Source organism: Centroberyx affinis, unplaced genomic scaffold (genome assembly GCF_046629955.1).
Source record: "Centroberyx affinis isolate AG114_WGS23_722 - 3 ecotype Tasmania unplaced genomic scaffold, CSIRO-AGI_Caff_v1 ptg003918l_1, whole genome shotgun sequence".
NCBI classification, from domain to species: Eukaryota; Metazoa; Chordata; class Actinopteri; order Beryciformes; family Berycidae; genus Centroberyx; species Centroberyx affinis.
Window position 1 is genome coordinate 179,336 of NW_027281752.1, and position 71,703 is coordinate 251,038.

General features: G+C 39.5%; 5 protein-coding genes across 13 annotated transcripts in view; 2 read left to right on the top strand and 3 right to left on the bottom strand.

Annotated features, from left to right (window-relative positions):
* The first annotated feature begins 4,665 nt into the window (after nucleotides 1-4,665).
* On the top strand, nucleotides 4,666-8,571 carry LOC139663110 (beta-1,3-galactosyltransferase 1-like). 2 transcript variants are annotated; one of them, XM_071541649.1, is made up of 2 exons: nucleotides 4,666-5,171; nucleotides 5,769-8,571. In XM_071541649.1, exons 1-2 carry the CDS (start codon nucleotides 5,089-5,091, stop codon nucleotides 7,000-7,002), a joined length of 1,317 nt encoding a protein of 438 aa, XP_071397750.1. In that variant the 5' UTR covers nucleotides 4,666-5,088; the 3' UTR covers nucleotides 7,003-8,571. The 2 variants fall into 2 exon arrangements, with proteins under 2 accessions (XP_071397750.1, XP_071397751.1); XM_071541650.1 differs by having other exon boundaries at nucleotides 5,773-8,571.
* A 2,172-nt stretch (nucleotides 8,572-10,743) lies between these two features.
* LOC139663115 (interleukin-17C-like) lies at nucleotides 10,744-16,067 on the bottom strand. Of its 4 annotated transcripts, XM_071541663.1 has the most exons (4): nucleotides 15,904-16,067; nucleotides 15,513-15,784; nucleotides 12,706-12,857; nucleotides 10,811-10,838 (listed from the first exon to the last, which is right to left on the bottom strand). In XM_071541663.1, the coding sequence occupies exons 1-4, from the start codon at nucleotides 15,925-15,927 to the stop codon at nucleotides 10,831-10,833; spliced, it is 456 nt and encodes a 151-aa protein (XP_071397764.1). In that variant the 5' UTR covers nucleotides 15,928-16,067; the 3' UTR covers nucleotides 10,811-10,830. The 4 variants fall into 4 exon arrangements, with proteins under 4 accessions (XP_071397763.1, XP_071397762.1, XP_071397761.1 ...); XM_071541662.1 differs by having other exon boundaries at nucleotides 10,744-12,857; nucleotides 15,919-16,067; XM_071541661.1 differs by having other exon boundaries at nucleotides 10,744-12,857; nucleotides 15,519-15,784.
* A 21,826-nt stretch (nucleotides 16,068-37,893) lies between these two features.
* Nucleotides 37,894-50,471, bottom strand: LOC139663113 (beta-1,3-galactosyltransferase 2-like). Of its 4 annotated transcripts, XM_071541656.1 has the most exons (4): nucleotides 50,198-50,471; nucleotides 42,877-43,082; nucleotides 39,927-40,044; nucleotides 37,894-39,641 (listed from the first exon to the last, which is right to left on the bottom strand). In XM_071541656.1, exon 4 carries the CDS (start codon nucleotides 39,620-39,622, stop codon nucleotides 38,582-38,584), a length of 1,041 nt encoding a protein of 346 aa, XP_071397757.1. In that variant the 5' UTR covers nucleotides 39,623-39,641; nucleotides 39,927-40,044; nucleotides 42,877-43,082; nucleotides 50,198-50,471; the 3' UTR covers nucleotides 37,894-38,581. The 4 variants fall into 4 exon arrangements, with proteins under 4 accessions (XP_071397757.1, XP_071397756.1, XP_071397759.1 ...); XM_071541655.1 differs by lacking the exon at nucleotides 39,927-40,044; XM_071541658.1 differs by lacking the exons at nucleotides 39,927-40,044; nucleotides 42,877-43,082; nucleotides 50,198-50,471 and adding an exon at nucleotides 42,764-42,869.
* Nucleotides 50,472-58,208: 7,737 nt separating this feature from the next.
* On the bottom strand, nucleotides 58,209-59,409 carry LOC139663117 (beta-1,3-galactosyltransferase 1-like). The gene has a single exon (XM_071541664.1). The coding sequence runs from the start codon at nucleotides 59,405-59,407 to the stop codon at nucleotides 58,211-58,213; it is 1,197 nt and encodes a 398-aa protein (XP_071397765.1). The 5' UTR covers nucleotides 59,408-59,409; the 3' UTR covers nucleotides 58,209-58,210.
* Nucleotides 59,410-61,885: 2,476 nt separating this feature from the next.
* nqo1 (NAD(P)H dehydrogenase, quinone 1) overlaps nucleotides 61,886-71,703 on the top strand; it is a 13,827-nt gene continuing 4,009 nt past the window's right edge. The window contains exon 1 of one of the 2 annotated variants that reach the window (XM_071541654.1): nucleotides 61,886-61,907. In XM_071541654.1, coding sequence (XP_071397755.1) covers nucleotides 61,886-61,907 — 22 coding nt within the window. Of the gene's footprint in view, nucleotides 61,908-69,279; nucleotides 69,496-71,703 lie in introns of those variants that run through there. The other variant, XM_071541653.1, reaches the window with a different exon arrangement.

A 71,703-nucleotide genomic window follows, 5' to 3' on the forward strand; every position in this document is an offset into this window, starting at 1 on the left:
CCAACCGTATATGGAGCAGTTAGACCTATATTAAAATACTTATACTTAAAATACACTTTGAAAGGGAGCGTTCTTCAAAAAAGAGTACTTTCACTTTTATTACTTAGGTACCAGGGTCAGCGCCAGGGTTTGCTGTCCCTAAACAAGAAATTTGTGGCCCCATAACACAAAAAAATGTGCATGTATAGAGCTCAAACCTGGGTAATAAGTCTAATTCAGTTTCTTCAGTGTCATTCAGCAACAGTATTATACTTTCTATGCCTGTTCATCATTGCGCTCCATATTGAATTCATTGATAACCTCTGGAGGCCTTGCTTTCCTGTATGATTTCACTGGAACAGCAGATCTATATACTCAGTAGTCATATCAATGCTGTGTAGCAAAATCACAGTATACACTGTCAATAAAATGAGATGAACAAACATAACTTAGCCAACTAAATATAGAGAGAATAGAAAATCACTAAAAGTAATCAGGTAAGTAAAAGGGTAATCAAGTATGCGATTCTTCTCAAGGTGATCTTATTGAGCTGTGAGTGTCTTTTACACAGCTCTGCCTCTCTCAGAGGATGAGAGAAATGTAGAGTAATGTAGCAGCTCCACTTCCATGTTTAAGTTTGACAACAGCATTTAAATTGCAGAACCAGACAAACAATTCATACGTCAAAAACATTAGAACAACTATAGATCCAATACAGCTAGCCTATATTTTCTCTACAACACTGTCTCTGTCCAGCTGTCTTAAATCCTCTGCATACAACGTTGACTGCAGTGCCGCTTTCACTTCTCTACAGGAATAAAACAATACAGGAAGAGCATTATTTTAATTGATGTTTTATTTTATTTTATTGTTTTATGTATGTGTGGGGAGGGTGGCTTTAAAATGGGTATTAGGGTGTGTGGGGGGATGGTGGGTTGTAAATGGGGGTTGGTGTGTGTGTGTGTGTGTGTGTCTGAGAGAGCACAGGTGTTAATGTGCTCAATTTCTTGAGGTAATTCAAGAAAAGTCAAATGTTGGAGTCGTGGGGGACTCCATTTTCTCCTGTTTCTTCTTCCTCCCTTTTGGGGTCAGAAGCATTATGAATCTCTTCATTTTGGAAGGCTTCCTGGACGGTTTTCCTCCAGGCTCTTTCTCATCTTTCTCCATGCACACCTTGAGCTTCATGGCCTGCTCCTCCATTTGTTTGATGAGAACCTCCATCTCCTTCTCTGTCTTGAGCCTGATTGAAACCTCCTGGATCCTCAACTCCTCTTTTTGAATTATCCTCAGTTTCTCCATTTCTTGGAGGAGGCCCACCTTCTCTTCCTTCTCTGCCTTGAGCATGATGGTAAGCTCTGTGCTCAATGCATTCTCTGCACGGAGCCTTTTCAGCTCCTCAGATTTTTGATCCAGTGTCTTAAGCAGCTCTGAGCCACTGAGCATTATGGTCTCCAGGTTGCTCAAGGCCTCCTATTTCTGGACCGTTTTCAGCTCCTCCATTTCTCTCTGGTGTGCCTTCTTCATCTCACAGGCCTGCTTGTTGTTGGTGTGGAGCTGTTCTTTAAGCCTGTCCATTTCTTGGAGGAGGACCTCCTTCTCCTTCTGCTTAGCCTTAAGCTCAGTGGCCTGCTGGCAGGTGGAGAGGCCCATCTGTTTGAGGCGATGTCTGAGTTCCTCCATTTTTTGGAGGAGGAACACCTTCTCCTTCTGCTCTGCCTTAAGCTTAGCAGCCAGGTCGTTTGTGGAAGAGGCCGTCTTACTCTGGATCAGCTCCATTTCTTGGCGAAGCTCCTCCACTTTTTTGCAGAGAGTTTCATTCTCAGCCTCGCAGGCTGCAAACTTGATGGCCTGCTCCTCCAGTTCTTGATGGAGGTCTCTATTCTTGGCCTCACAGGACTTAAACTGATGGCCTGCCCCTCCATGTCTTGTCGGAGGGCTTCATTTTCAGCCCTGCAGGCCTTGACGTGGCTAACTTATAGGGGCTGTTGAGCTCCTCCACTTTTTTGTGGAAGGCTTCATTCTCAGCCTCGCGGGCCGCAAACTTGATGGCCTGCTCCTCCATGTCTTGGCGGAGGGCTTTCTTTTCAGCCTCACAGGCCTTGAGCTTCCTGGCTAGCTCGTAGAGGCTCCAGCCCTGGCTGTGACCTTCTGGTTCTTCCATGTGGCTCCAGCCCTGGCTGTAGTCTTCTCGTTCCTCTATGTGGCTCCAGCCATGGCTGTAGTCTTCTGGTTCCTCCATGTGGCTCCAGCCCTGGCTGTAGTCTTCTGGTTCCTCCATGTGGCTCCAGCCATGGCTGTGGTCTTCTAGACCCTCCAGTTTTATGAATGGAAGTGTGAATGGAGGAGATGCCTTCCCCTGCAAAACTTATTTTATTGCAGTTATACTCTACCCAGTATTTGCAAAACAAAATCACTGAGGTGAAAGTTCTGTCACAAAACTATATTGTTACGTATCCTTGCACATCTTTAAGTGGGTATATGGAAATCCATGGAGCTTTCTTAGTGCGTATACGGCGCATACCTGCGTATCACGTAGACTACACCACTGTATTGGTGTGCTGTTTTTTTTCAACTTGAACTCTGATCATTGAAGTCCAGCACCCAGCTACAAAGTAGCCTTTTGGAAGAAACGCACCTGTTTCTATTTTGTAATGAAAAAATAATGTTAGCAAATGAGAGAATCTGAGCTACTGGGCTAAGAAAGTTAGCAGCAGCATCAAGCTAGCTAGCAATAGTCAATTCGGTCCAAATTTCAATTCATTGACAGCCTACATGCTAAGAAATAATAGCAGGATATGTGACATATAGGCAAGTTTAAGTAATGGCTGCAGGGGCAATGCACTGTGCAGACGATCTAATTTGTATTTTGCATTTGCTCAAATAGTTTTACTTGCTGCTACACTTTATTAACTATTCGGAAAATGCCTAAAATAAAATAATAAAATTATACTGGTAGGGGCATTTTGTTCAGTTAAGGGAAAAGGGGCAGGTGCCCAAGCACCCAGAGCCCCCCTCCATCTGCACGTGCCTGACGTTTGCGATCTCAGGAAAGTAGTTCCGTTGCACCGAAAATAGTCCCCGGCGTAATGAAGAATTTGTTCCCATTTGAATTTGATTTGGTAATAACTACAACAGCCTGACTTTTCGTGGTAACAGTTAGCGATTTTTAAAATTGAAACTATGTCTTTGTGAGCTGTATTTCAAGGTTTTTAGCTTACAATTGGAGTCAATGACTTCCGGGTTGACGGCTAAAATCGGTACGTGGGAAGTCAGAAAGTAACGGGAGTAGAGCAAACGCACTGTTGATTTTGTTATTTTCATAGGATTTGTTGACGGTAAGAAATGCATTAAAAAACACCAGCCTTATCCTTTAAATGCTTGAAATTTGCATCTATAAATCTACAAATTTAATCATCTACAAATAATGAAGTTGATCCTATGTATGAATTTCTTTCCAAAGCCTTTGCCTTTCCATCAAAGCAAAGGGCGGCTACTTTAAATAATCTAAAATATAAGATAGTTTTGATTTGTTCAACACTTTGAACAAAAGTCACTACATAATTCCATTTGTGTTACTTCATAGTTTCAAACAATCAGAACATACATACCAGTCAAAAGTTTGGACACACCACATTTTTCTTTATTTTTACTATTTTTCACATTGTAGAATAATAGTAAAGACATCAAAACTATGAAATAGCACAAATGGAATTATGCAGTGACCAAAAAAGTGTTAAACAAATCAAAACTATCTTACATTTTAGATTCTTTAAAGTAGCCGCCCTTTGCCTTGATGGAAAGGCAAAGGCTTTGGAAAGAAATTCATGAACTTCACTATTTATATTTGTCTAAAAAACATATTTCAAGCATTTAGATCAAAATGGCTTTAAGAGAATGAAAAACATAGTGCATTCAATCAGGTGGGTCCAAACTTTTGACTGGTAGTATGGATCACAACTGACATCAGTAGCCCTCAAGGCTGAAACTCAACTTTCTAGTAGCCTTTAGTTTCGTAAGGGAGCTCTATTGTCGCCCCCCACCCTGCTCCTTCTCATTATCTGATTATATTACACCCTGAAACGAGGCTTATGTAAGGATGAGATACATTTCCATAGCCTATAGGTAGCCTATAGGTATCTGTCCTCCCATTCTCATCTACTGTGTGAATGCACTTCAAGGTGCAAGCCCAACACAACAGCAAAATATTAGCTTAAGGCGATAAATATATGGCATCAGTCCTAAAACAGAAGTCAGCTACAGTTTGTTATTCCTGTGAATTCAGGCAAAAGAAGTCAATATTTGTGAAAATATGATCCTGATCCTGAAACCTATGGGATGTAGTTTCCAGCTTTCTACTGGCTCTCCTCTCTCAGCTGCTCTCGCCATCATTGTTTCAACACACACACACACACACACACACACACACACAAGCAAACACACACATTTTTAGTATTCCACTGCCACAGGTACAAGTGTCATTCATGCAAACAAGGACGATAGCTCGGTTGAGGTGAGCTGCTCCCAAAGCCTCTGGGTGTTTCCACCAAGTTTTTCCTGAAAGCACATTGACAATTCAGGGGCTCCAGCAAAAACAAAGGTGTGGCTCCAGTGCAGGTAGAAAAGATCAGAGCACCATGGTTACATGTCATGATCTGCATATCCTGGTGGCAATACCCAGGAACTCTAGAGACGGTTATGGAAACACAGCAGCATGAGTGACTATATGGGACTGCTTGAGCTGGATTAAGATAAGAAAATGCGCAGAGACACTAAAAACATTTTTTTTTATCTTCCTGTATGCTCTATGGTGGTTGTACTGAACATGTGAACATATGAAGACTCAGCTGAAGAAGGGACATCCTGTTTGTAACTTCTTGTTTTATATTTTTGTGCTTGTAAGGCATATCAATTATTGTAACAAACAGGCAAAAGTCACGCTTAACTCCCACTGTATGCCTTATCAAGTGGTATCATTTTGCAATCTTGGTCCAGGTGTTTTGTGCCTCAAGAACAGTTCATGTGTCAACATTCTCCTGGTAAAACGGAGGTGGTGAAAACACGACAGAAAACTGGAAACACCAGTAGAGCAACATACATTCTCTGCTGCACATGGCAAAGGACTACTACTCACTAACAGTTAGGCAGTGGAGTCTCAACATGCCAGAGAATGGCTTTGCTAACGGAGGACGAAGGTATGTGGGATTTTTTTTTTTACTGTTTTCTGTATTTGTGAAACATTTCTTTCAAAGAAGCCAGTGGAGGCAGGAAGCAAGGGTATAGCTTGGGAAGCACCAGTTTATGAAAAAGTATAAAAAAAAAAAAAAAGAACAAAAAAAAAGAGTGAAATATGCTATGCTAGCACATACTGCTGTTATAGCATTCAGTGTGTCATCTCATAGTAGGAGCCTTCATTTATAGTCATGGTAATTGATATATATGAATTCATTACTTAGGCCTGCCTGTGTTGAGCTGTATTGAACAACACTGATGAATGACATTTTTATGACTTTAACATAAAGAATTGAAGCAAGAGAGTAATGTATCAGCATTATAAAAAAGGGAACATTAATCCTACTTTCAGTCAAAAGTTTCAAATCAACACTTTGAAGTTTTAGTACCTATTCTTCCACTTCTGCCTTTGTTTACTCTTTATCTAGGTGTGAGTTTCACTGTTATTCCACCAAGCAATAAGTAACCACACAAAGCCTTCCTGGTAAAACAAAGATACTGCATTAAAGGAGTGCTTGAGTATACACAGGTCTATTTCATCATCTTTTATTTTCTCTCAGCCAGGAAATCATGGATAGTGGGAAGTCGGCAGAAAGTGGGAGATGCTTTAGTTGGCCACGGCGTCGCTGCTTCCTCTTTGTTCTGCTTGTGGCAGCAATTTGGGTTTTTTACAACACAAACATAATGGAAATGACAGCTGACTGGAAGCCAAAATGGTGGATGCAAAATAATACAGCAAAATGGTGGATGCAATTTAAAAGTGCGACGTACATGGAAATTCCTCCCAACACCACTGATGTCCATACAAATACCTCTGACTCCTCTCCAGCTGTCCCACAGACTGAGGCGGTCCGCCTCACGGAGAATCCACCGGTTCCCACTGCAGAGGCTCCACTGGTCACTCAACTGACAACACAAAACGAAGCTGTGCTGCCAACACCAATTCCTTATGTATCTCCGGGACCGTACTCAGTGGAATACCCCTATGAGTACCACTTCATTATAAACGAGCCAAACAAATGCGAGCAACAGAAGCCTTTCGTGGTTCTGATGGTTCCAGTGGCGCCCCACAACCGGGCGCATCGCGACATCATCCGCAGCACCTGGGGCAGTGAAAGCACGGTACTGGGCAAAGTGGTGAAGCTGTTCTTCCTGTTGGCGCTGCACCCTGGAGAAGGAGCTGAGCAAATCCAACAGCAGGTGCTGCAGGAGAGCCGAGAGCACCGGGACCTGATCCAGAGTGACTTCCTGGACTGCTACAAGAACCTGACCATCAAGACCATGGTGATGTTGGAGTGGCTGGACTCTCACTGCTCCAGTGCCTCCTATGCCATGAAGATTGATTCAGACACGTTCCTGAATTTGCACAACCTGGTCAACATGCTGCTAAAGGCTCCAAAGGACAACTACATGACTGGGCTTGTGGCAATGGGAGCTCAAGTTCTGAGGGACCCAAGATCTAAGTGGTACCTACCTGTATCGGTTTTCCCTGAGTCACATTACCCCCGTTATGCGTTGGGACTGGGCTACGTTTTGTCTTTAGACCTCCCTAAAAAGCTTGTAGAAGCGTCCAGACACATTAAATCGGTCTACATTGAGGATGTATATTTGGGGTTGTGTATGAGACACCTGGGCATCTCACCCACCGACCCCCCAAACTGGAATCTGTTTCATGTCAGCCCTCTGCTTTACAATCGCTGTGCTTACTCCAATATAATAGTTACCACTGCTAATGAAAACACTGATCGGGTGTGGGTTTGGAAAGACTTTAATAGACCGGAGCCTTTCTGTTGATAGAGGACAATCTTCAAATGGAGTCAAAAAACAGAATGACAGCCAGAGAAAGGCTCAAGAAACTGGTTTCTCTCAGGACATAATTCTCTCTCTGTCTCTCTGTCTTGGCGCTGTTCCCAAATTCAGGTTTTTTTTAGGGGGGGGGGGTTTTGGGCCTTGGTCTGTACTGATGTTCGGCACGGAATATTTGTGAGCTGATAAAATCTTAACCCTCCCAAACTGTTTGCATGTGCATCGACGCCGCCCCGATAGTTTATATCCTGTTCGATATTTGCAAGTTAAAATCTGGACGGTGACATCACTCATACACAGCTGACAGTGTGACAGCTGATGGTATCACCTACAGCAACAGCAGACCTTTAGCCCTTGAGACTATCGTGTACCAAATTCTCGCCTCCAGTTCTCTCTGAAGAACAGACGATCTGTGTTTCCCACGTCTCTCCAACCATTTCCTCATCCACTATTGGGAGGCTGTTGTTTGGTACAGCAAACTACAGCACACACCAAAGCCAGTTGTTCAGCCTCCATGTCTGTAACCATCTTCCTCGTGCCCCCCCATGATCACGTGACGTGTTGTGTAAAGTAGCTCCCTCACGCAAGATAATTGTAATATCTTGTGGTGTGTATATTATTTTTTAAACTTGTAGTGTGAGCTTGTTTGCGATTAGAGAGGAGAAAATTTGTTACATTTCTCCATATGTGTGTGATGCAAGCCGATTTCATTTTAAAACTTCTGTAATCTGAGCCCAGCATTACTGTGCAACACTGACAGGTTTTCCTTCCTCGTATGACATCATAGCGAAGCCTGACCATGCTCCTAATGCAAACCTGATCAAATAATATTTAATTTCTAGGGTTTATTGAGGCGTGTATTTATTTGTGCTGGCAACAGGCAAGGTAACCTGCAGTCCTAATTGTTGAGGTGAAAAAAGAAGAGAAGAGCTGTAACAGTTTGGTGTTTAAAATGCGGGATGGTCTGAGTACACTGTTAATGCAACAAAGGGAAGCTGTTAACCAAAATGTAACAGGTTTAACCAGGTTTCTGTTAAAACACGATCAAGGAAGTCTAAAGTCTGAAGTCTGTCGAAATTTTAGTGCCACACCCAAATGGGATAGAATAGGTTGTTTTTTTTATATTGCCTCTGTGGTATATGGTATGGTTATCTGTGTTGTGTATAAACATTATGACTTGGTCTTATCTCTAACTGCAGGAGCAAACAAAAACAAAATGCAGTAATTGCCACTGCAGTACTTTCTCATATAAACTGCATTCTACCTCAATTTTCTGCACTATTTGACTGTCATAGATCACAAGATAAGGTGTAAATATTAATATTAGGGAAAAATGATTGCGTTTTTTTAAGTTGATTAGGCTGCATTCAAATTCGAAAGTGACTGAGGAACATTTTAGCCAAATACTGCCTGCTAAGATGAGGAATAATCACAATTCTCTCACTTTTAAATGAGCAAACAGACTGCATTTATGGATGTATTAGCATTAACTATTCTTAACAATCAGTCATACACACACACACACACACACACACACACACACATACACATACACACCTTCCACCACTCCACACAATGTTTTGATATCATATCTGTCAACTCTGTTAATTAGCCTGACGTGTTCATATTTACAGTGCATTGTAAGATGTGAATAATTTATATTCTAAAGCTTTGTACAATAAATAATATTATTTATGATAATATTACTGACGGATTTAAATGCTTCCTGAAATGTCTAATATGAGTGTCTATACAATGTTGCAGAGTGACAATCATATTCAGTGGTATTCATAGCAAATATTGATGAAAAAAATATCAGTTATCAATTTGTTATGTGTGCCAAATGAATGACCATGCTTTACAGAAACCATTTTTGTGGTGTCTTGGTGTTTTGATTTGAATGGGCTATACCTTTCAATCATGTCATTACACTGCAAAAAATCTCCATCTTACCAAGTCATTTAGTCCATTATTAAGTCCTAAAATCGTAATTTTCTTAAAATAGGTGACAAAATGCCAATGGCGTTAGATAATTTCACTTGTTTCCAAAGCAAATCAACTTGTTGCAACAATTTTGTAGAATCAAGTGTCATTTTCTTGATAGCAGTGCAGTGATCTGCCTTATTCTGACTTGTTTCAACATATCGACACTCCTTTCTAGAAAATTCCTGAAACAATTGAAACTGTATCGGAAACAAGCGAGCAAGAGTTATCTCACCTCACTGGCAGAATTTTAAGATTTGAAGCCTCTATATGAGACTAGTGACTTGTTAAGATGGATGTTTTTTGCAGTGTACTAACACACTGCTGCTAGGTTCAACAAAGGTAATTCCATGGCAGGTTTATTCCACTCACATTACAGATGAAATGTCTGATATGAGAGTAAAAACTCGTTGTGCAGTGAGGCGAACATGCCGCGACCTGCTGTGTGTCTGCTGAAGAGCCAGCGGGGGATTTTTCAGCCTCAAGCCAGAATGTTTCCTCCTGCTGCTGTGCAGAGACACCAAGTGGACGTTTTTTAACAAGCACTTGAATAAGGTGACAAACCATCCTGAAGAAAAACCTCACAACTTGTTTTTTATTGTGTATTTGTGTGACTGGCAATCAAATCAGAAACATGTCTGACAAAATTACCTATATATTTTATTACCATGCTACAATATGCAAGAAAATTATACTTATTTTGCATCCTAGGCAAAACATTATATTAGATGTACAAAAAATGACAAGCTGTCCAGTGATTTTAACGTGTTTCCAGATCTATCAAGCCTATTAAATAATATTTTTAGCCAAATTATCTCTCTGCACTGGCAGATACTCTTGCTGGTTTCACTAAATTTCACTTGATACATGCCAATATGACTTCTTTCAAGAAATCATCATAAAACAATGAAGAAAATCGTAAAACAAGAAACTTTCTCCACTTTTTTTTTTTTACTTTTACCAAGTGAATGTCCTGAAACAAGTAAACTTTTCCTGAAAAAAAAGTCAAATTTGTTGAAACCAGTAAAATGATCTGCCAATGCAGTAAAAAAAGATTTCCAGATTTCACAAAATAAATCCTAAAATAAGCCTGATAAGTCTGGATACAAGATAAAATAACTTCAGTTTGTCAGTTTTTGCAGTGCAGTAGGTGAACTTCATTAGAGCAGTCCATTAAGTTCAATCAGGCTATTGTGGCCTTTCAAGAACATCAACAAATGATTAACTAAATACAGGATGTTCAATATTGTACCAGGATATGATGCAATTTTTTTTTTTTTTAAACTTTGTGTCCGACCTGTGTCTGATATAATGCAATTCTAAAAATAAATATATGGTAACACTTTACTAAAAGATTCAATCCATAATTGCATCTGTTAAAACACTGTTGTCCCATTGCTGGCTGTGTTATCGATTTGTTGGATTTGAGACGTTTTTTCCACTCTGAAACTCACTGTGCTTTCCATACAAGGACTGACAGAGTGAGACAGCTAGGCGATAGAAAGTTTAGTTTTGTTCACAATTTTAGCGTATCTAAACACTGGAGTTAAACGGTGTTTTCAGCTATGATGGTTTAGGAAAATTCCCCAAATTTAGATGTCACACAAATTCCAGATTGTATTTTAAAATGAAAGAAATGCTGTTGCACTCACATTGCTAGAATTTAGACGCAGGAGAGTAAAGTAAAAATTCATTGGAAAAAGTGATATGGTGCAAAAGATGCAACAGGACTGATGTCTTGCCAAAACGACTCAATTTATTGATTTTAAATAAGAGTTCCACAGTGCATCGATGCAAATGAAAAAAGACAAATGTTTCAGCCACATGCTTCACTCAGCACTCTGTGGAGAAAGACACACAGACATGAAGCATATAGATAAGACGACTGTATGTTCACAGTACAGAGTAGATACACATCAAGACAAAACAGCCTAACAAGACTAAATTCCAATTCCAAGGGAATTTTTAGCTAGAGACACGTTATTACAAAATCTGACACACGTGACTTTTTACTGGCTCATTTGATGGCATCATTACCCCTGAATTTACTCCTTTACTTTACTTACTAAAACATGAAAGATCAAAATGATACCATAAAACAGTATAAGAAAATCTAATGAGGGTTAAAACACCTCTTTACAATTTTAACATCCATAGGTGTCTTACATCAGTGCTGGGCCTATTTCACCCAGTAGAGGCTTACATTTCCAGTTTGCCAAATGAGTTTTAAAACAAACACAACTTTATGTGAGGAAACTCACTACACTGCTGTGCACAGAGTACTCCCAACAAGTTTTACCTGTCTAGGCTTGGTTTAAAGATTAGTGCGTCTCGTCCGTTATAAATAGCCAACTGTGTTCCCTGTTTTAACTGCTGGAGCGTTTCCTGCTCAGTTTGTGGCGTCAGCACCATCTGAACATCTGCAACGTTCTGTTCATTTATCAATGCTGGCTTTTGTCATATTTCGCATTCATCAGTGAATGTAAATGAAGGCACTAATGTAGAGAATGCAGAGTAGTGAAGAGCATGTCGTCACTGTGGGGTGAAAACCTTGTATCAAAATACCATTGCTAAAAAATACAGCCTTGGTTTCAGCTTGACAAGAGTGTATTTCTGACTATCATCCAATGGGTTTTGAGAGGGTTTCATATAGAAGCTGAAGGGTCACAGAATTTTGGAAGATATAATCCTTCAATTTAAGACATAATTTAAAACATAAAAAGCACCAAAATTGGAGTTAGGAGGATTTTACATGACAAAAGCGATAGGCAAGTATGTGTAAGAAGGTGTGCACAAGTAAGAGTAAGTGTGCTCCCTTCTTGCAGTGGACATAATAGAGAACACCCACCTATCAGTCTAGTAACAACTGACTTATACTGAGTGGGGGAGTAACAATATAACAATATAGCTCCTCAACTACCTGAGATATTTTCTCTTCCATCAGAGGTCACTTAATATTCTGTTAAATAAATAAAACAAGCCTTTAACATAATCCCTAGGAGATCACATGGAAATAGTTTGTTTAAACCTGCAATAAGCGATATCAGACCTTATAACCGATCCTGAAACTAATGTGTGCTATGTGGAGATTTCACTGAGACATAATGATATGAAACCAATGAAACCAATATCCAGCTGTGTTGCTGTTTTCTAAAGCTTGTTGTCAAAACCCGGACCGACTCGAAGCTTCTCCCGCTCCATTCAGTAGCTTTTTCATTTTTTTTTTTTTTTTTTTTAAAAGCGACTCTCTCCCCCTCCCATTCCTGAACATTTTCTCGTAATGGCGGAATGGATGAAGCGAGCGAGTAAACTTGTTAAACTAGTAAACTTGCTACCTGCCTCTTCACTTGTCACTGTGGGACATGCAATCTTCAGCGGGAGAAAGATCTGTCAGAGTGAGACTGGTAACCGGTGACACTTCTCTTTAGCAAGTGGCTTTGCTGTGAGTTTGTTTACAAATGTGTTGTGGTTTCTGTCGCCCTCTAGCGGTCAGAAAATGTTGCTTATTGCAGCTTTAAACCCCAGCCCTCAAAAAGGATTATCCTGATATGATCAATTTGGTTAAAAAAAAGAAAACCAAAGCCCGTCCGAGACTATGACTTGATTTTTTTGGTGGTCATTTTCTTTTAGCAGTTTTAGGCACAACACACGTGCAGGCCACAGGGATTTCAACCACCTGCGCTGTGATCAGGAACCTCTGTGCGTCACCTGGGCAGGTGGTCTTCCTCAGGACCGTCAGCTGCGCCCGCACAGGCACAGAGTTGTAGCCCAGGTCTTCGCGCTGGTTGACGATGCAGCCCTCGCAGAGACACTCGGCCATGGCGATGTGGCGCGGGATCCGGCCGTCCTCGTCGTCTATCCTGAAGGAGACGAGCAGACGAATCACACACACTGGGAAAACACGGGCCGGTCAGCAAAGCAACTCTGAGCGGGCAACTAGACAAAATGTAACGAACGACTGAGGAAACGCATTTGTCGTTTTCATTTGTTGTTTCATTATGGGGGCGTTGTGAAGCTCTGTGAGACTGTAACTGTGATTAAGGGCTATAAGGCAAGATAAGATAAGATAAGATAAGGTAAGGTAAGGTTTTACACCAGTAGCTTCCATAATGTATTCAAGTTACACATTTGATTTTATCATATAGGATCACACAGACCTAATAACATCATTCAACACCAGGAAATCATGTATTTTACAAATATTGGTGATTGATGATAATCCTGTTGAGGAAATACAAAAATAGAAAAAAAAAAAAAAAATAGTACCTAAAGTACCTACACTAAGCAACATTCCCACATGCTCGTTAATATGTAACCTTTGACCCATATTTACACCTTCAGTGAGCATATAGGGATGTTGCTTAGTTTAGGGACTTTTTACCGTTTCTTCCTCAACAGCCCCATCCTAATGTGTTTTAATGGGCTTTGATATTGAGTTCACATATCACTCTTCCTAATAATAATAAAGCTATGGAACTGCCTAAGTGATGACTAATTTGTTAAACATTATCGTGGCAGTGGGTAGGAAAGCAAAACAGGAAGAGTGCTAGTGAAAGTGAATGAAACCAAACTTCATTCTTGTGCGTTACTCATTGTTTCTGAATGATAGATAAGAATCTAAGAGAAATAGTCTGAAGTTGAGAGCTAAAAAGTTTTTACAGTGTTACAGTGCAGAGTAAACCTCAGCTCAGATCACACACCTTCATTTGTGAAATAGAGTTAGATAGAATAGAGTTAAAGTTTAGAGAGAGTTTACCTGCCTTTTGAGGCTGACATTAATCTTTATAATCGAACCACAACATGACAAAGAATGCATTGAGCTTCCTGATTGCCCTGGAAGGCACTGTGGGTGAATGAATGAATGAATGAATGAATGAAATTTCTATCATTGTGTTGTGCATACAATTGTATGCCCAGCCCGTATGGGCTTACAAAACACCATAAATTCAAACAAGACAGGACCAGAGTACAGCGTATAGATTGTCAAACAACAGAGAAAGAAAATAAAGGAACTAAAGCATCTTTCACCTGCAGATCTTCAGACCATCACTGAGTAGGGCAGAACTCCTAAATCACTGACAGAAGCTTACTATGTGTTACTGAAAAATCAAAATAAATATTAATTAAACAATCTATCTTGCCTTCTTTTCCAGGCTTTTGAAATAAAGTTAGCAAACTTAAACACATCAAAATTAAACAGCCATTCCAATTTATGCTCATCTGAACACCAGAATATTTCAGGGTTTTGTCGAACGATTTCATGGAACAGTAACTATTAAGTCATCATAATTTGTACAGTACAAAAGAAAATGGGACTCACTTTCCACTTCACTAAATCACACTGCTCACTCACACAGTCTGTTTTCCTCTGGAATATTTTTGAATCGACCAACCTCAATGGCCAGAGGAAGAATACAAGCTCTCAACTGTGCAACCAAAGATCTTTGGCTTCTAGATAAACGAGATTTAACATATAATTCAGGGCCCAAATTCTGTTTGATATGCACATTTGTCCTTAATTTTGGCTTGGACAGAACGTTTTCAAACCATTTTTCTTCACAGATTATTCCTGCACAGATTATTCCTGTAGATATACAACATATCCACCTCCTCAAAAATTGAGTAAAGCTCTTTTACCCATGGAGAACTGTGTGATTTGCTCCACATAAATACTTTCTTATTTATTCTGTCCTCTGTCCTTTTGATTAGACGGTTCCACAAGTTCGAATGGCTGTATTTTCTTCAAATCTCAGCATATCAACATTATGATATTTCTGACCAACCTGCAGAATTTTGAACGGATCGATTAGCAAATTAGAAAAAGTTACCAATGTATGCCTGAGTTACTGGACTGAACACATACTACTATTACTGCTACTACTACTACTACTACAAATAATAATAATAATAATAATAATAATAATAATAATAATACCAATAACAATAATAATAATAAAATCCCTAGGTACATAAGAGGTTACACTGCCTCAGCATCAAGATCAGTGTTATCAAACTGATGGAAGTTATATGGAGAGGGTCTTTGACAGTCAGTAATTTTACTTAGGCTACGTTTTTACTGCAGTATTGTAGCTACTTGACTACATTTAAATCCCATCCATTACAGAGGACAGATGTCTGGCTCTCCATAAGCATCAGAAACTGGACAGTAGTAAATTGACAAGAGAAATCTGGCTTTACTTTTTTTTTGTGCACCATATTTTATAATTTCCGAATTTTTCAATTAAAAGAATCTAGTTTGAACTCTGTCCTCTCATTATGTTGGAATGGGGGGAAAAAATCACGTCTAACCAAGTTCTCTAAAAAGTAACTCAGTAACGTTTACTCTGAGGACATTTTAAATTCTAGATGTTTTTTTTGCTTTAGTCGATTTATACAGCAGTACTTTTACTTCTACTCAAGTCAAATATCAGTAAAGTAACAGTAGGCTACTTTTCGAGCAGGACTCTCTCCAGTGTTGGTTTGTGTTCATGCTGCTGCTCCACACTCCGCCTCACCTGTACCTCCAGGGGGAGAGGGAGCGGCTGCCCAGCTGCTGTGAGGCCGTCTGCAGGGTGAAGCTGGAGCAGCTCTGCCTGTCCCAGTGCGGCTCCAGCTCCCTCAGCTCCCCCAGCCTCGGGATACCGAACTTCTCCCGGTGGTACTTCTTCTCAAACTTCGCAGTGAAATGCTCCAGCTCAGTCTGACTGCAGCATCTTTTCCTCGAACAGTTCCGCGCAGCCGCAGCAGCAGTCCGGTCGCTCAGGATTAACAGCCAGCCGGTGCAAATCTTAACAATATGTAAAATATGAAGAATCTGGTTTGTTAATTGACACACATGCTCAAAAAGCCGATTTCACTCTGTAAGCGCAACAGGCCTCTGATTAACACTTAAATGAATTAGCCTACCATTTGCAGACTGACCCAAGTCATCTTCAGCCCGCAGTCCTGATGTTGAACCAGATTTGCCGGTGTCCAAACGCTCCATTGGTCTTTTTATAGCCTTGTGCTACTACTCTATTTTGGGGGAAATCCTGACGCAGCGGGGTCAATAAATTGTAGCCGTGTAGTTCCTTTTCCTAAATCACCGTGACGCAATATCAGCAACATCTAGCCGCGCCCACTTGGCTCAGGGTGTATTCCTCTCTGCACTGTTGACAACTGTAACTACCCGATCTGAGTCGCGCATGCGCCGGTTGGCAAGCAGCCCGTATGGTTGAGGTTAGGGTAAGATGATGGCCAAGGCAAGTGGCATGAGAAAAAGTGGCATGAGGAAAAAGTGCCATGGGTAGTGACTCAGATCGGGTCTGACGACGATTAGACTCTGTGGGCGGCCAATATTTCCGGGCCAAGTGCGCCGGTCATTACTGGTCACACTGATGATAAAGTTAATTGTTTTTGTTTTTCTCCTCTCCGTCGATTTATTCAATTAAATTCCACACTGGACAATAAACAATCAGAGAATGTCAGGAAGGGGATTTCCAAGCGGAATGAGAAAGGTAGAGGTGGAGTTCAACATTGTGACTGCAGCAGGGACAAAAGACACTTTAAATATCTTTGTTTTAACTCCTGGAACCTTGAAACGGCATCCTGACAGCAAAAGTTCAAATTCCTTCCACAGAGGAGGGTGATCCCGGGTGGGCTTGGCTTTCCTTAAAGTCCCACTGAAACGGAAGTTAGAGCGTCTTTAGCTTCTGTACTGTGACGTATTTCCCAGTGAAATGGAATATTAGAGCGGTGTACAGTTACGTTAGTAACACGTCTATGGTCAGTGAGCTGGGCCTGATCCCTCCCACTCATCTTACACTCTTAGAAATAGAAGGGCTAACTAGAACCATATAGGGTTCGTTGACTTGTCCTCATAGGAGAACCCTTTTTGACTCTAGGTGGAACCCTTTTTGAAGGTTAGACTTAGAACCCTCTCAGAGGGATTCATCTAGAACCCTTACTAAATGGTTCTACCTAGAACTCACAGTAGGTAGTTACATCTGGAACCCTCTGAGAAGGGTTCAGTAAAGAACCCGGAGGTTTTAACAGGAACCATCCCTCAGGGTTCATTGCAGAACCCTGGGTTTACACCTAGAATCTATCCAGGTGGTTCTGCACAGGACCCCTGTTCATTCTACTAGGGTTCCACAAAGTTCCTCTTTGAACCTTTATATGGGGTTCTATCAAGATTCCTTTTTAAAAGATAGTTTTTAAATAATGTATGCAGCAATCATACAGTCAAGCACACTTTTATTGAGACATCTGTTCATTAAGAACTCTGAGCAATGACAAAGAAGGTGGAGACATTCTCTGAAGAGGAGCCAACTGGATCAGAGTGGCTCTGGAGATCTTTTGGAAACTTCTGTCACTCCTCAGTATATCATGAATAAGCTCAGGAGCAGCTAAAGCAGCAAGATAACTGTCCACACAAACTCTCCACAACACCAGTTGAAGTTGTCAGCAACAACAGAAAAACAAGAAGCAAACAGTTAAATAAATAAATAGTTTTCTTTCAACACACAACACTTTTGCTAGATTCAAGCTTGAATTGGGATGTTAGATGGAGCTCACCTTTGACTTCCTCCTTTTGAAGATAGTTTCTGGCCACATGGCGCACAAAGACAGATGATCAAAATTTGCCTGATTGGTTAGATGTCACATCTCCTCGGTGGAAGAGGAAATGTGTTGACCAAAATATTGCTCTTACATGCTTGAAAACATCACAGGTAGTGTAGTGGTTAAAACACATGTCTTCCAAACCATCGTAAGCTGTGTGTTGCGAGATGCAGGTTCAGATCCCACATGAGCTACAGTCTTCCTGATCCCTCTGGCATGATGAATCCTATCAGGGGTTCCCTTATAGCTGTGTTGAATCCTGGGTGAAATTTAAATAAATATATCATTGCTACTTTAAAAGGAAACATGTAACGCTGCTAATTGTGTCTAAGACAAATAAAGTGAGTGATTTTCAATTTAGGGAACCTTTGGTTGGTTTATGTGCTGAAGTTAAAATGTCCAAAACACTGCACACACTGTGTTGTTGGTCAGTGTGGCAAGAGCACAACATTCCCATCATTAAGGGTCAGAGTTCAAAACCCACTAATGGTCAATATCTTAATAATAATAGGCTATAACATACTTAACAATAATTCATAATATTTGGTTAATCAAGTTAACTTACGGTATATGGGGCATTTAAAATACTGACACCAGGCAATTTCACTGATTAGCACAACTTCAATTTGGGAGGAAAAACTAGTCAGTGAAATCAGCTGGTGTAGTCTTTGGTTGGAGTGAAAACCTGCAGACTCTGTGCAGAGTGCCGAGTGCTATGAGAGATCCCAGAGGAACTATTTCTTCCCAAAAGGGTTCTTAAAATGAAAATGGTTCTTGATATAACTATTTGTCTAAAAGAACGCTTCAGGATTCTTTTAAACAAAAAAGTGTTCTTTAGAGGCAAATGGTTCTAGGTAGATCCTTACCCCTCCCTAAAGAACTCTTTTAGATCCCTGATTTCTGCTCGCCACTCTGACACAGTTGTTGAGTCTATTCTTGTTTTGAACATTTAGGTTGTCATACCAGGAAGCAAAACAGAAGGTTAAAAAGATTTAAGAAAACTTCAATAAAAAATAGCCATCATGGATGAGCAAACATTCACAGAATTTTTCTAAGAAAGAAAAGATGCTGTTGTGCTTTTTTAAAAACAGCCTCAGCATTGGCTTCAAAAGATAGTTTATCGGCCCTCTCCCTTCAAAAGACTCGCTATCACAGGATCATCTGCAAATTTTAGGATGAATCTATTGTCATAAGAACTGCTACAGTCATTTTTGTACAATATATAAAGAAGAGGAGACAGACAACAACTTTGATGGGAGCCAGTGGATGAAAGCCACTGTTCAGAAAGCACATCACTAACCCTCACTCACTGAGAGTGTGAGATGAAGTTCTTTGGCGAGTAAATGACTGAAAAGTATTAAAAGCTGAGGAGAAATCAATAAATAGAAGCCTGGCATGAGTATTGGGGCCCTCAAGATGTCTGAATAAAAGATTAAGCAAAGTGGCATCTTCTACTCCTCTGCCAGTCCTATAAGCAAAACCGAAGAAGGTCCAGACTGTTTCCAATCTGTTGCAAAACCTGTCTCTTGATTAGTTTTTCAAATGATTCCATGACCAAGGATGTAAGAGCGACTGGCCTGAAGTCATCTAATGCCTAAGTCATATTGATCTTGGCTACTGGGACAATAATAATAAATAATAATAAGTTTATTTATATAGCACCTTTCAAGAACAGACGTCACAAAGTGCTTCACAACAAAACAAAGAACAAAGAAAGCAAAATAATGAACAGAGCAGCAGACAGTAAATGCAGACATCCAGCTAAAAACACAGGACATCACAGAAAAGGATAAAATGTAAGATAAGAGGTTATTGTGCAGGGTGTGTGTGTGTGTGTGTGTGCGGAGGGCTGTATTTAGCTCATCAGCTGTTTACTTGAGTTAAAACCATTGGGACTAATCCTCTCAGTACGTGAACCATGACAACACCCCATCATCATTTTCATTCAGGCATCTATGTTAACATCTCCGTCCAAGAAAGCTTTTGATGATTTGGAAGCCCAGGGTTTGTTGCTTGGGGTGACTCATTGATTGGGAGAGACTGATTGCAAGTTCTGAGTCAAGAATCACGTCGAATGCCGATTGACAGTGAGCACAGGATGGATGTATATATACACACCTACTCAGTGGCGGCCGGTAATCAGCTGATTGAACGGGGCGGACTATATGGCTCTCATTGATTGACAAAACATAAACGATATATATACAAACTACCACTACGTATTAGTCTAAATTATAAATTCACACTTAGTTTAATATAGCGAAATTAAGTCATATTCCCTAATTGGCGATTTGATTATTATAGGAAAACTATTAACATATATTTTAAATAAATGATGGAGGCAATAAATCAATGGAAGCTCATATCCACAGGTGCGAGTGGGCTGCCACCAAACCAACTAGCAATCTAACCAAGGGCTGGGCAGACAGTGTAGGCTAGGCTACTTTTTACAAAATTAAAAAAAGACAGTCCACAGCCTGTCACCTCGGCCATCAGCAGAGGAACGGAAACAAAATGCTGCATTGCGATTGGTGCAGCACACATGATTAGTTAGTAACGGATTTGTAAACAACAGTAACCTGAAAGCTCCTCTGCTGCCCTACACACTTTAACAGCAGGCTAGGTACCGTTTTTACCTTGTGCTATTTAAGTAACGTTAGTGGAATTATTTATCCGATAACAGTGTCGCAGTGCTTCAGTGCATTTAACTGAATTGAACTGAGTTGAATTGGACACGCGCGCTGTGGGTGTGTACAGGACCTGTGCTTGTTTTCATACCCGCTTCTGCAGGATACTCAAGTGTAACTCTCCCTCTGTCTGTCACCAGAGCTGTTTGATGCTGATCTCGGGTCTGTCCGGGCCAAGCTGCTTGGTATGAAGCTTTTCCTCAATTCGCTGCCAATAAAAGTGGGATGGGTTAGGGTTAGGGGCGCAGAGGTCACCTGCTTGCCAAAAGTTGAAGGACTTACATACACACTCATTTGGCCGGCGATCTTCACACAGGAAGTATATGTATTCACACAGATACACTTTGGAACTTTAATGAATGCTGACAGGCGCTGACAGACTACCAGGCGCATTGTACGAGTAAACAATTTGTATTTTATAATTATTTCGCATTATCTAATTAATTTATGTTTAACATTATTAAGTAGAATTTCTTCTCTAGTTGGAGGGGGCGCCACTGCACCTACTGCTGTAATACTGTAAATTACTGTGACGAACAGGTGTGTGAATTCCCTAGGCAGGTAAAAAAAAAAAAAAAACATATCCCTGTTTTATACTAAAATGTCAGTAAAAAAAAAAATCACAAAACACAATGGTGGGCGATGCAGAAGTACAGGAAGACTTTGCTCATAACGGAGCTATATTTTCAAAAAAGAATAAACAGACTACTATCATAAATTAAATAATAAACTAACCTGGAAAAGCCATAATCTTACCGGCTTTCCCATGCAATTCCCCTTATCTTTAAACTCAGCCCCCCAAAACAAACGCAGCCACACCTCTGATGGGGTGGTCACCATCTGTGCGTTTGCGTCTGTCCAGAATACTACTCAGTTTTTCCCCTCACCGCCCCCCCACAACAAACCTTAGCTGTGCTGCAGTGTTGTCTTTGGAGAGAAGGGGTTTCCTCCTGAGTACCTTCCCCTTTTTGCTCAATCTTTACCGAATGTTGGAGTCATGAACTCTAACCGTTACCATGTTGACAAAGGCTTGATCCTGCTCACACAGCAAAATAAAGGTGCGACCTGGAACCAAAAATAGTTGCCATAGTGATGTCATAGAAGAACAATTTCTGAACCTTTCTGGATTTATTTAATCTTTATTTTACCAGGTTGTCTCATTGAGATGCAATCTCTTTTTCAAGAGAGACTTGGTCCAAGAAATGGTAGGTTGGATGGCATAAATGTGGAAAATAACCAAAACCCTGAGGGCCTGGAGCCATAATGTTTAAGTGCGTTATAGTAGATTTTACAGGAGAGCCAAAATAAAATTTTGATCAAATTGGATCAGCTGCCGTTATCACATACTAAGCACAATATTTTAACTTTTTGTGTTATCAGATTGAGCATTACTATAAAAACAATACTACAGTTTAAGTTGAATTATATTTGTTAACTTTTTTAAAAATGGCAAAAGAGTGAAATACGCCTTTTTGGCACAAACATTGTCCCAATACAGCCAAGCAGAATATGGGCGTATGTAAGTAAACAATTGTAAAACACATTCATTTTAATACAAATCTAGCAATTACACTTCAGTCAACACTGAAATATAAAACAAGATCAGAATGAATATCTTTATCTTGAAGTAATGCTCAGCAACTTTCACCGAGGCCTTTAAAATTGTAGGCTACATGGAACATATCAAATTGATTGATACATTTTTTCTGTTAAAAACTTTAAATAAACCTTTTTAATAAACCTCTATAGACATAAAAGAAAAACTACTTTTGATTCTAAACTATTACTTTTTTTTTCTTTTGCTAGTATAATACATTTTTGTATGTGTCCCAGGACACATCACTTATTGATGTGTCCTGGGACACATTCAAAGACCTGTAAAACTCCTCATAACACTGAGGGAGAACTTCAGCTACCAGCAGTCTGACTATCAGAGCTCATCTTGACCAGTTCACTCTCCTAACATTATAAAATAACATTTTGAATCTATAGGCCTAAGTATTTCATGGGAATATTAACACATTTACATTCATCTAATATTGACCTAGAATATTACTTAGGATATGAATAGGATACTAAAAATGATGTGATCATGCTGCCATGCTAGCATTACTTACATCAGCATGCATTTTGAGTTGACCTAAGTGCTGTTAGAATCCTCTACCCACAATGCTTGTTCAGTGTCAAAAGTGGGGTTTTGCTAGGTGTCAAAAGGGCGTAAGTGCAGTTACGCCCTTTTGGCAGTAAACAAAACCCTACTTTTACTGTTACGGCTTTCAGTTTTTGTTTAATTAAAACTTATGATTCATGGTCATGATTTCAGTTATCTCCTTTTGGCACTGAAAAGATCTCACTGAGACCTTTCAATTGATATATAATACTCATATTCGCCCAAAATTGCACTTACGCCCCTTTGGCTCCAAGCCCTCGATATATTGTGCAATTACATATGAGGCTGTACAAGAGCAGATAAACAGAGACACAGTGCAGGTTTCTAAGCAAAGGAGAGCGCAAATGGTTCTTTAGAGAACCTTGGTCTGGTTCTTTGTGGAACCAAATGGTATCACTCCGAAGAACTATTTTCGGCACCTTTATTTTTTCTGTGTGTGGGTGACCTTTAGGGTTCTTTGCTTCTCAGAACAACATACGGTCTGATCTTGGGTCGAATTTGCTGGGACGCCCACTCCTGGATAGATTGGCAAATGTCTTGTGTTCTCTATTTGTAAATGATCTTTCTTACTGTGGAATGATGGACTCCATATTGTTTGGTAATGGCTTTATAATCCCTCTGAGACTGATGAGCAGTGACAATTGCTTCTCTGATATCACAGACATCTTCTATCCTTGGTGTAAGGTGTTCACAAGACCCTGAATGCTCCAGAACACAGAACTTGAATGGATAGAACGGTCCTTCTACTGTTTGTCATGGTAATTCGGCTCGTACAGCATAAAATGGTGATTATGGAATTTTAAGGGTTAGTTGCTATAGTGATAACGCAAGTCTGGGCTTTAAGGCCGTAAAGTGTGTCACACTTGCTTGTTATCTATCCTCATATTTATATACTGACTATTAGGATCCAACCTGTCAATTGTATTTAAGAATTGGAGCTTTTTAACATTTCTCTCAAGCGCCATGCCCCAGCTTTAATATAATATGTAATATTATGTAATAGTGTCTATTCACAATCTAAAGGAAATAAATCACAATGATCCGTGCAACAGCCGTGCTTCATCGTGGTTTAATGGCGGTCCTGGAGTCGTATATTTAGCAATGAAAATCCGCACACTGTGGCTCCATTTTGTTGCTTTATTTGCACCACAAAGTCAGTGACGTTTCGAGCACACTGCTCTTCTTCAGACTTGAAACAAGGTATACAGTCGCCACCTTAAATAGACCAAACAATTAGTCAAATCAGGCCACCTGGGGTAAGTCACATGGTGTGGTAAAGTTCACCATCTAAGTGCAATCATATAGCATATCTATATACACATAAGAAACAAAAACACAAAGACACACTAATCATGATAGTCAAACATATTTACACTATCCAAAGAATAGTAGAACGTCCTCTATGCATAAGTGGAAAAACATCAGGCACATAGCCGTCATACACTCAATTAAAGCCAGGTCTAGTAGAGGCGCCTCTATACTCTAAAAAGATTGTTCATAACAGTTAGATATAGGAGAATGCAACATCCATGATGTCCTATAGGGGAAAGCAGAACATAACTTCCAAATGGTCATATAAAAAACGGATTGCACTCCTGTGTTCAATAATTCTGGTTTTCAGGCATCTGGTTGTCTTGCCAATGTATGCAAGACCACAAGGACATTTGAGCATATATATATAAAATTGTTGGTATTGCATGTTATAGTTCCTTTGATGCAGAAACATTTGCCAGAGTGCAGATGATTAAAGGTTTGAGTTTTATATGTGAAGTTGCATTGTTGGCACCTGCCAGATTGGTAATTGCCAGGAGGGATCTCAGTCAGAAAGTGTGAAGGGGTGGGGGGAGGGTGGTCTGTTTTCACTAGCATGTTCTGAAGGTTGGGTGGTGTCTTATAGCAGAGGTGGAATGTAACTAAGTGCATTTACTCAAGTACTGTACTTAAGTACAGTTTAGAGGTACTTGTTCTTTACTTGAGTATTTCCATTTGATGCTACTTTATACTTCTACTCCACTACATTTTAGAGGGAAATATTGTACTTTTTACTCCACTACATTTATTTGACAGCTTTAGTTACTAGTTACTTTGCAGATTTAGATTATTAATACAAATTATAAATCAACTAATAAATTATGATATATTTTTATAGGTTAAGCTACCCAGCAGTATATAAAGTAATTAAAATTAGCTCCACCTTTACCAGCTGCCACATTAAAGTGATGTACACATTAGTGCATCAATAATTATAGTCCAATAACATGATATATATGATTCTGAAATGGACCATTCTGCATAATGACTACTTTTACTTTTGCCACTTTAAGTATATTTTGATGCTAATACTTTTATACTTTGACTTAAGTAAGATTTTGAATGCAGGACTTTTACTTGTAACAAAGTATTTTTATACTGTGGTATTTCTACTTTTACTTAAGTCAAAGATCTGAATACTTCTCCCACCACTGTCTTATAGACAACACGAGGGGGGGGCATCAAAACACCCCTTCAAAGCCTGGAGTCGTCAAATGAAAACTAAATTTCTACAGTATCATCATGAAAACACCATAACTCACTGTGGACTTTGAACATCTCACTGCAGCTGACAGCTGACATTCCTCAAGGCGCTGCATGGCACAGCTATCTGTGGGGTGACGCAATGCCACCGGTATCTCCTCCCCTTCTGAACTTGCTCAGTATAAATGTGTGCAGCCTGTATTTAGACACACCAAATGAGCTTAGTCATGATGTGTTAGAAAGTTTTCTTGCACTTGTTTACTTTCTAGTAATGACAAAACTTTGGCTTATCAACAAAGTTAAAAGGGGACGTAAACACAAGCAGAGCACTAGGATTTAATCTTGTTGAAAAATCAAAGAAACCCATTTGAGTTTGATAGCTGCATATCCTGTAATGACTAAACCTGTACCTGATAACTTAATGTGGCTCATTTGATAGGACATACACATTTTTTATCTAGATCAGTGGCTCTCAAATTCTGTCCTCTATTCCAGTGATTCTCAACATTTTTCATATCAAGGACCCCTAATTTAGTCTGTATTAGAGCCACGGACCCCCATTTGATGAGATTTTGTCTCTCAGACCCAAATCTGAGAATATTTGTATTGTTAGATATGATTTTGTCCAGAATTCCATGACTATCTGTATTGCAGGTAGAGAGATAACAGAGAAACTATGATCAAAACAGTCATTCTGCTACATTCTCTAATTGTGTTAACTTAATGTAAATGAAATAATGCTGAAGTTTAATAATTCATCAATTTGCTGGGGACCCCCTGGAACCCCCTCAAGGACCCCTGGTGGTCCCCGGACCCCACGTTGAGAACCACTGCTCTATTCTACCTCTATTTGGTTTTCTATTCTACCAGGCAGTTAATTGCATTCACCTGTCACCCCAGGTCTAAATCCAGAGGTGGAAAGAGTACTGACAAATCCTACTCAAGTACAAGTATTGTTACTTCAGTGAAAATTAACTCAAGTACAAGTAAAATTACTAGTCCAGGAAATTACTCAAGTAAGAGTAAAAAAGTAGCCTATTTAAAAGTACTCAAGTAAAAGTACATTTGTACATTTACTTTAAAAATGTTTTATATTTTAATTATCCCGAAAACAAACGCCCATTGCTCCGAAAATACACACTCTCCCTGCAGTTAGAAAGATTCATGGCCTGCAATCAGTCGGCCCTGCCTGCTAATGTTTCATACCTTGTTCACACTGAATCTTCCATCGTTTCTCAAACAAACAGAAGCACATGGCTAATTATTATGCAGAATGACGTCATCGGACCTTCCCGGGTGCAACGGAGGAAGCTGGCTGTCGGACCTCCCGGTCGGATATTTACTCTAACAATCCTATTTCCCTGGTTGGAATTATGCAGCGTTCCATGCAGCAGTGATATTACGATGGTAGTGAGGCTTAATTCCCTAAGAAGAACAAGCTACTCACGTTTTCTTCATGGACGCACATGGTCTGATGTTTGGAGCAGCCGAGTGGTGTAGTTGGTAAGTTACCGGACGTCAGTTCCGACAGCCATATACACAGATGCTCTCAATCAACCGGGGGAAAGAGGGTGTGAAACATTAGGAGGCAGGGCCTCCAATGAGACATTTTTCGGACTATTGGGGTTTCGGAATAATGGGCCGTCGGAACAATGGGCAGTCCCCAACACACACTTTGCTAATTATCTAGCCTAGCTAGCTAGCTGGATGGGTGTAGCCTGAGCTTCTAGCAGCAGCAATATCAGAATTAGATAAATCCATTTTGCTATGGCTATCAGCCGTGTCAAATGAAACTGAGATTTCTGACCTAATGTGACGATGGGGATCATTGCAATTTTGTGGATCGTCTACACCTGTCTAATTCAATTGGCCAGTCTTGAGCGCAATTTAATTTAATTGGCCACTGCACTAACGAGCCACCAGTTGCGCCCTAAATGCGGAAGTGATTCTGTGCTGTTTTCGTAGTGCGGTGTGCAAAACAAAAATCTGAATTTACTCAGTAACGGAATGTACATTTAAAAGTAGCTGAGTAGAATATCTATTATTTACATTACTCGAGTAAGAGTAAAAGTATAGCATTATAAAAAATACTTTAAAAAGTACAAATCCTCAAAAAAACTACTCAAGTACAGTAACGAGAGTACTTGTACTTCGTTACTTTACACCTCTGTCTAAATCAGTCCCTGATAAGACAGCTAGAACGAAAACTACTTGGCACAATAGAAAACCAGCAGTATTCATTTCAGGACCAAGGTTCTCAATGGATTGGTAATTCACATACAAAATGGCTTGAATACAAACATAACTGTGGGCCAATCACAAGTGGAGTAGGCTACAGTAACTTCTGGATGTTTGTTAAGTTCGTCTGACATGGGAATTTCTGTCAAATGTCCAGGCAATGTGATGGACTTCTGGGGACATTCCCAGTGATCCTGGTCCCCAAGCTGATAGTTCCTGGCTGAGTCAGCCGCTTCATAAATTAATACATTGCCGCATTATATAGCTGTCTGTCTGTCTGTTTGTTTTGTTGAAACGTATAACACAGTGAAAGTTTTGCCATTGATATCTTTCTGTTTCTGCTGTCAGTCACTTAAGGGAATCAGGGTCACAAATGCTAGTCATGGGTACAGATAACACTCTCCCTGCAGCCGCCTGTAAGCTGCTTCCATATCTCTCACGCGAGGGAGACGTGACTTGGACTTGTAGCTCATACAGCTTTTTCAGGGTCTAATTTTCCTCCATTATCGTCCAGGAGGCTTTCAGCACCAGAGGCTATGCATCACTGTGGCAGCCTGGTCACCGCTCCAAACAGCTTTGATTCTTCTCTGTCCAGGCTCTCCGATGGTAAAATGATCTCTCCACTCAAATCAAAACCATACAAAAACAAAAAACAAAAACCTTTATTGACCACAATGTGGAAATTTGTTCAATACAAACCTTGTAAACAACACAGACAATAAAAACAGAAAAAAAACAGAATACAATGCAGGTGTTGCCTTGGCTATCCCACCTCAACAAAATTGCAAGGACATTTTAGTAAATCCCAAGTCCCTGGCCCTTGTAACTAAATTTTCCATTTAAAGACATACTGAGCAGGATTTCCCCCTTGAAATAGCATGAAATCCAAAAATGATTCTACTCAATCTTTACTTATGGTTCATTGGTAGTCTGTGACAGTGTGTGTGCTTGCAGAGAGCCTACTTTCTGCCTGGATTTTCTCATTTCAGGACGTTTCTGGGTGTCGACCTTTGGCAGCAGTTTTGTGCAGCTGCAACCAAAACCACTGCTGAATCGTTTTATATCTAAAAGCCACACTGGCTACGGTAGTGGTCCTGAACTCTAAAACATGTCCACTTTAGTCTCCATTCTTTATGTATTCTGTGTAATACATGCACCGTTTATAGTTAAAATGTCACATATTATGGCATTTTTCATTATTACTATGACATCAAACATAAACATAAATGGGTGCTCACTTATTGAATTTGACGATTAAATACGAAGTAATTGGTTTAAAACAGCATTTCTACCTATTTTCAAAATCTCACACTTTTATTTTGAAGGCTAAACGGCCAAACCGGGAGTCTTGTTTCTGCTAATTCGAGCTAGTCTTACCTATCGAGGCCGGGGTGCGCGCAAACGTGACGTATTTTGAAATCAACAGCTAGAGTGGCGATTTCAGCTAAATAATGGTGTAAATGTCGGTCTTTTCAAGTCACTTTGGGATCTGCTGGCTTCAAGAGACTTGGATTATGCTGTAAGAGCTGCATGGAGCCATTTTATGGTTATTTTCCGTTATTTTTTGAAGTCTGAAGACAGGTCTCCGGCAACTTCAGTTGTTTTGGAGAAGGCTGTACGTACTGTACGTACAGCTGGGAAGCTCAGGGACATGGGGGTGAGTAGATAATGACTGAAGTTTCATTTTTGGGTGAACTATTCCTTTAAGAACATTTTACTGGCCTTTGAAATTCAGAAACCACCACCTGGAGGTTAAATAATTGGAATTCATCATGTAATGGGTGAAACTGATCAATAATGTTTTTATGAGCTGCAATACAACTACATTACAACTTTATTGTTACAACTTTATTATATTCGCTCTAAATAATGGTGTCAATATCAGCCTTTTCCACTCACTGTGCGATAGTTGGCCTCAGGAGACTTTGATTTTGCTGCAAGGAGTCATTTTATGGATATTTTCTGTTCTTTTTCTGCTCTTTTCGGAATTCTAAACATCGGTTCCCAAAGACTTCTGGGGTTTTTTTTTAGCACTGCTATGAAGTTGTGCTTGAAAGGTCCGGGACTGTTTTATGGACTAACAAACTTCACCAGAGTTTCAACTGGCATGAGGGTGAGTAGATAATGACAGAATTTTCATTTTTGGGTGAACTATTCCTTTAAACAAGTCCTTGTCCATGAACTGTTGGGAGTGAGAGTAACACTCATCTGCAAATGCAATAAAAATGGAATTAAAATTTATGGATTGATCTGGGTGATTTGATTATTTTTTCATTAGCAGTGAGGTCATTTACTGTAACATTTTGGGTCTGCCTTTTTTAGAGATGGGAGTAACTGACTGTTTGGACGGACCTCTCCTGTACCCTGGCAGCACTGGAGCGGCCTGGGGGAAAAACCCACTGCAGGCGGAGCAGATTCCCTGTAAATGCCATCAGATTGTGTAAATTTCTTTGCTTGTGTTTCTCTGAACAACAATGTTCTGTTTCCAGTGAGTCAGAACGGTGGAGTCTTCCATCCTCCACCTCACATCCCCCACTCCCTCCTGATTCATATAGCCCCTTGCCCATATCTTCCTTTTTTTTCTGTCTTCTGCTACTCAGTCCGTTGCTATTTATTGCATCATTTCTTTTTCAACAAAAAGCTTTTCTGCGTCAGTCAAGCGTAAAAACATGCATCTGTATCAATGCAGGTGCGTGTGACCCCACGCCCTCAGATTTGCTGAAAACTACAGATATGCTATATTCTCTAAAATGATAAAATATAAAATAAGTGGCTTACACATTTCTTGATTAAATGATATCTTTGTGCCATAAAGAGGGATGGAAGGGGGGATGGCAGTGTTACAAAGGGGATGGTTTTTGACCATTTTTATTTCAAGGGGGATAGCATCCCCTCTAGACTAGGCAGAATATCTGAAAATATTTAAAGTGCTGAAGGCAAATCGTGCTTATTTATGGCATATATGGTCTTTAGGGGTATTGAGGGGTGCTGAATCAAATCTGCTGTATGCCCAGCTCAAAAATGGCCGATAATGCCTCAAAATTGAGAAATCCAAGATGGCCGCCACCACCGGGCTGAAATGTATTTAGGTACATATCTTTTTGACTAAACAAGGTAGAAACTTGAATGAAATGTGCTTTTGTAGGTTTTCATATATGGGGAATCCAATGCCATATTCTGATTTTAGATAAAATGTGAAAAAACTGCTTGAAACTCATATATATTGCGAAAATGGTTGTATTTAGTGATGAATAATTCGTCAGCCAAATAAGATCCAGAAGCAGGTTGATCCTAGGTGTATAATTTCCTTTGTTTTTCAAATATGTATTTGCATACAGCAGAGTTGAGTTCAGTACCCCTACAAACCTTGTATGCCAACAATTAACACGATTTGCCTTCGGGGTTAATGGGTAACCCTTTTGTAGGTTTTCATATATGGGGAATACAATGACACATTCAGTTTTGAAATAAAAGGTGAAGAAACACCTTGAAATATTTATTGCAAAAATGGTTGGTTTTATTTAACTACTTTTTAACATATCTGCTGTCAAATCATTATATACAGTCCTTCATAGTGTGTACAGGTAGATGTGCGCACTTTAACTTATTCCCAGTCATCGTCAGTGTTCCGGCAGGTGTTGCCAAGTTTCCTGCAGTTGCACGCCTCGATGCATTCCATGCGAATTTTCCTGCAGCTGCAGCGTTGGCTGAGGCACCCCTTCACACAACCACATGAGGTGATCTCCCTGCAAGCTTTCGGCATAGGTGGCAGAGAGAGTAGCCGTGGCACTAACTGACCATCCAGGTGCATCCATCCCATTTCGGTCACTGGAGGAAGATCAGGATGTGGCAAGTGAGCTTGGTTCCAGACAATTGCTTGATAGTGTGAACGCATGATGTGAAACTTTGCTGCATCTGAGGTTGGTGGCAGAGTCTCTTGTGCACGACCTATACAAAACAACTTGACTCTTGCTTCGTTGCATGTATCTATGACCGTTCTATGACCGAGAAGCTATGACTGTTCTCAGATTATATGACAATGTCCATCTACTGAGTGCGGATGTTATTCTGGTGATACCTACTAAGCCTCCACTCTTTTTTCCTGTAGCGTTTAGCCATTCCGTACTTTGGTCCGCCGAAACCTGATGGAAGCGTCGATCAGTGCGTTTTACTACGAAGTTGCCTTCCTGGACTCGCATCCCTCCTCAAATCGACTACTGGTTACAGGGTAACAGGTGGAAATGGGAAACAAGTGAGTATCATAACTTACAGAGCTGTGTACAATCCAGGATGAAACCTGGTGATCTTCAGGTTATGAGAAGTAAAGGAATGAGGCCTGTCCAGGGTTTTCCCCGCCCTCCGCCCCGCAGTGAACTGGGACAGGCTCCAGCCACCCACGACCCTGAATAGGTAAGAGCAGGTAAAGACAGTGAATGAATGAAGTCAAGTAATTTACATGTATTAACATAAACTGGAATTTTAATTTCACATTTTTATTTAAAGTCTTATTAGAGAGACACAAAATGTAAAAACAATAAAAATAAAACCCACAAGACAACAACTGTCAGGTAGATCCATCAAGGAAACATTTTTTATTTTCAGGAAAGATTCTCCAGGAGAGTCCCTGAGTCCCTCTGCTGCCCTGAACAAGGGACCAAACTGAACAAACAAACAAATTACTGGATCTGATTCTCAGTTTCACTTTCACTATGCTCCCAATTTTATGCATTACTTTTCATTTCATTTTTATCTATTTTATTCTATCTTATTTTACCTTCTTTATCTTCTATATTCTTTATTATTATTATTAGTATTAATTTATTATTCAGATTTTCATTATTGTGTTGTATCTATCTTCTCATTTTGTTAAAGCAATATTACACTTAGTTTTAACATGGGGGTTATTCAGCAATTCAGAAAACCAGAATATAAAGTAATCACCAAGATCAGATGCAGCTGGACGAGTTTGTAGCGTTCAGATTTTTACTTCCCATTCATCTGAATGAGCCACGAAAGTAGACTGAAAACTGACATTGAACACGTTGGTGAACAGATTCAACAAGACAGCAAAGCATCCCGAGTCTGTCCTCATTTTGCATTTTCTATTCTTGGTTTACACTAAAACTAATATTTAAAAATTAAAGTAGATCCAGTCTTCCAAACAGGAGCTATCTCTCCTAAATGGTATCCTTCAGCTATGTTCTCTTCTATGAATAAAAATGCTATTTGGTGAAATTATATTCTAAAACGTTGGACCGCAGTCAGCAGGATCTGTTGCTGAATCTGAGTTTGTAGCATATGGATTTTTACTTCACATTTATTTGAATTAGCCACGAAAATAACCTGAAAACATTGAACACGTTGGTGAACAGATTCATTGAACACAGTCTCTGTGTTCAATGTCAGTTTTCACTCTATTTTCGTGGCTCATTCAGATGAATGGGAAGTAAAAATCAGAACGCTACAAACTCGTCCAGCTGCATCCGATCTTGGTGATTACTTTATATTCTGGTTTTCATGGCGGTCAAGTGCCGAATAACTGTTAAAACTAAGTGTATGTATTATGCCATATTGAAACAAAACACAAAAACACCAGTGGAGAGTCTATGAAGAGTCAAGTGAATTTCTTGCCTGTTCAGTCACTGGCCTGGAGCCAACCGACTAACCTTCAGAGGAAGCACTCATTAATTTCCTCGTACTTGCATCATTCTTCAGCCAGTAGGTGACATCACATTATGCTCCTCCCCCTGCTCAGAGTCCGCCTCCCAGGGTCACGCCACATTAAAAACCAGCCTGTGCTTTTCTTAGGTCTGGGTTCAGTGAGGTGCCATCCAGAGCTCAACACACACTGAGCTGGAGTAGCAGGTGTGTGTGTGTTCCCGTACTATCTACAGTTGCAATCAGAAATATTCAACCCCCCAAAGATTTTAAGGATTTATCAATTAAAGTTTTTTCAAAGAGCAAGATTCTGCTTTGGATGACTTCTTTATGAGTTGAGTGATACATAAAATCAACACAGAAAATGCATGATGTAGTATTTGTGTGTAACAGTATATTTTGGTAAGATAGCCATGTCACAATTATTCAACCCCTATATAATATTGTTGTTTTTAAAGCTTTCTGACAGTTTTTATGGCCTAAAGTGTTGAAACATAATTAAGCCTTTGGGAACTCTATAATGATCCTTCATTTGCTTCAGCTGTGATGCATATATAAACCCCACCCATGAAGGTATTCAAGGTGAGTTGCAATCATGGGAAAGACAAAGGAGCTTCCACAAAAGCTGAGAGAGGAGATTATTTCATCACACCTGAAGGGCCTTGGGTATAAGAAGATTTCCAAAAAATTTAACATTCCAAGAGACACCACTGGGAGCATTATAAGGAAGTTTAAAACTTATGGAACAGCTGCAAACCTGCCTGGCCGTGGAAGAAAGCCCAAAATTTCATCAAGAGCCCTTAGCAACTTAGTCAGGACAACTAAGAAAAACCCCCGTGTGACTGCAAGACACCTACAGGATGACGTGATGAAGGCTGGTACAAGTGCTTCAGTGGCAACTATAAGACGTGCACTGAATAAACAAGGACTTCATGGCCGGACTCCAAGACACACTCCACTCTTGACCACAAGGAACATCAAAAGTCGACTAGAATATGCCAGGAGGAATTTGGATAAGACTACAGAGTTTTGGGAGACAGTTCTATGGACTGATGAAACCAAACTGGAACTGTTTGGACATATGGACCAGTGGTATGTCTGGCGTGCGAAAGGCCAGGCTTATAACCAGAAGAATACCATCCCCACGGTCAAGCATGGAGGTGGGTCATTGATGATGTGGGCTGTTTTTCTGCGGCAGGAACTGGCAATCTTGATCGTGTACCTGGCATCATGGATTCCCAGCAATACCAGGCCATTTTAAAGAGGAACGTGATGCCTTCTGTTGACAAATGAAACCTTGGTGATCATTGGACCTTCCAGCAAGACAATGACCCCAAGCACACCTCCAAGTCAACCAAAGCTTGGTTGAGAAAAAGATCCTGGAACGTCCTGGAGTGGCCTTCTCAGTCACCAGATTTAAATCCACTCTGTCAGTCATTTTGAAGGAGACAGACACAGATGCAGCAGACACAGATTTCCTCATGTGCTCTGTGACCCTAAATACTGCTCTTCCTAAGGTAAGATGATGTTTAAAGTCACAAATACAATACATCATTTAACTAACTAACTTTCCTAAAATAATAATAATCTGTTTTTTTTCAGATGACACTAATTACATAACTGATAATGTTTTGAGAAGAAATAAGTAAACATTTTGCTATGATGGTTGTTTCTTACAGTAGTTTATTCTTGGGGTCCCCAGGGACCCCAGTCGGTAGTCCTTGTATGTTAAATATGTTGGTAGGATGAGGGTTAAGTAGATTTTTACGCCAGTACTTTTACTTCCACTTACGTAAAATATCAGCAACTTAACAATACTACTTGAGTCGGACATTCTAGTTCTCTCTCCACCGCTGAGTAGGGTGACCAGATGCCGACAGACCAAATGTGGGACAAATAGTAAGTTAATGTGGGACAGTGTGGGACACGTTGCTAAGATTTAATATACTGTCTATGTAAGTTAAAAAAAACAACATTTCTCCTCTGCCTCTTGGCCTTTTAACATCTCTGCAGCTCACGATAACTGTAATCTGTAACTACAAGTTGCAGACTAGGCTTTGCTAGGTTTGCTATAAGAAAGATGAAAAGATGAGATGAGAAAACAATGAGAAATAAATAAAATCCATCGCTCTGGACATCTCTTTTTGAGACACATTTTTCTTGTGAAGATCACTTGTATTGTGTCGCTTTATGTCGTATTCATCTCCGTGTGAAATTGAAATCAAATTCAATAAGTGAGTAAGTGAGCACCCATGTTAATGTTTGACAGAACAGAGACTAAAGTGGTAGTTGGTAGTGGTAAATAGTTCTGTATGTATTCTGCACAGTGTAATAGGCTACATGCAGCATTATAGTTAAAATGGCGCATATTATGGTATTTTTCATTATTATTATGACATCAAACATTAATATGGGTGCTCACTTATTGAATTTGACGATTAAATACAAAGTGATTGTTTAAAACAGTATTCTTTAAAATTCTTTCACTTTCATTTTGAAGGCTAAATGGCAAAACCGGAAGTCTTGTTTCTGGTCATAGTGTTACTTATGGAGTTTCCAGAGTGCATGGGCACATGTGATGTTTTTTGAAAACAATAGAGTGCCGATTTCACCTAAATAATGGTGTAAATTCAAGTCAGTTTGAGATCGGTTGGCTGGACGAGCGGTACTGAGCCATTTTATGGTTATTTTCCGTTATTTTTTTTAAGCCTGAAGACCTGAAGTCTGAAACGGTCACCATGCAACGTCAGTTGTTTTGGAGAACTTACTTCACCTGGAAACCCAAGGGAAGTTTGTATCAACTAAAAAACTTTACTGGATTTTTTACTGGCATGAGGGTGAGTAGATGACTGAATTTTCATTTTGGGGTGAACTATTCCTTTAAAGCTAGATCTTCTTTTCTTTTTAGCAGTGTCCATATTGCCTCCAATTCGATTGTCTGTGTTTGTTTGAAAGTTTCCCTGCGCCCAGCAAAGACGGTAGGTCTACACTTGACCCACGTGCGCCCAGGTTGATTGACAACCAGCAGCCCCTTGAAAGACGGCTGTCACTGATCACTTCACAACCATTGGATGAACCGCCAGGCTTTTAAAAGTTTGTGCTCTGCAGTGTTTTGACTTCTGAAAAACTGAAGGGCCAATCACAGAATGCGGGACATCATCTCAATATGTGGGATGCGGGACAATGGCTTGAAATGCTGTGTAGTACAACATAAAGCGGGACGCCCTGGTCACCCTACCGCTGAGCCAGAGTGACACACTTGACCACAATTACTCAATCCACTAACATACCTAATTCACTCATAACAATCCAACCACTTTGTCACTGACTGAGTTGCTGGCTGCACCAAGAGGTTTCCCAGAGTCACATGAGTCAAAAGCAGAGCAGGACACAGGTGCCAAAAATGTAGAAAAGTGCAGCCTCTGCAGTCTCAAATGATTATTGCAGCTGTGATTAGTCTCAGCCAACTTGTGTACACAGAGTTGTTCCATTTTAGTGTTTGGAGACTGTGAGGAGATTGGAGTAAGATGAATCAGCCTGCGACGTCTCAGAGCACGAGCCTGGAGGATGGGAAAGGAAATATGTGCTTAATAATTAAGGGTGATGCAAAAGTCAAATATCTGACAATGACAGCCAAAGATAGCAAACCCTGACACATGTTTTTCAGTCATAGGTCACATATGAGTCAGCTGTCATGGTTTTGTTTTCAGTTCTGCTTTTAAACGGCATCCTCGTTAAATCTGGATTATTTTAGGCCTTGATTTTAACTTATTTGAACTAATTGGATTCCTTTTTATTCCCCATTCAGTTACTTCTCCACTTTCCTTCTTCCTTGTGTTTTGTCTTACCTATTTGTAATCACCATTGAAAAAGAGCACTCTAACCCTCAGTGTGTTTTCCAAGAACTAAATAAAGGTTGAATGAATGAATGAATGAATGAATGAATATACTACTTACATTGCAATGGCGAGAAGTAATTGAGGAAGGGAGACTGGTAGATCGAGGATTTCATTTTCTATCTTCCTGTCTCCACATCTGACCTTTAAAGTCCCCAATTGTTTTTCATGGTTTTGCTTTCAGATATATTATCATAAAAATAACTCATGATAAGGAAAATGTTCTTCATGATGTTTTACAGATAAATGTAGTTTAGTTGAAAGGTTATTTATTGTATATGAAGACTAATGGTGCGTTCAGACTACGGGCTACAAAGCAACGGGAAGTTGCTTGTTGCAATGTAACATTATATCAGTATGTTAGATTTAATGACACAGAACTACAGGTTTTGTCATCTACTAACACTTCCTCCATGTCAAATTTGTACTTCTTTGTATCTTTACATCTGAAAGATAAAAATGTATGTTGACCAATGAAATGACTGTGCTGTAACATTGCTTGGGAGTTTTCTATTTTAATAAAAATCATTTCAGTTTAAGACTTTAACACTATCTGGCAGTCCATAATAAAATGATACTTAGTTCAGTTATTTAGTTGGACGAGGGTTTTGTTTTCGCCCTGTTCTGTCTGTCTGTTAGCAGGATAACTCCAAAAGTTATGAACAGATTTGCATGAAGCTTTGTGGAAGTGTGGTCATGGGGCAAGGAACAGCTGATGGAGAGCTCATTTCCGGGTTAGACGTAACCGACCTGCTAATTTTTCCAAAACTTGGTACAGTAGAAGGGCAGCTAATGGAGCTGATTGGCCATGTGGTATTGCAATAATTGGCTAAAATGCTTAAAAGTGGCTAGAATTTACCATGAGATATTTATCATATCTCATGTCCCACTTCAGGTCCAGTCATGAAAATGTGTACATCTCCTGAAAAAACTTGGTAATGTGGCATGGAAGAAATTATTAACTTTTGGTGAAAATCCGATATGTGGAATCGGTATATATTGACAATTGCATAGTGTTGGTGGAGGTATGCGCTCTATTGAGTGCCATGTAGTTTTAGTTTGGTTTAGGCTTAAACGCTGTCTGTGAAACAAACACACCAAGTATGCCATTCAAATGTGAACGCTGAGTTTATTCAACATAAATATGAATCTGAAAATCAGCCATGCCATAGTTTTTAACCAGACTTTGAACAAGCAGTCAATGTCTGGAGTTCATGAACAATCAACCTCCAATACTGTGCAAGTTAACCAAAATAATGCCACTAACTTGATTTAATTTTTACAACATAGTTCAAAAAGTATATTAGCCATGATGGTGCAAGTCTTAATGAAGGCGTGTTTTTAAAAAATGTTAATATTTTACAAAAATGATATATTACTTTAAGGGCACAATGCTCAATATTTCTAATAATAATATAATAGGAACAATATTAACAACTATTTGTATAGCACTTTTCAAAAACAAAGTTACAAAATGCTGCACATTCAGACAATATACTGTATGGTATATACATAAAAAAAGATGGACACTAGCGAGTATAAAATAACGAAAGAGAAGAATTATTAAATGAGAATGATAATTCTAACATACAACTAACATAACAACTGTACTTCAATTCTGTCAATATGGATGCCATTTTTTTTTTCAAGTGTCTTCATATATCTAGTAGTTTCTGAGAAGTGTGGAGGTTGGAGGCAACAACTGACCTGATGAGGCTCATTGACATCTGGAAGCCCTAGAGGAAGTAGTGAGGTAAAGTTGGACAGGTATGACACACACAATCCCAAACTACTGTACATCTCAAACGTAAAGTGCTTCATCATCTCTCCTCACTACAGAAAGGCTCTGGTCTTTTAAAGTCTTTCCAAACCCACATATGATTGATATATGCATAGGTAGTGGTAGCTATTAGTTTGGAGTAAGCACAGCGATTGTAAAACACAGGGATCAGATTAAAATAATTCCCGATTGGGGGGTAGCTGGGCAGGATGTCCAAGTATCTCATGCACAACCCTAAATACACATCTTCAATGTAGACAGCTCTAACGTGTCTAGATGCCTCCACAAGCTTTCTAGGGAGGTCCAAAGACAAAACGTAGCCCAGTCCCAACGCATAACACGGATATTTTGGCTCAGGAAAAATCTCTACAGGTAGGTACCACTTAGATGTTGGGTCTCTTGAAACTATAGCTCTACACTCCACCAGTCCAGTGATGTAGTTGTCCTTTGGAGTTTCTAGCAGCATGTTGACCAGGTTGTTCAAATTCAGGAACATGTCTGAATCAATCTTCATGGCATAGGAGGCACTGGAGCAGTGAGAGTCCAGCCACTCCAACATCACCATGGTCTTGATGGTCAGGTTCTTGTAGCAGTCCAGGAAGTCACTCTGGATCAGGTCCCGGTGCTCTTGGCTCTCCTGCAGCACCTGCTGTTGGATTTGCTCAGCTCCTTCTCCAGGGTGCAGCCCCAACAGGAAGAACAGCTTCACCACTTTGCCCAGTACCGTGCTTTCACTGCCCCAGGTGCTGCGGATGATGTCGCGATGCACCCGGTTGTGGGGCGCCACTGGAACCATCAGAACCACGAAAGGCTTCTGTTGCTCGCATTTGTTTGGCTCGTTTATAATGAAGTGGTACTCATAGGGGTATTCCACAAAGTACTGGTCATATCTGCCTGGCTTTTTGGCTAGTGGAGCCAAAATCTGTACAGTATCATTTTTCCACAACTTAGGAATCCAGGTGAAAGGGAGGTGACTCAGACCAACCTCAATTATGATGACAGATGTTGTGAGAATCAAGAACAGAAACAGAGTTAACAATTGACAGAAAAACCTCCTCCGAGACTGTCTTTTGTTTGCCATGTGCTGGATGTCCCCACTCCTGCAGGATAATACAATTGGAAAAAGACAAAAAGTCACTATCAGTGATCAAGGAAATACTGGAGCACAATTTGTGACCTTACAAATAATATTAAGCATTGTTTATGCTAAGAAACAAGTACCATATATTTCTGCAATACAGGTAAGTAATTAGTTAGAAAGAAATTAATCTTAAACATGTCAGATGTGCCCATTCCCTTAAGTTCCATAAGTATTATCTCTATGTTCTTAGCCTCTGCCAATGATTAAGATTAGCCACAAGAATTTTATTGTGCTCCATTCAGACCTGTAGTCAAATCCACCTTAGTCGATTTCAAATCAAATTCCAAGACCAGGTTTGAGTCAAGACCAGGTCCAAAGGGGGTCGAAATCAACTCAAGACCGAGACCACAGCAAATCAAGTCCTATTCAAATCCAAGACAAAAATAAGCACTAAACAGTTTACATGTCTTTTCAAATGCAAAAATAATTCTTAAAAAAAACAGATTTTGACTATTCAGTGCATAGGGTTTTTACTATCAATGCATGGTTTGAGGACCATTGCAAACTATATACAGGTATAATCCCTTAAATTGTTTGTAGTGCTGGGGAGAAAATCAGCAAAGGTGGACCAGGTGAAGAAAAACATATCTTTTAAAAACTGTACATAGACAGGAAAAAGTCAAGTCAACATCCAATAGTGGCCAAGACCAAAACAAGTCCGGCAGCTCTGTGACTATGTTTAACATTTACATATATTAATGTAGTGGCTAACATTAGTTTTGTAATTGGTTCATGTGTTGAAACCACTGTTCAGAACATTAATATGCAACTCTTTAACAATGTCAGACAACCAGTGCTTTCTGCGTTACACAGAAAAAGTAATTCATTCATTGTTGTTACCCGCTTAAGGTCACGGGGGCTGGAGCCTATCCCAGCATGCATTGGGCAGATGGCAGGGAAACACCCTGGACTGGTTGCCAGACCATCACAGGGCGATCACAGAACACACTCACATTCACACTTTAGAGTGTTCAAATCAATGTCTTTGGACTGTGGAAGAAACCCGGGTGAACACAAGGAGACCATGCAGACTCCACAAAGAAAGGGCCCAGAATTGAACCCAGGACCTTCATGCTGTGAGGCGACAGTGCTTCCCCCTATAAAATTCTTGTGGTTAATTTTAAATATTCCCAGAGGAAATGAGCATAGATAACATATTTCCAGAAGGTGTGGGGATGGGCCTGTGTGAGTTTAGGACCCGGAGTTACCAAGTGTCTCATAATTACTCCTAAGAATCACATTAATTGTGTGACTGTGTCCAAATTTACTCACTGCTCACACACAGTCAATACTGAGTGGACTGCACATTTCCAAAAACAAGATCATCCAGTAAATTGAAGTTCAATGTGCTTTACATTAAAAAAGAAAAAACAATGTGCTTTACATTGAAAAGAAAAACAGAAGAAAAGACAAAAGAACAAAGTACAAGAGAAGAAATAAGCAGAAGAGAGCGAGGGTGAGCTAAAATGCTTCTTGTGATCGCTCTTCGTGTGAAGAAAAGGAACTGGCAAAAAATAATTTATTTGTATTAAAATTATGCTAACAAAGTACACTACATAGCCTATTGTAGCCAAACAGCATGCTGAGCCCACTCTCACTGAGAAAGAATCATGTGTAGATCCAGTCGGCAACAACATCAACAATCATGTAATCAGCATCAAAAATCACTTGGGTGTTGATGCTATGTTAACGCTTACGATCGATGTATGCATCCTCACCCAAGTGTGGGGCAATGATTTTGATATGGGTGCAGTCAGACCAACAGCTCCTGGAAAACTGGCGAGCTGCATGAAAGCGGCTTGTTTCGGAAAGGTTTTGGTGTTGAGTGGTGGGAAAATCACGAAATCTTTGTATGATATGAGGTGCCGTAAGCTTCCACAGGGTTTGACGGATTGCTTTGCTGATAGTAGGCAGTTTTGGACTTTGTTGACTTTCATCTCTGCTTGAAGATCTTTCCGTAGATGGGGAGATGGCATCACACACATAATAAATACAATCCCTGTCTAAACGGTGTCTTTTGATTAAATTTACGTTATCAAGTGTTTGCAAAACATCCCTCCTCTCCCTAAGGCCCGTTTCATACTACTACTATACTTACTATGTAAGCACCGCACGCAACAACGCGAGGGATTTCTTGTTTAGCTTTGTAACGTGATGCTAACATCCTGCTGCGTTTCAGGTAGGGACGCTAAATGGAAATTACTGCTAAACGAACAACGACCAATGAAGAAGTAATTTCCTGTGTAATACAAATTAAAATGGTGCTGGCCCATTCAGAGAGACACTTGCTAATCTGGCGCACATACCATCTTCTTTTTAACTTTTTCTTTTGGCGGCGATGGGGAAAGTATAAAAGTACGCATTCCTCTACAGTAGCCATTCTAAAAACCCTGCCCATATGTCAATGCTGCTGTTAAAGGCATACTGAGTAGGATTTTGCAGGTTGTGGCCTGTAAACACAACTGTCAAAATTGACCCCTGCTCCCTGTGGTTGCTAGAATGGTAAAAAATAGCAAAAAAGTACAGCGAGGCAAAACACCAAGCGTGGCTTTTAGATATAAAATGATTCAGCAGTAGTTTTAGTTGCAGGCGGACACACCTACTGCCAAATGGGTTAGGGTTAGGGTTAGGGTTAGAAATAAGAAAATCCAGGCAGAAGGCAGGCTCTCTGCAGACACACACACTGTCACAGACTATCAATGGGCTTTAAATGATTGAGTAGGATCATCTATGGATGAGTTTATGCTATTTCAATGGGACAATCCTGCTCAGTATGCCTTTAATATAATAGCCTACTTCCATGCTTCCAGGCTTGTGGCTTTGCTCTCCCTTGTGGATAAATGCAGTATTACCTCAGACAGAGATTCAGGGCTTTAGGAAGCTGCTGTGTATTATGGAAGCAGACAGTTTGCGCAGGTCAAGAACTTGCGTTAGCGTATGCGTGCCTTGTGTGGAGAATGTAACGGGCCTACGTGTGCGTGCTTGACCTCGTCTCGAATAGGACACTTCTTGAGCTCTCCTAAATACATCCTGAGCTATGAGTACTTTCATGTCATGGGAATGTTGGCAGCGTGCTCTTACTTCTATGCCTAAAGGTGGGACCAAATTTGCGCACTCTTAGAGTTTTCGGGCAATTGGGACCAATTCCTGAGACGCTTGATAACTCTGGGCCCAGGTTTACTGTATGTTCCCACCTCGTCTCACCGAAGACCTCTGTGTGTTCATGGGAGCAGGTACAGAAGGAAATGTCCATCATTGCTGTGCTGTAGACAACAAAAAGATGGCAGTTGTACGGCAGTTGTGAGATTGCTGTCCTTCACTGGCCACAGGCTCTGACTTCATAGGTAGCTGCCATTGGTCGAGGATTTCCTGATGAATCTTGACCCAAAATGGCTGACACCTTTTTGAAACACAAAAGAAAAAACAACTTATTCCTGTATTTCATGTGAATCAGATAGCATAATTTTCTTGGCATTTCAACAACTCTCCCTGAAGAATTGCATGGACTCTTTTGTAAGAGCAGAGCGAAAGAGAATAGAATAGAATAGAATAGAATAGAATAGAATAGAATAGAATAGATTTATTTCGAACATGTTAAAAAGAAATATATATATATAGGCTATATGTAAGAAAACAAAACAAGAATAACCAATAAAATTAACAGTAAACATATACAACAAATTCTCAATAAACAGCATGAATAAATAAATATCACATGTAATGTAATACATGAAATCGAGTAGGAAGAAGTAAAATACTTATTTGGTCCTACCCTTTTTCTAAACTTAATCAATGAAGGAGGATTTAAAGTTGCAAATGGATGACTGACTGCCTAAGAGAATGCTTTGTTTCTGTTGCATTTCATTTGTGATTCTTTAGACTCTAGTCTGATCATGTCTTGGCATGCCTGCAGATTTGTCTTTCCTTATACGTTAACATGCTGGCTGCAGGGGCGTCCTGGTGGCTCAGTTGGCTAATGTTCATGACGTGTAAATGTGACGTCCTGGGTTTGAATTAGGCCTGGGACTTTTGTCACATGTCATTTCTTTCTCTTTCTCTCTCTCTCTCTCTCTCTCTCTCTCTCGCCAATCTTTCCTGTCTCCGTCTACTGTCAAATAAAGGCAAAATTCCCTAAAAATAATATTTTAAAAAAACATGCTGGCTGTACAGATGCTGACTGGGTTTAGAAATATATAATATTGAATATACTGTATATAATATATAATGTCTGGTAAGGGAAAGAGTTAAGGAAGTCAAGCCAACCACTTGCAGAAATAAAACCTCACATTAGGCATGTCTCAATGGAGATAAAACTCATCTTTAAAACATTAACAGAAAAATGAATAAACATTTATCCATTCATTACCCACATTTCATGTCCTTGTTATATTTGGCAGCATTTTAGCTTTTGCTGTAATAAAAAAAAGATTAACTTTATCTGCTTGAAAGAGTTAAATAAACTTGATTCATTCATATGAATATGCTTCAGTGAACAGTTGTTTTAAGCAGCCTGAAACGATCTAGCTGACAGTACATAGCAATCTAAGAGTCCTCTGACATTTTGAAATAAAACCTGAGTGTTTTGGGGGGTTTTTTAGCAGTGAATGGGAGCTTTCAAGAATAGTTTTGATGTTCTCAGCTTTTGAGGTTCTCATGGGAAAACATGTTCTTGTCACTGCTTGTTGGAGCCATTCCCTTGTCTTAAACATCCCAACCGCACGTCCACACATGCACAGACCCACTACCTCTACAAGATCTGTAGGAAACATACCATCATTTGGTGGACTTCAAATACAGGAACCTAGTCTTTTAATTTTTATGTCTGTGCCACTTGCCGATGACAAAGTGTCTACTTTGCTGTTGATTTTTGCATCAAAATATGGTGTAAGAGTTTAACTGTAAATGCTTTATCCAACCGTTTTGGGCTGTCAACAGTCCGTCTGGCACACATAACACCCATATACAAATAACAGGGATTAGTTTTGAAATAGGATCTGATTATTTCAGTCAAAATAACAATACACTTTCCATATACAATCTCTAAAGAAATTGCTGATTTTACAAATTCCTACATACCTGCTGTTGCATTAACATTCCTTGTTGTCTAATAAGTAAGCATGATTCTCACAGGTTGACTACTAGTGCATGCTCTGTCAGCAGGACATGGGTCATTAACTTGGGAAGTTAATGTTTAACACATTCATAGTCAAATTGTTTTAAAGCTATATTATGTTATAGCTATATTCATGGTTTTATTGCTAAATGCAGGTGGTGGACACAGTCAGCAGGATTATCAAAGAGAATTATGCAAATTTTAACCAAATTAGAAACTTTCCATGGATGCTGCCAAGATATTCATGCATGCTATGATTTTTTGCTCACATGTCCTATTGTAACTGACTGTAACTGACTTCATTTTTAAAGCACATGCACCTTGCACTGGCTATTGGTTAAATTTGGTTAAACACTTCAACCTATTATGTGTTACTGTGTGCTTGTATTTGGGACTGCAGATGAAAATTCACTCGAGCTAAATGGTTCCTTACAAATAAATTATATAAATAAACAAATAAGATAACGTTGTGACTGTATGCAGCTGCTGTAACTTCCCTCAGTTGCATAACATCTCTCTGCCTCTTCCTCTATTTCACACACATAAAAGGATATAAAAAGATGGGTCATATTTTAGGAGAAGTGGATAGTGATCATGTATTTCAGGTTTGGTCTCAACAAAGAGTTTTCCCATTACCACACACTGGCTGATCACTAAACCCAAGCTCCCAGGTAAATAATATGGTCAATGGGTACACTTGTCAGTGTAAATGACTGTATGTGGCATCCTTATAGGTGAGAGACCACACCTTGTTATTTACAGGATTCTGGCAGATTTTCCATTTTAAAAGAGTTTCCCAGACTTTCAGATCTTTTGAACGCATTTTGCATTTCTATAGTCTTTTGACTGGGAACTTCTAAAAGTCATTTTTCAATTTCTACTGTATGCTTCTTGGTGAAGTGCACCTTACATTTTGAGCGCAGCAAGGCACTAATTTTTAAGAAGATTTTTTCCCCATTCAACACTATGGTAAACTTAGCAGTTTTTGTGTATCAGTCAATACGTACCTGAGTGTCAAAGTGGACAGCATCATCTAAGCCAACGATCAATCAATTTTAATCCCAAAAAGTAGAGATAAGTTTTGTCTCGCTAATAGACTAGTTAAAGTACAAGCTTGGAAACATTTTTTTTCCATACTTTTAATCACAATTTTCCATACACATTGAGATCTGGAAAGTATGAAAACCATTTTCCATACTTTTCCATACTTTCCAGACCTGCGCAAGAACGCTGTATTTAAGGATGAGGACAGTCATAAAAAAATTACTATTGGGAAAAGATAGGGACACAATTCCTGTTGAATTCCTGTTGAACCTCAAGCACTTGAGTCAATACACAAGGTGACCCAAGCCTATTACAATAACACCAAGATTATTTGTAATATCCAATACAGAGGAAATTACTCCCTTTAGACCTGGAATACATACATATTGAAATTTGACCTGCAGCTGCAACAATGCCGCCTGCACTGATCTTAACTTACTCTAACATATAATCTTGTCTTATAGCCTAGCATAGCCAGTGTAGCTTGTAGAGTTACTAATATGGGTGGTGTTGGCAGACACACCCACTCCCTCAGAGCTTCACACACCCATTTCTTCAGAGCTTCACACCACAGTGCTGCCAATCATCCAATTAAGTAGGTGTGTGATATAGATATACTGTGTACCTCCCAGGTAGAATCACAACCAGAATGCTCCCTCCTTTTGCCCTCGATGTTATCGCTCATCACTGAGAGGTCCAGCATGTTTTTCTGTGTAGCCCTTGCTGCTTCCTGCATCCGTTCATTGTTTCTTTTAGTGATTTTAAAGTGCCGTTTCAGCAATTCCAGGACCGCTGCACTTGGCCTTCCACCATAGTACCTCCACAATAGCTTTCTGGGAGATCCCATGGTTGGTAGGAGCTACGGCAACTGTGGGAGTGTTTGTGTCCACTGAGGTAACATTACTTTTATCCCACTTCTCAGTGTGCAGTGTGTAAATGTGCTCAGCAGACAGCAACTAACAAACTTTGTTTTGTAGGACGTCTGCTGCTGCTTTGCTTTGTTTGCCCTGCTTTACTTTGGTTTGTTTGTTTGTTGTGGCATTGTTTCTTTTGCTCTGCCTTTTTTTTCTGATTAATTGTCTTAACAAATACTCATGTTTGTAAAGCATGGTGATCACGAATATTCCAGAGTGATCCCACGGCTCTGTAATTGTAATTGTTGGCTCCTGTAGTGAGTGTTTGAGGCTGTGCTCGCTCTGAGGTGCTGCTCAGTAATGTGGCTCCTGCCTATTGCATGCTTTCCTGTAGTGTTTAGTGTCCTGTAGTGTTTTTTCCTGTAGTGTTTAGTGTTCTGTAGTGTTTCTTTTTATTTTTATTTTTTTATGTATCACTTTCCTTTTGCAGTGTGTGGTGTTAGCCAGAGTTGCCATTAATATAAATGATAACACCCCCCCCCCCCCCCCCCCCCCCGTCCTGCAGCCTTCCATTCGTCTCAATTGAGTTGTTTGGTAACTGCCAATTCTAGTTGTTTTTATAACTATGTTTTTAGAGAATTAGAATATTAAATTGTGTTTTATTTTACCATTTTGGCTTTGTGGCTAATCAGACTTGAAAGTAATTTCCATTTAATTTCTTTTTTTCTTTTTTTTTTTTTTGTGTAAACTGAATCTGTATGTGGAAACCCTCTTTGTTTATTGCAAGTGTATTCAAGTAGTTATTTCTTAGGGTGAAGTCCTGAGGTACCGTAGTCAATTCAGCCTATAAACACAACCTAGTTGAGCGTCCGCACGGCCGTCTCACCAGCATTAAGGCTGTAGTGAGGATGACTTTGATCTTCTTCTGCACAACTCGTATTTCACTCAAATGACTTTAGGCTGGTTTTAAATGTCCTGCACAAAAACACATGACCTTTTTTGTTAATTCGGACAAAAAACATGACTCAAATATCAGTATGTCAGCTTTATAAGTATGCTATAGTATATCAGTTTGAATAGAGTCATGCACCAGTTCCAGGATAGCAGTTGAGCTATTAAAATGAATCAAATAAAAACAGAAAAATGAAACATATTATGATAACTATACTATTTCAGGCTAAACACGAGGGAGAACTGACTGGCTAATCACCATCATTACTCCTTACTCATTGAGAATTAATCTTACTTCTTTCATGCAGTCAAGTGCATGAGCTCTGTTCTTTCATCACCCCATGAATAAATATGGAATCTATTTAACTGGAGCAAACATGCAGATGAAGCGAGACGCAAACTCAGAAGTGACTCAGTTTAGACCGACTGCTGAGGAAATACGAGCTGCTTCAGTTTCAGATGGGATTCATTTATTTAGAGGGCTCACATCACATACAGAATCATTCATCATAGGCTACTACAATACTACTACTTCAGCGACAGCTACTACTACTGCTATACTACTCTTCAGCTATTACTACTACTAATGATGATGATAATAATAATAGTAATTTATGTAGCATTTTTCAGAACACGTAGTATGATATGACATCACCAGTAGTCAGATTTTAAAAGCATGTTTTTCAGTGGGTAACTTGAAAGTACTCCAATGAGTTACTTTTAATAAAGACTAACTTAAAATAACTAGGTAGTATTTTAGGGCAAGTTACAAAGTAAAGTAACTAGTTGGTTTCAAAAGTAACTTTCCCCAACACTGTATCATCTCTTGTGCTGGCATTAGCAGGAGCACAAAGAAGTAAACAAAAACAAAAAAACGATCAAATGAACAGTAAAACAAAAGAACAATGTAAGCAAAGCAAAAAAAATGGAAACTTAAGACCAGAAACAAAAGGGAGGTCAGCGACAATTAATAAAATATCCTTTACATTAAAGCGGGTCTATATAAGTGAGTTTTAACAAGGAATTTAAAAGGTGACGCCTCAGCTCCTCAGGCAGGTCGTCAGAGTCTAGGAGCGGAGATCTCCTCAAGTTTTCAGTCTAAACTTGGGAACAGGCAACAGGAACTTGGTCGATGACCTGAGGCTGCGATCCAACTCTTACAGACCGAGGCATCTGCACCTTTGTCAGGCTGCTACCAGAGGAGACAGCCGAGCGCCGAGCTGACGAGACTAACTGTATCTGGAGTAGATACAGTACATCTAGTTTGGGTTCACTGGCCGTCTGTTTGTGGATGTTTGGATATGAGTCTTTTCTGCCTCACCTCTCATTGTCTGTATGTGTTTGAGGAGGGTGGTGTCTCTTGTGTGCAGCGGTTCATGGCCACAACATGCAGGATTTTCCAGTTCTGCTCTCTTCATTGATCCTATATCTAGCAGCAAAATCTTCCTATATCTATTTTTAAAAAAAACATCTATGGATCTGTTGTCAGAGGCTTTGCTTGGTGTTGTTGTTTCTGTGACTGAAACAGTGGGTCTATCGCAATTGTTTTTTTAATGGAGAGAGAGAGTTGCAACAACCTGGACAATGGACAATTTAACTTTTAAGGTTGCTTCTCTGCTCTTGTTTTGAGAGAAAACTTGTATTATTTATTAACTATTAACCAACTATTACATTTTAACTTCCACAATTATTAAGTTAATAAAATAACATAAATACTAAGAGCAGCAGAAGACGCTCCACAGCCTCTGGTTCTCTTCCATGTTTTGTTTTTGTCTCACTACAAAAAGGAAATGTTAGTGAAACCCCAAAAAAGAACAAATATATATACATTTTAGATCTACATACACTAAGTTTTTATGCCACTTTTTACTTTGCTGCCAGTAATGTGGAGAGCCATGAAACTTTTGAACTGTTATTTAAAAATACACATGCATGTACAACACACACAGGAACAAGCTGACGATGCTTTGCCCCCGAGTTCATATTTGAGCAGAAGAAATTTCACCCAACTCTCAGCTGTGAAACTTGCATTGTGTTGCAGGGCCAGAGGGGAGCGACAGCACCTTTTCACACGGACCTCAGTTACTCTTTTCTTCTTTAGGAAACACGATCCATCATTTACCACACCCGTAGTAACCTAACCTTTCACATACAGTGCGCATGGAGTATTTCCTTACCAGTAGCATCAGTGTTGCACCAGTTTTTACTCGCATGCTTTGTGCTGTTTCATTATCATCTCTAACAAGTTCCAACGTGTCAGTGTGCTTTACTTTGGTTGCAAGTCCACTCCGTCACTTTAGTGTCATTTCAGTTTCCAGGGCAAAGGTAAAGCGAGATTACATAGCTAATTTAACAATGAATGGCTTGTGTGTAAACAGTTCCCTATAATAAGCCACTAATACTACAGACATTACATACATACCATATTCTATTACAATAGAAATTCCATGTGTTTCAGTGTATCCAGGTGTCTCCTGCACAGCTTGAATATTTCACACCCTATAAGAATGCATTCAAATACCACTAGGAAAATAGGAAAAATAAGTTTCTTACCCAATGAGTTTACACTCCCGCCAGCTATTTCCCATTGGAGTGTGTATCCTCAGCCAGAGTTGTGACAGAAAGCTTAACCACTCTCTCTGAACCACAACTCATACTGTGGTAATAAAAATAAAGGGGTCGTCATCAATAACCACAAAAAAAAAAAAAAATGCCCCCAAAAGTAGGAAGCAGAGCGATGGCTGAAGAAAAGTGTACAAAATTCAGAAGCAGGTTGTGTAACACATCCAGACAGTTTACAGAGTGACTGAGTCCAAAGTGAAGCAGTTCCCATCAGAGCCGGGGGAAGTGTGACACCTGAGGGAGAGGAAGGGCCATAAACTTCTGTTGAGACAAGCAGAGCTCCTATTGCCCTCCAGTGCCATCGACACTGCACTGCATTTCCTTCTGCAAATTACAGGCTTGCAGATCAGGGGACGGATTCACAGAGGCTTCTTGGGGGGAAAAAAACTAAACAAAAATCTTCTGAAGTGCTTTTTTTTCTCCATCTTATTTTGCCTCCTAAGAAAAACTCCAAATAAATGGGAATCCCATTAATTTTTCAAATAAATGGGATTCTTGAAATAAAGTTTTCAAATCTGTAACTTTAAGGTAACTTTCCACTTTTTCACTTTCACTTTTCCACTTTCCACGTTTTAAAAATGCTGCAGTGAAAAGGTAAGCCTCTAAATTCATTCATTTAACCACACCAATAATTTAGATAATTGAGAAGGTATTTCAAAGTATTCATAGGTTTACTTACTATATCTTACATTTTAAGTTGAACTTTTTAGCTTACATTTTAGCTTAAACTTAAGCTTAAGCTTGTCACTATTTTTATTTGGTTTCTCTCATTTCTCATGAAAATAAACTATCAAATTAGACAGTCACACTAAATAAGCCTGTAGCAAAAAAGCACTAACCAATGTTTGAACCTTTTCCTGCACTTAAAGTTAAATAAACAATAAATATATCCGCCCCCAAATAATACTTCCAAATTGTTTCCTATGTAGATGGAAGCACTATGGGCTGCTGCTTTGGAGGAAAATCCTCCTTTTATGTTTGTTTGCGTCAACGGTTGCCAGGTCGGCCCTGTTTGAGAAGTTAATAAGTAAGTAATAAGTAATCCAAGAGAAGTTTGTAAGAGATGAGATTAATCTGAAAAGAATATTGGGGAATTGCATTTAAGAGCCTTCTTGAGAACTTCCTAAAAATGTGTGTTTTGAATCCGACCCCTGAAAAGTTTGGGACAAATTACTGGGCCTTCACATAAAAAAGCTGCTCTGATTTGACTTGAATTCTCAGAATTGTGCCAATCCCTTTGCTGCTAGCTTGGCATGAAATCACACTCATATTAAAGCTGATTCCCCAGCGATTCTTTGTAGGCTCTGGAAGTTCAAGTGGAACTCTTTACTGTTGCAGAACATTTGACTTAAGAGCGCGATTCTTTACATAATAATGGTAATAATCAACTATTTCTAGTTTAGAAACAGAGTGACATGAATCCAGGACGGTGTTATTTTCATGAACCTGGTACATTGGACTTATTCTTTAATGATTCTTTAAACGTTAAACTTTAACCAGAAGACAGACAGATAGGATCTTGTCCTATCTGATAACTAGAGGCTTGTCTGAATCAACAACTAAGGTTTAATGGAAGATAAAAGATGCAAATCTTTTTCTATGACATTGTGGAATTGTATGAAGTACTTGTCTTGTAAGTTGAACCAAGTTGACCTATAGGATGTACCTGATGTTCCTGCGATAAGATATCACTTTATTAATCCCCTTGGGGAAATTCGGGTGCCACAGCAGCAACTGGCAGAACAGTGCCAGGGAAAAATAAGTACAGAAGATAATAAAGAGAAGAGGTAATAAGATAAAAAAAAAAATAAAGGTAATGTACATAATATAAAACTATATAGACAGTGCAAAAATGCAAATAAATGCAAACAATAATAATAAATGCATATCCATATATATATATGTACCTTATATAAACATAATCAGTGTACAAGGCCATTCGTCTCCGAGTGTCAAGTGTTTCATCAGCTATCAGGCGTATGGAGACACACAGGACCATGTCTCGTCATTTATCTGTCTTGGACATTACTGATCACTATATAGATCACAGGTCTCTCTCAGTTCGAGGAGAGACTAACAGACTGTGTTCATGTTGTTCCTCTCCAATGTTGCATCACCAACTGATCAGATCGACTCGAACAGGAACTGTCTGTTCCTGTGCTCCGGTGTCAGCATCACCATACAACAACATACTATAACCAGTGCCTTGTTAAACACATTACTTTACTGTTCCCCTCAAGACAGACATCTATAAGCATTTCACTGCAAATAAAATATTAAGACACTGCAGCTTTCTTTGCTGCCTTGAAACTGCAAGTTGATCTAACTATTCACTACTATTTTAGCCAAAGTTCATTAGTTATTCTAATGTAATGTAATGTAATGTAATGTAATAAAACTCACTGAGTGAACTTCAGACAGTAAATTCAATCAGCAAAATGTCTACGTGTCTTCCAGAGTTTATACTTTCACCAGAGATTAATGTCGGCTCTTCACATGTCACAAAATTATGATAGTATTTGTGAATTTACAGAGTTTGGTTTTCACAAATGTGAGCACAGAGATGAACAGTGTTGGGGAAAGTTATACTTTTACTAGCTACTTTACTGAGTTAGTCTTCATTAAAAGTTTGGAGTATAACTTACCCATTTAAAACATGCCTTTATCTATCTATCTATCTTCTGGTGATGTCATCACTCATCTTATATACAAATCATCAATGAGTTCACAATCTACTGTTACCTAAAGAAAACATCAAGGCAGCTTTCATGTAAATCATAGTGCAATTTAGTGAAATCAACTCATCTTTATCCATTAACACAATGCATATAGATGTGTTTGTCAATTTCAACTTAAAAGTGCTAGTTATGAGCTTCATGACTTAAAATTATGAGTTCACATCTTGTGACTTAAAATTATGAGTTGAAAGAACACCTTATAAAGCATTCACTAAACTCAACACTGTTAGTTTATTAGCAGACTTCCCAGTATGCATTGCATTCGGTTTAACTCTCCAGAAACTCTTCCTTCTTTTGGTTTGAATGAAGTTACAGGATAGAGACTTATGTATGTATGTTTGGTGAATCATAGGTCAATTTCTGATTTAAAAAAATAATAATAAAAAACCATGACAAAATCTACTATCTATCTTATCTATGTATCTGGGAATTCACAGTCAAGTAAGTTTCTCTCTGATGCACATGGCAAGTACAATCCACTACAAGTAAGTGTATTGCAGCTCCGTATACTATGCTGAACTGTGTATTAATCATGTGATACAAGAGGAACTCGAACTTAAACCTAGCAAACCTTGTGAAAAAATAACACCGGATTTCAGTTAATCAATTAATGCATTCAACTTGGAAACACAAATCAGCATGACTAGACATTTGTTGATTGAACTTATTGTCTTAAAGGATAAGGCCGGTGTTTTTTAATGCATTGCTTACCGTCAACAAATCCTATGAAAATAACAAAATCAGCAATGATTTTGTTTTGCCAGCAAATCTCATTTATGTAGCCGGTGCCCAATGAAGCCATGTCCCAGCAGCCATAGAACTCCATTGTATTAAAAAAACGATTAAAAACACGTCACAGAGCCATGCTGCTGCTCTGGGCAACATATTTCACCATCACGATGCACCGGGCCGGCCGACTTTTTCCTCAAACAACTTAACAAGCCGGCTGTAAACACTTTGAGATCTCAGGAAAGTAGTTCCGTAGTACCGAAAATATAGTCCCCGGCGTAATGAAGAATTTGTTCCCATTTGAATTTGATTTGGTAATAACTATTTACAACAGTCTGACTTTTCGTGGTAACAGTTAGCGATTTTTAAAATTGAAACTATGTCTTTGTGAGCTGTATTTCAAGGTTTTTAGCTTACAATTGGAGCCAGTGACTTCCGGGTTGACGGATAAAATCGGTACGTGGGAAGTCAGAAAGTAACGGGAGTAGAGCAAACGCACTGTTGATTTTGTTATTTTCATAGGATTTGTTGACGGTAATGCATTATAAAACACCGGCCTTATCCTTTAAGTTCACTCAGTTAGCTTTTCTACATTAGAACAACTAACTAATGATTTTTGACCTAACTATTCAGTACTACTTCAGTCAACTCACAATTTTAAGGCAGCAAGGAAACTTATGATGAACTGCCTTAATACCTTTTGGGTAACACTTTCTATGACGTCCATGTCTATAATGCATTATAAACATAATTATGCGTTATAATCTGCTTATAGCACTGTATAATTATAGTTATAAGCACTCAAATATTCATAATGCTTTATAACAATAATCATAACACATTATAAAGCATTTTATAATGACTTAAAAGGTCAAGTATCATAATACTTCATAATTGCTGGTCACTCACGGACATTTTTTTGCAAGGATCATAATGTATGCACATTGAGTGTGCTGTGTATCTTTGTCTCGCATAGAATGTTGGGGAGTGGTTACCATGGTTACCTGCTGCCTTGGAGGAAAGATTCTAAACATTCTGTGAGAAGTTGACAGTTGGTCAAACTACACCTCAAGTGGGAAATAGTTCCTATACTCATAATTTGAAAATGGCAATATTAGCTCATTGACTCAGAAAAATATATTACACAGAATAATATTGCTGTATTGTTTGTTTATAATTCAGAAGTATTATATTTAGACTTGGTCCTCAAAATGAACGGAAGTGGGGAAACATTTTGGGGAAACATTACATTAGTGAAATGTAAATGTCCATCATTCAGTTGTTCATCATCAAAAAGTTGTCAAATTGGAGTACTCAATTTCTGTTATGACCCGTTAAACAAATAAATTAATTTTACAACGTTTTGTGTGTTGTTCTTAGATTTGTGTGTTGTTCTTAGATTTAATGATATTTTTTTTCACTTTACTTAAAGCAAACAATGACCAGTTATAGTGACTTATAACCAGCTTGTAATGTATTATATCTGCCTATACCGCAGGAATTTCATTACTTAACTTAAAGCACCCAATGACCACTTAGAGTAACTTATAATCACATTATAATGCATTATAACAGTGATTATAATGCATTATAAAATGATTATAATGTATTACAACTATGAGAATTATAATACACTATGGTCCTTGCAAAAAAATGTCAGTGAGTGACCAGCAATTATGAAGTATTATGATACTTGACCTTATATGTCATTATAAAATGCTTTATAATGTGTTATGATTATTGTTATAAAACATTGTGAATATTTATGAGTGCTTATAACTATATTTTTACAGTGCTATAAGCAGATTATAATGCATTATAAGTATGTTTATAATGCATTATAGACGTGGGCGTCGTAGAAAGTGTTACCATTTTTTGCAGTGATGGGTTCCACTGATACACAGTAAGCTGATCAAATCACAGAGGCTTCAGCTGATCATGGCTGAACTCAGAATAAACATGTGAACGTGTGAATGTGAACGCTTTCTTTTTCTCCTCTCTGTTGCCAATAAATACATAACAAACGAACTACCTGGAAACCGAGGTACTCATTTCTCGGGTACTTATTTCCCACGCGATTTCCCGGTTTTGCCTTTGTTTTAACGCCGCCATTTTGCCCAAAACAAACACAGACCCGCCTTTAAACGGATGGTGGCGATTGACGAATCAGTCCGTGTAGAAGAATTTAAGCTTGGGTTGAACTTTATGTCAAGATGGAAGGAAATCTCACTGTTATTATATTGCAACCCCCCCCCTCCTCTCTCTCTCTCTCTCTCTCTCTCTCTCTCTCTCTCTCTCTGTGTACAGTAATCACAACTGACCTGATAAAAAGTTTAATTGAAAGAGAGTGCATTCAAGCGTATTAACCGACTGAAAGAAAACGATTAGGACGATTATTCTTCACCAAGTCCTAACAGTAGATAAATAACACACACAGGTTTTACTCAGTATTTATTTAATCCACAAAATACGCTAACAGGTGTGAATAAGCGTTTATGTGTACTTTGAGAGTGAAATCGGCTTTTTATGCGCGCTGATTTGAGCATGTGTGTCAATTAACAAACCAGATTCTTCATATTTTACATATTGTTAGATTCGTACCGGCTGGCTGTTAATCCTGAGCGACCGGACTGCTGCTGCGGCTGCGCGGAACTGTTCGAGGAAAAGATGCTGCAGTCAGACTGAGCTGGAGCATTTCACTGCGAAGTTTGAGAAGAAGTACCACCGGGAGAAGTTCGGTATCCCGAGGCTGGGGGAGCTGAGGGAGCTGGAGCCGCACTGGGACAGGCAGAGCTGCTCCAGCTTCACCCTGCAGACGGCCTCACAGCAGCTGGGCAGCCGCTCCCTCTCCCCCTGGAGGTACAGGTGAGGCGGAGTGTGGAGCAGCAGCATGAACACAAACCAACACTGGAGAGAGTCCTGCTCGAAAAGTAGCCTACTGTTACTTTACTGATATTTGACTTGAGTAGAAGTAAAAGTACTGCTGTAAAAATCGACTAAAGCAAAAAAACATCTAGAATTTAAAATGTCCTCAGAGCAAATGTTACCGAGTTACTTTTTAGAAAAGAGAACGTTGTTCGACGTGATCTTTCCCATGCGATTCTAACATAGTGAGAGAACAGAGTTCAAACTAGATTCTTTTAATTGGAAAATTTTGAAATGACAAAATAAAGTGCACAAAGTAAAGTCAGATTTCTCTTCTCATTGTGAATCGACAGTTTGTTAATTTACGTTGGTCCAGTTTCTGATGCTGATGGGGAGCCACGACATCTGTCCTCTGTTACGGATGTGATTTAAAATGTAGCCTAGTAACAATACTGCAGTAAAAACGTACTTAAAGTTAAATTATTGACTGAAAAAAATAAATAAAAAATAAATAAATAAAAAGAATACAATATACAAAATAATCTGCATGTTGATATGTTGAGATTTGAAGAAAATACGGCCATTCGAACTTCTGTTCTGTTCTGTAATAAAACAGACTCCAATACCCACAATGCCTTGCAGTGTCAACATTCTTTGTCACATTGTGGTAACCTGTTCATTGCTTCCTTGATCGTGTTTTAACAGCAACCTGGTTAAACCCGTCACATTTTGGTTAACAGCTTCATTTGACCCTTTGTTGCATTAACAGTGTACTCAGACCATCCTGCATTTTAAACACCAAACTGTTACAGCTCTTCTAAAACTCAAAACATTCTCTTTTTTTCAGCTGTATCCATTAAATAAACATGTGAGCAACAAATAAGGCTGCTCGCTACCTTGCCTATTGCCAACACAAATAAATATACGTCTCACTAAACCCTAGAAATGAAATTGTTAAACATTATTTGATCAGGTTTGCATTAGGAGCATGTCATATGAGGAAGGAAAACCTGTCAGTGTTGTACAGTAATGCTGGGCTCAGATTGCAGGAGTTTTAAAATGAAATCGGCTTGCATCACACACATATGGAGACATTTAACTGATTGTTTTTTCCCTCTAATCGCAAACAAGCTCCAGGTCCAGATTTTAACTTGCAAATACCAAACAGGATATGATTTATCGGGGCGGCCTCGATTCGCCTGCGAACAGTTTGGGAGGGTTGGGAGGGTTTTATTTCTCAACAGCTCACATTACCAGATGTTTTGTGTCGAATATCGGTACTGACCAAGGCCCAGATCCAGATTTCTCCTCCGATTGTCGGGAGGGGTGAATCAGGGATAAATCGCCAAAAAATGTGTATTTAAAAAGCTGTGTCGTTCTTCCACGTTAACACTCTTTGTCCAACTAACATCAGAAGCCTTAAAGAAGAAGTCTCCTGCGCCTTTCCAGTTCACCGAACTAGATTTTATCCCCAGGAAAAAAAAACAACAAACCTGAATTTGGGAACAACGCCAAGACACAGAGCAGAGGAAATTCTGTCCTGTCAAAGTTTCTGGAGCCTTTCTCTGGTTGTCTTTCTTTCTTGGCTCCTTCATTTGAAGATTGTCCTCTATCAACAGAAAGGCTCCGGTCTATTAAAGTCTTTCCAAACCCACACCCGATCAGTGTTTTCATTAGCAGTGGTAACTATTATATTGGAGTAAGCACAGCGATTGTAAAGCAGAGGGCTGACATGAAACAGATTCCAGTTTGGGGGGTCGGTGGGTGAGATGCCCAGGTGTCTCATACACAACCCCAAATATACATCCTCAATGTAGACCGATTTAATGTGTCTGGACGCTTCTACAAGCTTTTTAGGGAGGTCTAAAGACAAAACGTAGCCCAGTCCCAACGCATAACGGGGGTAATGTGACTCAGGGAAAACCGATACAGGTAGGTACCACTTAGATCTTGGGTCCCTCAGAACTTGAGCTCCCATTGCCACAAGCCCAGTCATGTAGTTGTCCTTTGGAGCCTTTAGCAGCATGTTGACCAGGTTGTGCAAATTCAGGAACGTGTCTGAATCAATCTTCATGGCATAGGAGGCACTGGAGCAGTGAGAGTCCAGCCACTCCAACATCACCATGGTCTTGATGGTCAGGTTCTTGTAGCAGTCCAGGAAGTCACTCTGGATCAGGTCCCGGTGCTCTCGGCTCTCCTGCAGCACCTGCTGTTGGATTTGCTCAGCTCCTTCTCCAGGGTGCAGTGCCAACAGGAAGAACAGCTTCACCACTTTGCCCAGTACCGTGCTTTCACTGCCCCAGGTGCTGCGGATGATGTCGCGATGCGCCCGGTTGTGGGGCGCCACTGGAACCATCAGAACCACGAAAGGCTTCTGTTGTTCGCATTTGTTTGGCTCGTTTATAATGAAGTGGTACTCATAGGGGTATTCCACTGAGTACGGTCCCGGAGATACATAAGGAATTGGTGTTGGCAGCACAGCTTCGTTTTGTGTCGTCAGTTGAGTGACCAGTGGAGCCTCTGCAGTGGGAACCGGTGGATTCTCCGTGAGGCGGACCGCCTCAGTCTGTGGGACAGCTGGAGAGGAGTCAGAGGTATTTGTATGGACATCACTGGTGTTGGGAGGAATTTCCATGTAGGTCACACTTTTAAATTGCATCCACCATTTTGGCTTCCAGTCAGCTGTCATTTCCATTATGTTTGTGTTGTAAAAAACCCAAATTGCTGCCACAAGCAGAACAAAGAGGAAGCAGCGACGCCGTGGCCAACTAAAGCATCTCCCACTTTCTGCCGACTTCCCACTATCCATGATTTCCTGGCTGAGAGAAAATAAAAGATGATGAAATAGACCTGTGTATACTCAAGCACTCCTTTAATGCAGTATCTTTGTTTTACCAGGAAGGCTTTGTGTGGTTACTTATTGATTGGTGGAATAACAGTGAAACTCACACCTAGTTAAAGAGTAAACAAAGGCAGAAGTGGAAGAATAGGTACTAAAACTTCAAAGTGTTGATTTGAAACTTTTGACTGAAAGTAGGATTAATGTTCCCTTTTTTATAATGCTGATACATTACTCTCTTGCTTCAATTCTTTATGTTAAAGTTATAAAAATGTCATTCATCAGTGTTGTTCAATACAGCTCAACACAGGCAGGCCTAAGTAATGAATTCATATATATCAATTACAATGACTATAAATGAAGGCTCCTACTATGAGATGACACATTGAATGCTATAATAAGCAGTATGTTTCATATTTCAGTTTTCATACTACACTTTTTTTTTTAAATTTTCATAAAGTGTGGTGCTTCCTCAGGCTATAGGCAACACCTTGCCTCCCGCCTCCACTGCCTTCTTTGAAAGAAATATTTTGAATGCAGAAGACAGTATAAAAAAGCCCACATACCTTCGTCCTCCGTTGGCAAAGCCATTCTCTGGCATGTTGAGACTCTGCTGCCTAACTGTTAGAGTGAGTAGTAGTCCTTTGCCATGTGCAGCAGAGAATAAGCCTGGTAATGTATGTTGCTCTAATGGTGTTTCCAGCTTCCCGTCGTGTTTTCACCACTTCCGTAAGTTGAATCCAGGGCATTTTTATGGTACATTGGATTTATTCTTTAATGGTTCCAGGGGAAACTTTAACCCGGACAAGATCCCGTCTGATAACAAGAGCCTTCACTGAAGCAACAACTAAGGTTTAATGGAAGATAAAAGATGCATATCTCTTGTTAAACCTGTTACTGTACAGACGTCTAAAAAATATAAAATATCAAATGTATTAAATATATATAAAATATTAAGACACTGTAGCTTAAAAACATAATGTAGGTTTCCTTGCTGCCTTGAAATTGTAAGTTGGCTAAAATAGTAGTGAACAGTTAGTTAGTTAGTTAGTTATTCTAATGTAATGTAACTCACTGAGTGAACTTCAGACAGTAAGTTCAATCAGATCCAAATCCAATAACTGATTAACTGTATTCCAGTGTAACTGCCTCACATTGTCAGTTAAGTTTCTAGTTTGGAAACTTGCTATTTTTTTGGTTCCTACCTATAATATAGAGGCGGAACTGCCGCTCCAGCGTTCCTCACGCAATTAAAAATGAAACACCTTGCTAGCGAAACGCTAAAAAGCCCAAAAGAGAAGAACGGCATAAGAGCCTAATTATATATGCACATATATAAAGTATATACTAACCTAGAAGAAAGAAGGCAAGGACAAAGACGAAGCAAGCAAGATTTAGCCCCTCTTAGTATTAAGCAGCCTACGAGATATGTTTGAGTTTAAGTTAATTTCTATACGGTTTCATATGCTATGAATGTGTTAGCTAACATATGCTACCTGTTGTTTAGCTGCAGGGGAATTAAGAATTGTGAATACAAGACATACATACATGTATTTCATTTATTGTCTTTTTTATTTTCTCTTTCAACCCAGTTCTTACGGGTTGGTCTGATACAGGAATGAAGCCCCGTCTTTTAACCATGACCTCGTGCATCGTGTCTATTACTGGAGGGAGCTACATCCAGTGTTTATTCTTTCACTAGAGATTAATGTCATGTAACGTGTCACAAAATTATGATAGTATTTTGTGAATTTACACAGCTTGGTTTTCACTAATGTGAGCACAAGAGATGAACAGTATTTTGGGAAAGTTATACTTGTACTAGTAACTTTACTGAGTTAGTCTTCATTAAAAGTAACTCATTGGAGTACTTTCAAGTTACCCACTTAAAAACATGCCTTTAAAATTTATCTTCTGTCATCACTCATATACAAATCATCACTGAGTTCACAATCTACTGTTACTTAAAGAAAACATCAAGGCAGCTTTCATGTATTTGGGTTCCAGTGATGCACAGTAAGCTGATAAAATCACAGGCTTCAGCTGATCATGTCTGAACTCAGAATAAACAGCAGATGGCGCTCACAACACATTGGCATACACAACGTACATGCATATTGTACGCACATACATGCATACATGCATACATACATACATACATACATACATACATATGTACGTATGTACATTTATAGTTGAGTTGAGATCAGTTCAGTTCAGTTCAGTTCAGTTGGACTGGTTTTAGTTTGCTCTGGTTACCTCCGCCAAGGAGGTTATGTTTTTGGTGCCGTTTGTTTGTTTGTCTGTTTGTCTGTCAGCTTCTAGTTTTCACATGAAACACTTTCATTTTCAGAAAATATGACCTGCCTATTTTATTCTCCCTCCCCATCTATTAGTCCAGTAATAATGTAACTTGACCTCCCACAAATTGCAACAAAAACAAACTCAATGGATTTTGTGTCCTCAATATGTTCTGAATGAGAGAAAAAAATCCTAAGGAATTGTATGAAGGGAAAGTTTTGAAAATCACCTAAATATGATCCTACAAAAACACCTTTTTTTACAATGTAAGTCTATGGGAACATACACATACATCAAACCCTTCTACAATCATATATAGCACCACATTTCAGGGTTTTTTTTGGGGATGAGAAATCCAATTTTGAGTTTATTTTGTAATTAACCTTAATCCTACCGACTGGGGTACCCGCAGACCCCAGAGCTATACTTTTTGTCATATCTCACAGGTGTTTTTATTCTATCATTCCAATTTTTCATGACTTTGTCAATCAATTTGTTCCTAATGACTTCATATCATTGTTTTCTGTTTCTGTTTTAATTAGTGCTTTTTAAAAATACCAATGTATTGGGGTCCTGGGGGACCCCAGTCAAAAGCACCCAATTCCACCTATAGCCCTAACCCTAACCCTCGACTGACAAAGTAAATGAGCAGCACAAGTACATCTGTATCATCGCTTTTCACGATGATGTTTTGATATCTGTCAGAGAGGTGAATTGCATGCAGCACCATTCTGGTGTCAGCTTCCTCTTGTGCGCTGTACAACTCAGGCAAGCAGTGGACACCTGTGTGGTCAACCATCCTGACCTCCTGGCCATTTTCAAACCTGCTAATATAATGGAATCTTGGTCTTTGAGTTTCTTAGGTGCTGCACTGACGATGTAGTTTGAAACAAACAAGCAAAGGGCTTCTTTGTTACCACAGCTCTGCAAGTACAGTCTATAAGAACATTTCCGGTTCCTGTGATGTGATGTGTTCTGCTGTCTCTTATGTTTCCTCTTCTCTCCCTCTCAAGACACTTAATTGAAAGCAGGTGGATTTGAAAATGGCCAGGAGGTTTAGATGAAATGAATGAATGAAATAAATGAATGATTTCACTAATGCAAGCAAAATAATTGTTCTTTGGAAATGTGTCTGATGTTTCCACCTATGACTGCACTTTATGTTGCTGATTCACAATAAAACCATATTTCGAGGGCTTGGAGCCAAAGGGACGTAAGTGCATTATAGTAGATTTTACAGGAGAGCAAAAACAAATTTTGATCAAACTTGGATCAGCTGCCGTTACCACATACTAAGCACAATATTTTAACTTTTTGTGTTATCAGATTGAGCATTACTATAAAAACAATACTGCTACAGTTTAAGTTGAATTATATTTGTTAACTTTTTTAAAAATGGCAAAAGAGTGACACAAACATTGCCCCAATACAGCCATGCAGAATATGGGCGTATGTAAGTAAACAATTGTAAAACACATTCGTTTAAATACAAATCTAGCAATTACACTTCAATCAGCACTGAAATATAAATCAAGATCAGAATGAATATCTTTATCTTGAAGTAATGCTCAGCAACTTTTCACCAAGGCCTTTAAAATTGTAGGCTACATGGAACATATCAAATTGACTGATACATTTTTTCTGTTAAAAACTTTTAATAAACCTCTACAGACATAAGAAACTACTTTTGATTCTAAACTACTACTTTTTTTTCTTTCGCTAGTATAATACATTTTAGTATGTGTCCCAGGACTCATCACCTATTGATGTGTCCTGGGACACATTCAAAGACCTGTAAAACTCCTCATAACACTGAGGGAGAACTTCAGCTACCAGCAGTCTGACTATCAGAGCTCATCTTGACCAGTTCACTCTCCTAACATTATAAAATAACATTTTGAATCTATAGGCCTAAGTTTTTAATGGGAATATTAACATATTTACATTCATCTAATATTGACCTAGAATATTAATTAGGATATGAATAGGATACTAAAAATGATGTGATCATGCTGCCATGCTAGCATTACTTATGTCAGCATGCATTTTGAGCTGACCTAAGTGCTGTTAGAATCCTCTACCCACAATGCTTGTTCAGTGTCAAAAGTGGGGTTTTGCTAGGTGTCAAAAGGGCATAACTGCACTTACGCCCTTTTGACACCAAGCAAAACCCTACTTACGGCTTTCAGTTTTTGTTGTTAAAACTGGTGGGTCATGATTTCAGTTGTGTCCTTTTGGCACTGAAAAGATCTCACTGAGACCTTTCAATTGATATATAATACTCATATTCGACCAAAATTGTACTTATGCCCCTTTGGCTCCAAGCCCTCGATTTGGATATTGTGGTTAATTTAAGGTTTTAAGGCTTTTTTTTTTTAAGGCTTTGAGGTCTAGAGATGCTACCTGAGAACCATCAGTGCTAATATGAAGTATGTAAATACAACCAGTGGGTAAAAAACATGGGATCAACTTGGTATTCCCTGTTACAAGGCAGGCATTTTTGTGTACTTTTTTGGGTTATACTCACTGGATAGTCACAATAATAGTGCTCAGTGACAAACTATTACTTCTTGTTTTTGATGAGACAATGTCAGTGACTACCAAAAATACATGTGAAGTTCGCGGACGTAGTAGCTAAATCTGTCCATGGAAAAAATATTTTTTTCAGTAGATATCTTAGTTACAACAAGATTGAGCTAGCAAGGCAGTTTTGTGTTTATATGTGTGGTATTTATTCAGTTTGGGAAATCCCACGATCTCTAGAAAGCATTAGCTCAAGTTGGCTGGCTGACTCAACAGGGACTCGAAATCGTCTCTGTTGCTAGGTCGTTACTAAGGGTCGGTCTACTTGCTGGAGTAGTAAACTAGATTCCATTACATAGAAGTCTACTGACGTGACTGATTGTTTTCCAGTTATTAGTCAGACCCCATGTATTTCCAGGGAAACGGAGATAACACTAGCAAAACGTTTTTTTATTTTGAGTACGAATTGCCCCCACAACATGAATACATTTTGATTATATCTTTTATTTTTTATTATTATTGTTATTTTTTTTTTTTTGTTGGTAAATGTTGTATACTTCAGTGATGCTTACGGACCTCGGCGCTGACCGCATCACTGTCGTGCCAATAATGACGGTAAAGCACACCCTCTCGTGTAATATTGCTTAATTACATCTCAGATTTCAAGCTGCATTCTGCAATCCTTATCCAACTTTCAGGAATCATGTTGCCTATACAAATTTATATTTTAATAAACCAGGGTTAGGGGTTAGGGTTAGTGTTCAGAAACGTAACACAATGTTTCTCTAAATTATAAGTTGAACATGTTTTCTATGAGTTGCAATAGATGTTTACTTTTCTGTTATTTGGACCGTGACTGATGAGAACAAGAGCAGTTTTCATTTTAACTAAATGATAATGATGCTGGAGGCCAATAATGAGATTCAGTAATGTGTCTGATGACCTGCTGCAGTCTGGATTGTCAGCTGGACACATGAACAATAAAACTGTCACTTCCTCGCCCAACAACCGAGCTGCATCAACTGGGTAAAGGCAGAAAGGAAGAAGAAACTCAGCCACTCTCGGAGTTCGATGGATGTTCTAAAAAAACATCTTTATTGGTAGAAAAATTGAGACCTTTGCACAGCTACAGTATTCCTATCTTTGTGCAGGTGCTGGTGGGAGACAATGAGGTCAAAGCCTTGGTCAAAGTTTACAGTAACACCAAAACCTCAATACATTTTAACTAGCAATGCAACAGCACAGACTGCAGGAGTTTATCGGAAAATTGGTACATGAAAGTCAACAAACCAAGGGAGCTTCCTGCATCAGGGTCACCAGCACACCGAGGACCCCAAAAGCACCAGATTTGCATGTTGTCCCTGTCAGGTGAATATCATATCTCCAAAATGTCAGCTTTTCAGGAACTAAGAAAAACAGCCTTTTTTTTTTAGTTTAATGACAAAACAGAGGTTCAAGAGGTTGGAGGATTTTCTCAACCCAGAGGAACCATGTGATCCTTCAACTGAAGTGAAAAAAACCCACCAGCAAGGTTGTAAATTTGCACTGTCATACAGTGGATGAATGAATGAATGAATGAATGCATGAATGAATGTGTTTTATTTTCGTGTCATACCATCTAAACACATCCCATGTGGGATTACATGACACACAATTACAACAACATATAAAACAGACTTCCAGGTCACTTAGCAGAATAGTGTAAACTGAGGCAGCTGATATAATACAACGCAACTACTTATCCAACGTATGTTTTCTGAGTGTTCATGCTTTATCCAAATAGTCCACAAAAGCAAATGTGTCCTTCTCACACAATTTTTTCATGAATCAATAAATAATCAATGTATCAATATCTTCTGTTGATCGTATCAAACAAACCATTTCTGACATCATGATGCAAGGGACAATATAAAACTAAATGCATTTCAATTCCAATTTCATTTAACCAACATAAATGACAAACCCCATCCTGTTCATCAGTGCCAGTTTCCAAATGCAATATTCTGAACCTGATGTGGACACAGAAAGATCTTTTCCTCTTGGGCAGATTATATTTCACATCGTTTTCAGTGCTGAACTCATTTTTAATAAGATTTTTAATGTTGTGAGTTTTGGTTTACTCCATATCTCCATATGCAAGTATACATATCTGTGCTATTGTCAATAGTTGTGAATTTAGCAGTCTTTATGCTACAGGGTTCAATGGTGACCCTGGCACCGCCGGCGTGTGTATGTGTGTGGGGGGGGTTAATCTGTTTGCCCTGGGCCCCTGGCAGGTTAATCCGGCCATGTCTCGCTGCTGAGGCTCAGTCAGGTGATGAGCGGGTGACAGAAGTGTCCAGGTGACATTCCTGTCGTCTCGTCGCATTCCAGCCGGCGCTGCCGACACGCCGGGCGCTGATGACTGATGACTGACGTCTGAGGACTGAAGACTGAAGACTGTGGGCTGAAGACTGAAGACTGAAGACTGAAGACTGAAGACTGAGGGCTGAAGACTGAGGGCTGAAGACTGAGGGCTGAAGACTGAAGACTGAAGACTGAAGACTGAGGGCTGAAGACTGAAGACTGAGGGCTGAAGACTGAAGACTGTGGGCTGAAGGCTGAGGGCTGAAGACTGAAGACTGAGGGCTGAAGACTGAGGGCTGAAGACTGAGGGCTGAAGACTGAAGACTGAAGACTGAAGACTGAGGGCTGAAGACTGAAGACTGAGGGCTGAAGACTGAAGACTGTGGGCTGAAGGCTGAGTGCTGAAGACTGAAGACTGTGGGCTGAAGACTGAAGACTGTGGGCTGAAGGCTGAGGGCTGAAGGCTGAGGGCTGAGGGCTGAGGGCTGAAGACTGAAGACTGAAGACTGTGGGCTGAAGACTGAAGACTGAAGACTGGGCTGAAGACTGAAGACTGAAGACTGTGGGCTGAAGACTGAAGACTGTGGGCTGAAGACTGAAGACTGAAGACTGTGGGCTGAAGACTGAAGACTGTGGGCTGAAGGCTGAGGGCTGAAGACTGAAGACTGAAGACTGGGCTGAAGGCTGAGTGCTGAAGGCTGAGTGCTGAAGACTGAAGACTGTGGGCTGAAGACTGAAGACTGTGGGCTGAAGACTGAAGACTGTGGGCTGAAGGCTGAGGGCTGAAGGCTGAGGGCTGAGGGCTGAAGGCTGAGGGCTGAGGGCTGAAGACTGAAGACTGAAGACTGAGGGCTGAAGACTGAAGACTGTGGGCTGAAGGCTGAGGGCTGAAGGCTGAGGGCTGAGGGCTGAAGACTGAAGACTGAAGACTGAGGGCTGAAGACTGAGGGCTGAAGACTGAAGACTGAAGACTGGGCTGAAGACTGAGGGCTGAAGACTGAAGACTGTGGGCTGAAGGCTGAAGACTGAGGACTGAGGACTGAAGACTGTGGGCTGAAGGCTGAGGGCTGAAGGCTGAGGGTGTGTCCGATCCGCCGCAGGATAACCGCAGGAGCCTCACCCAGGCCTGATTTGATCATGTGGTTTTTATCATGATGGAAAGCAAAGATAAAGCAACAATTTCATTTATTTGGAAGCCATGTTAAACAAATGACATCATGGGCAAAGGTTTAGTTTTAACTTCACACTCTGGATCAAAATCACACTGACATAGCCTGCTATGGGATAGCAGTAACTGAAATGCAACTCCATTTCCCTCACTTCACAAAAAGACTGAAACAAAGATATACATTTACAGAGAAATGTCCGCAGGTATGAGAGTGAAAAGAATTAGCCTAGAGTAAGATGTTAAACTGAAACCCTGATCTGAACGGCAGACAAATATGAGACATGATGTCACTTCTAATTTGCTTTTAATCAACCAGGAGAAGGGATTCACACTTGAAACTGGAAGGGGAGTTTGAATATATAAATGTGCTGAGTTCAGCATCACAGTGAAGCCATAAGGACCTGAAGACCCTCTCAACATAATTCAGACTCTCAACAAATAAATTACCACTGCTATTATGGCACAATGAGAACAGTCACAATCAGTTACTGTTACAGATATACAGTCATACCATGTACCATGAGGCTAAACTAATCTAAGTTCAATATAGGCTATATATGCATTTCAGGCCGAAATTATGTAGGGGGTTAGAGTGTGTGTATGTGTGTGTGGGGGGGGTTCTCGTTTCCCTCTGTCTGCGCCCCTGTCAAGAGAGCGTTCAAGACCAATATGGTTTTTTTCCCCTAATTTTTGTAATTCCTTCTGTTTTTATTGATCTGTCGTTTACAGGACTTGACATTAACTTTTTTGCTCACCAGCCACTGTGGCTAGTGGTTTTCCAAAGTTACTAGCCACTCAGCCTTTTCACTAGCCACAATTTTGTTGTTGGGAAATTACGTTTTATTTGATTAAAACTGACTATGGTGTGCTACAATTTACTTGAAGAACTAGATTTACAACCCTTTTAAATGTAAATGACCACTGTAAACACCGAAATCAAGACTACATAAAATGTACAACACTACAGTCATCAGATATTCAGCTCTGATAAGGTTGTGACTCGTTTATTCAATCTTTTACTTCTCTTACAGTTACAAGCACTTTGTAACTTTGTTTTGAGAAGTGCTACATACATAAAGATTATTATTATATATTATTATATATTAGGCTATTCCCTATGTGCACGGTTTGGTGACCTATAGGACCTCTGTCATCACACTGGCAAAATAATAATATCAGTCAGTCATCATCGCTCCATGTGGCAGCTATAAGCGGGTTTGGACGAAATTGGTGTCAAATGATATTAAACTCCGGGACTCCGCCATATAGCTCATGGTTTGGTAAAGTGACGCCTCCTTCATGTTCGCTCTACCGAGGCGAAATAAAGTCGGATTAAGTCGTTTATTAAGCCACATGACCCGCGGGATAATCCCTTGAAAGTGACCCAAACATTCTTTTCCAGTCCAAATGAAACCAATCTCATTCCGCAGCCTGGCTGACTCACACTTTTTTTTTCTCCTCCTCCCTTTCAAAACGCGACTAAACCGGTCCTACGGTTTGACACCAGACTCTTTCTTTTTTTTCTCTTCCAGACTGGAGAGTTGAACCTTGAGCAAATGCGTTAAACTGTTGTTCATCTGAGTTCAGATCTAACTATGTTTCTCACGCAAAACCAGGCGCAAGGTGTATAAGAGCTGCGGGACCGACAGGGACTTTGTTTGGCGCAGACTGACGCTCACACACACACAGACACACACACACACACTCACACACACTATGGGTAAGTCACCTGTTTTACTACCTTCATTTCCTTTGGATATGTTGCTCTGCTGCTGTTCTGGCATTCTTGTCTTTCTGAATTGGCTGCATGCTAAACTGTGTTTTGGACTTTGATCAATTTTTCTTTCATAACTTTACACAGCTGTAAAATGAACCACAGGTCGCATAATGATCTAGGAAATACAACTAACTGAAGATTTTGTTTGGAAAAACTCTTAAACTATTTTTAAGCTTTAAGTATATTTTATTCTTTATGTTTCCATTTTCTGTGTTACACCCTCAGGACGGTAACAAACTGCATAATCAGCCTTGGTTTGTTTATTACTATAGGGTAATAAATTTGTGAAATCTCCAGATGGGCAGGCTGTTCAATTTAAAAAGTGGGACAAAACTAGGTGCTGTTTCTCAAAGTTATAACATGGATAAGTGCTATTTAATTGAAATTATCTTATCTGACATTGTTCATTAGCCTACTATACTGTATAAATTACAGGCAAATTTGCATGATAGCACAAAAAGTGAGAGAAGTGGGGGTTTATGTGAACATCTGAGTATTCAAATGAGACAAATTGCACCAAAATCTGACTTGAATCTATATCCAGCAGACAGGATTTTATTGAGAAAAAATAATACACCTCTATGCACAAAAATGTCAGAATAATGAGAGAAAAACAAAACATCTGAGTATGCAAATGTGACAAATAGCTCCGAAATCTGAACTATATCTACATCTAGGAGACATGACTCATCAGAATAATGAGACAAAAAGAGTTTGTTGAGTTTAGTCGCTGCTCTCCCGTGACTCTTAACACACATAATGTACAGTAGAGCTGCTGTTGTGCATCGCTTCATCATACAAAATAAACCTATTGTGTTACCGCCGCTGCCTTGGAGTCAAACAGTGTTTTCTCCTTGTCTCTTTTGCCTCGGGGGAACATTCAGCTCATGCTTTCTCCTCCGCAGCGTGGAGGAAACACGCGTTAAGTTCAAAAGCTTGTGATGAGGGATTAGCAGACAGAAGACGGCGGCTCATAGAAAGCGACGACCACACCTTTTATATTTCAAGAACCGGGGGTTTTATCCAGCTTGTGTTTCAGGCCGCTGTAACGTCACGACAAACAGGTCGACCTCGGTGTAGAGCGACAGCTTTGAAACAATAAACTGCAGCTGACGCCCAGTCGCCTTGTTAGACATGCTGTCCGGCTCTTTGAGAGTTACCATTTGATATTCAGTGAGGTATCAAGTGTAGCATCGGGTTTACAGCGTGTCAGGAGGGGACTCTGTTGTTCCCGATGCTTTTACAGTCTGCCGCTCAGTCAGATCTTAAAGGATAATACTGGTGTTTGTGCCAACGGTCCAGGTTCCTCTCTGTTTCTGCACACAGTCAGGATAGTTGCAGATATCAGCGCCCGTTTTCCCTCCCTTCAGAAGAAGCCATTTGCTGCCATTCATTCTTGTCCAGTATGAAAAACAAACTTCCACAGAGAGAGAGAGAGAATCCATCACAGGAAACATGAAGCCAAACTTTCTGTTTTCTCCTTATTTCATTGAGCTGAGGAAGTTGAGGAAGAAATGGAAGTCTCAGGAAATAATCCCTCCAAAACATGTTGCCTCTGAAACTTTATTGTCACATTCATGTCTTCTTATTTAGGAGCGTCTTTGTTAGCCGGGACAGCAGGTAATGTCAAGCTAGGTTTGACACCGTAAAGTTTGGATTTTAGTAAGTATTGAATTTGGGAAAAATGTGCTTTTGGAAAAATTACAAAAAATGAGTAGATGTTAAAAAATCTAATTACATAAGGCACTGAGGGAAATGTAAAAAAAAAAAAGACCTACAAGGGATCTTTTGTCCCTACTGCAATTAACTTAATCAACAAACTGCACTAATCTACCCCCATCGCTCACTGATGTGATGTGATTTGTTTTTATTGATGTGATGTACATGGATGTGATGAGATGTGATGTGATGGTGAGACCAAAATCCTGCCTTGGTGGGACAATAAAGTTGTGTTGTATTGTATTGTATTGTATTGTATTGTATTGTATTGTATTGTATTGTATTGTGTTGTATTGTATTGTATTGTATTGTATTGTATTGCATTCTATTCTATTCTATTCCATTCCATTCTATTCTATTCTATTCCATTCCATTCTATTCTATTCTATTCTATTCTTCTATTCTTTAAAAGTGAGAGGTTGTCCTGCCCAT

Bases quoted from the DNA above. Each gene is read 5' to 3' on its own strand.
- LOC139663110 (XM_071541649.1), top strand. From the start codon at position 5,089: ATGGCAAAGGACTACTACTCACTAACAGTTAGGCAGTGGAGTCTCAAC. The intron at 5,172-5,768 runs GTATGTGGGATT...ATTTTCTCTCAG, and splicing joins TTTGCTAACGGAGGACGAAG to CCAGGAAATCATGGATAGTG.
- LOC139663115 (XM_071541660.1), bottom strand. From the start codon at position 15,927: ATGACTTGGGTCAGTCTGCAAATG. The intron at 15,785-15,903 runs GTAGGCTAATTC...CATATTGTTAAG, and splicing joins CTTGGGTCAGTCTGCAAATG to ATTTGCACCGGCTGGCTGTT. The intron at 12,858-15,512 runs GTGAGGCGGAGT...CGTCTCCTTCAG, and splicing joins CTCTCCCCCTGGAGGTACAG to GATAGACGACGAGGACGGCC.
- LOC139663113 (XM_071541655.1), bottom strand. From the start codon at position 42,938: ATGATGGACATTTCCTTCTGTACCTGCTCCCATGAACACACAGAGGTC. The intron at 39,642-42,876 runs GTGGGAACATAC...ATTATCCTGCAG, and splicing joins GAGGTCTTCGGTGAGACGAG to GAGTGGGGACATCCAGCACA.
- LOC139663117 (XM_071541664.1), bottom strand. From the start codon at position 59,407: ATGGATAGTGGGAAGTCGGCAGAAAGTGGGAGATGCTTTAGTTGGCCA.